Genomic DNA, 60,948 nt, shown 5'->3' with positions numbered 1-60,948 from the left:
GATGAGTCCAATAAATACAAATTTTGATGCATCATTAAGAATGGTACATATTTTTTGGTTTAGTCAAACTTGTTGTGGATGGCTACTCTGGTTCCTCTATAGGGTTTATAGATATGTACGTCAGAGTTGGACTTGAGGCCTCGTAAACCCTACCAGACATTTGTGTGCATGCGAAAATCAGCCAAGTTGTTCAGAATCCTGCAATATACTTGTGTTAGCTAGATACACTTTTTCAGCATCTTCAGTGGACGTGTGGTGGGTTATCTGGGTGTAGAATAGTTCAAACACAGTGAAACCTCATCCAGCTTGATGGCATACCAAAACAGAGGCTAAGTGCAAGAACAAACCCCGTGCTTTCAGAAAGTTCATGGTCAGAATGACTTACTATATGTTTGGTCGAGTCATTAATTTAAAGTTAAAACCACTTCCGCTTAAGTGAGTTTACAGTGCAGCATGTTTCAAGCAGGTATTGTTTTGCAGTCATCTTTTGAAGGAATATAGTAGCACAAATGATCAAAGGAAAAGACAAAGGAAATTGCACATCTCAGACCAATGTAGGGCAGAAAGTAAAGTCACCATAGTCCCAGATGAGCTTAGGCTGTTCTTCCTTTTGAGGATGGGGGGAGCTGACTGGTGTTAGTTTAACTTGAGGATCATCACACTTCAGGTGAGGGGCAAGATTGAGAAGAAGGGCCTTTATAAATAACCTTGGCCAGCACAGGAATTGAACCTACATTTGTTGGCATTATTCTGCATCATTAACCAGCCATCCATTGTAACCCCCCCATTGTAGAGCATTGTGTTTGTTGTTGTTGTTTCCTTTACTGTTGATTTATCTTCCATAGCTGTCCTGATGAGTGCAATTAAACAAATGCGCTTAACTGTGGCAAATGTTTTTCGATGTTGGAAAATGTGAGGTCTTCAACTTGGACCTAGAGAGAATGAAACAGGGTACTATCTAATTTGGAAAGCTGGAAACTGTGGAGATCTTGAGAGACTTGAGGTGGGGATGGTTTCAGTGCTGCATGAAAATCATTGAAATTTCATGAACAAACACAGAAAATAATCCAAAAGGTTACTGGAATACAGCTGGAAGAATAAAATACAAGGAGATAGAAATAATGCCCCAACTGTACAAAGCCTTTTTTAAATTAGTGTCATAAGTAAGCTTACATTAACACTGCAATGAAGTAACTGAAAATCCCCTAGTCACCACACTTCCGCACCTGTTTGGCTACACTGAGGGAGAATTTAGCATGGCCAATGCACTTAACCCAGCACATCTTTCAGATAGCACCCAGGCAGACACAAGGAGAGCGTGCAAACTCCACACAGGTGGTGACTCAAACTGGGAATCGAACCCGGATCCCTGGTGCTGTGTTAACCACTGTGTAAACCGAGTGTGTGTCTTTATATGCCCTGTTTGTGATCAGAACTCTCCACTCACCTGACGACGGGACAGAGCCCCAAAAGCTAGTGGCTTTTGCTACCAAATAAACCTGTTGGACTTTAACCTGGTGTTGTGAGACTTCTTACTGTGCTAACCACTGTGCCACAGTTTTAAGTTCTGTGAGCAATTCTAGACTTTAGGAAGTACACAGAGTGCAGCACAGATTCACCTGAATGATATTGAATTCCAAAGGTTAAACTGGTCATAGATCGGAGATGTTAACACTGCCCTTTCTCTTCAGCTGCTGGGTGTTTCCAGCATTTTCTGGACTACAGTTCCCAGCATCCGTTGTGCGGTGACGTTGTTTCCGACGGTGATGTAATTTCCTGTTGTCCGGTGGTCTCCCTGGGCCTTGCCGAGCTGTCTTTTGACCGATTTCCTCCTCACCCCCACGGCTTCCATGTATTCCCGGCGGCCGCAGAGTTTTAATGAGGGGCTGAATGCCCGGGGTTGCGAGGATGTGCCGGCGGGAGGTGGATACGCCATGCCGGCAAGGTCATGGGAGTGTGCCGACCCCTGGGTGGCTGAGAGCCGGTACCGGCCGCCAGCACCGGGGCCTTGGGGGGAGAGGCAAGCGCCAGCGGCGGCAACACCAGCCGGCAGCGCGGGGGCAGCGGCAGCCCCAGAATCGGCGGCCGGATCCACTGGCGAGTATTTACGATAAGGTTATGAGCAGTAAAAACAGAAAATACTGGAAAAACTCATGCCTGGCAGGACCTGTGCAAAGATAAACAGAGCTGTATGTTTGGAGTCATAGAGGTTTACAGCATGGAAACAGGCCTTTTGGCCCAACTGTTTGTAAGACTTCAGCGCTGAAAAGAGAGAGAAATGTGATGGATTTGACATTGTTAGGAGTGATGGAGGTCAGTGATGTGAACTAGGTGAGATTACACAACAATGTTTAGGATACAAGAGCAAGTGAGTGTTAATGGCAGTGTGAAGAGTTACAGAAGGTGCTGTTTCCTGCATTTTTTGATTTTATTTCAGATTCCCACTATCTGTAGTATTTTACTTTTATTTTAATGTTACTGTCAACTCCAGCTCCAGATGTGGAGATGCCGGTGTTGGACTGGGGTAAGCACAATAAGAAGTCTCACAACACCAAATTAAAGTCCAATAGGTTTATTTGATAGTAAACCCACAAGCATTTGGAGTTTGCCCCATCACCAGCTCCAGGCAGTGCTTGGGCCTCTGCAGCCACTGTTATCTGGCTTTGGGATGTTGCAGCTGCTGTCACTGACCTGCAATCCCTATAATGAGCAATAAAGTGCCCTGGGTGCTGTTGTTGCTGCTGCTTTCTGCTCAGCTGAGGCTGCTGAAGGAGGGTGAGGGTGTGCATCATCAGGCTGATAATGGGAATTGCCAAATATGAAACAATGGGCTGGATTTGTAAATACCAGCCTATTTCTCATTACTTTCAGTGATATGATGCTGAGCTTTCCCATTCTGCCCTCCTTGTAGTTGATTTTGACATTGGACAGGATGACAACTCTTGAGCACTAAATTAGAATTTCTGATTGTAATCTGTGTAAACAGTTTTTCAGTACTCATGACAGAACTGAAACTACTGCTAATAAAAATCAAAGATTGTATCCTGTATGAGTGCATTATCCTTCCTCAGCTGCTTTGACCTGTCTGCAGCCATTGACATACTTTATGCCTCTACTTTTGTTATCCAATTGAATGGACTGCCTCTGTGTAGTTCTTGTATATTCTATAGTAAGTAGTCAGTGAATCTCCTGTATTGACTACACTTCCTACTTCAGAATGGTTGTTCTAAATGTCCTTCAAGGTTCTGTTCTTGACCACCTCCTTTATATTTTGCTTGCATGCGGCCCCTAGGCAATATTTTCAAACACATCAGGTTCGCTATGAGCGCTACGACTCCTATCTTGTCACCAGAATCTCTCTTGATCCCTCCACTACCTCCATGTTGTCAAACTAATTGCTTATTTTACAAGCAAAGCTGGATGAGCAGAAGATTTCTCCAGTTAAAAAATAGGAAAACTGAGGCCATATTCTTCAGCCCCCACTGCAAACTGTTTCCTAATTGCCCCCTCCCTGGCCACTGTCTCTGCTGCAGTTTGGTTCAGCCAATGTTCAATTTAAGTCTGAACTGAGTTTTTGATCCCCATACCCAGTCTTATCACTGTTACTCCCTACATGATCTCTGTCAGACTGTTTTTGCTTCAGCCTGGTCTGCTGCTGAAACGTTCTGTTCTATGCCTTTGATTCCTTCAGATCCAGCTATTTAAGTGCTTTCCTGGCTGGAAAGTTAAAGTCTTCCAACTAAAGGGATATCCCAATGTGTCCCATCGCCATCTAAATGATAAAATGCTGGTAAAAGGTGGTGTAGAGCCAATTAGGAACCTAAAAGGGAACTTACACATGAAGGGGGGCGGGGGGGGGGGCATGACTGCGATACTAAATTAACATTTTGCATCTGTCTTTACCAAGGAGGTAGATGCTACCAAGCCACAGTGGCAGATGAGGAAACTCTGTCACTAGAACAGTTCAAAATTGATGAAGGAGAAGTGTCGACTAGATTGTCACTACTCAAAGATGACGAAGCACCAGGACCGATTGAGATTCATTAAAGGGTATTGGAAGATGAGACTAGGGAGTTAATTGTGGGGAATACAGAAATGGCAGAGATGCTAAATCAGTATTTTGCCTCAGGTTTCATAGTGGAGGACACTTGTATCATCCCAATAGTAATAGGTAATTGATTTGATTTATTATTGTCACATGTATTAGTATACAGCGAAAAGTATTGTTTCTTGCATGCTATACAGAGCATACTGTTCATAGAGAAGGAAAAAAGTGCAGAATGTAGAGTTACTGTCAAAGCTAGGGTGTAGAGAAAGATCAACTTAATGCAAGGTAGGTCCATTCAGAAGTCTAATGGCAGCAGGGATGAAGCTGTTCTTGAGTCAGTTGGTGTATGTTTTTAGACTTCTGTATCCTTCTCCTGATGGAAAAAGATACAGAAGAGAGAATGTCTGGGATGCGTCGGGTCCTTAATTATGCTGGCTGCTTTGCTGAGACAGCGGGAAGTGTAGACAGAGTCAGTGGATGGGAGGCTGGAACGCATGATGGATTAGGCTACATTCATGACCTTTTGTAGTTTTTTGCAGTCTTGGACAGAGCAGGAGCCATACCAAGCTGAGGTACAACTGGAAAGAATGTTTTCTATGACGCATCTGTAAAGGTTGGTGAGAGAAGGAAGGAACCTTAGAACAATCATCAATAGGGAAAAAGTGCTGAGCAAACTATTTGGATTAAAAGCAAACAAGTCCCCAGGGCCTGATAACTTACAACCTCAGGTCTTAAAGAAAGTGGAATGGAGACAGTGGATCCATTGGTTATACTATTCCAAAATTCCCTAAATACAGGAAAGGTTCCTTTTGGGAAAATGCTAATATGAAATCTTTATTCAAAAAGAGGGGGAGCCATAAAGTCAGAAACTATAGACCATTTAGTTTAATATCTGTTGTTGGGAAATTGTTAGAATCCATTATTAAGGAAATAATAAAAGAACATTTGGAAAGTCAAAGTGCCATCCATCAGAGTTTTATTAAGGGTAAATTATTTTACTCAGGATAAATTGTATTTGAATAATATGCTGGAGTTTTTCAAATATGTGACAGAAGGGATATCTAGAAGGCATTTGATAAGACGCTGTGCAAAAGTTTAACCAGAAGCTAAGTTCACATGGGGTTAGGGGTCATTTATTAGTTTGGATAGAAGTCTGGTTAACCAGCAGAAAGCTGAGTTGGGATAAATGAGTCTTTTTCTGTTTGGCAAGGTGTAACTAGTGGGGTGCCATAGTTGGGCCCTAACTACTTTAATGACTTGAACGTGGGGAATAGAAGGTACAATAGCCAAATTTGCAGATGACAGTGGAATAGATGGGATAGTGAGCTGCAATAAAGAAATAAGCAATTTACAAATGAATGTGGATAAGGTAGGTGAGCGGGCCACAATTTGGCAGATGGAGTTTAATGTGGTTAAGTGTGAGGTTATCCATTTTGATTGGAAAAGTTGAAAGTCAACTTATTATCTAAATAGAGCAGAACTGTAAAGTACTTTGGTTCAGAAGGATCTGGGTGTCCTCGTGCATGAATCGCAGAAAACTAGGATGCAGGTACAGCAGGTAATAAGGAAGGCAAATGGAATTTTGGCATTTGCCAACAGAATATTGTATAAAAGTAGGGAAGTGTTGCTGCAACTGTACGATGTGACTGTACCTGGAATATTGTGCACATTTTTGGTCCCTTTTACTTGAGGAAGGATGTAGTTGCATTGGGGGTTATTCAGAGGAAATTCACTAGATTGGACTCAATCTAGTGAATTTAAAAAGAGGGGTTGAGCAGTTTAGGTCTATACTCTTTGGAGTTTAGAAGAAAGATGAGGTCTAATTGAAGTATATAAGAAACTAAAGGGGATTGACATGATAAATGTAGAGAGGATGTTTCCTCTTGTAGGGCAATCTAGAATGAGAAGTCGTGGTTTCAGGATAAGGGGTAGCAGATTTAAAACAAGAATCAGGAGAAATTACTTCTCCCTAAGGGTTGTGAATCTGCGATTCGCCCGAGTGCTGGTGGATGCTGAGACATTGAGTAAATTTAAGGAGATGAACAGATTTTTAATTAGTAATGGGTTATGGAGAGTGGGCATGATTGTATTGAGTGGTGGAGTAGGAATTGTCTACTCCTGCACCTAGTTTTTATGTTTTTGAGTGGACAAATCGGGGTGCAGAGAAGTGTGAGGTGATGCATTTGGTAGGAAAAACATCGAAAGATAATATAAGAGACAATTCTTAAAGGGGAACAGGAGCAGAGGAAACTGGTGTATACGCATCAATCATTGAAGGTGACAAGACAGGTGGTGAGCAGTTAATAAAACATGTAGTATCCTGGGTTTTTTTAGAATCATAGAGGTTTACAGCATGGAAACAGGCCCTTCGCCCCAACTTGCCCATGCTGCCTTTTTTAAACCCCTAAGCTAGTTCCAATTGCCTGCATTTGGCCCATATCCCTCTATACCCATCATACCCATGTAACTATTAAAAAAAAACTTGAGACAAAAATGTACCTGCCTCTCTTACTACCTCAGGTAGCTTGTTCCAGACATTCACCACCCTCTGAAAAAATTGCCGCTCTGGACTCTTTTGTATTTCTCCCCTCTCACCTTAAACCTATGCCTTCTGGTTTTAGATTCCTTTACCTTTGGGAACAGATATTGAGTACCTAGCTGATCTATGCCCCACATTATTTTATAGACTTCTATAAGATCACCCCTCAGCATCCTACGCTCCAGAGAAAAAGGTCCCAGTCCATCCAGCCTCTCCTTATAGCTCAAACCATCAAGTCCCAGTGGCATCCTAGTAAATCTCTTCTGCACTCTTTCTAGTTTAATAATATCCTTACTATAATAGGTGACCAGAACTGTACACAGTATTCCAAGTGTGGCCTTACCAATGTTTTGTACAACTTCAACAAGACGTCCTAACTCCTGTATTCAATGTTCTGACCAATGAAACCAAGCATGCTGAACGTTTTCTTCACCACCCTGTCTACCTATGACTCCACTTTCAAGGAGTTATGAATCTGTACCTCGAGATCTTTGTTCTGTAACTCTCGCCAATGCCCTACCATTAACTGAGTAAGTCCTACCTTGGTTCAATCTACCAAAACGCATCACCTCACAGTTATCTAAATTAAACTCCATCTGCCATTCGTCAGCCCAATTGATCAAGATCCCATTGCAATTGGAGATAACCGTCTTCACTGTCCGCTATGCCATCAATCCTGGTGTCATCTGCAAGCTTACTAACCATGCCTCCTATATTCTCATCCAAATCATTAATATAAATGACAAATAACAATGGACCCAGCACCAATTCCTGAGGCACACTGTTGGTCACAGGTCTCCAGTTTGAAAAACAACCCTCTACAACTGCCCCCTGGCTTCTGTCATCAAATCAATTTTGTACCCATTTAGCTATCTCACCTTGGATCCCGTGAGATTTAACCTTATGCAACAATCCGCCGTGCGGTACCTTGTCAAAGGCCTTGCTAAAGTCCATGTAGACAACACCAACTGCACTGCCTTCATCTACCTTCTTGGCTACCCCTTCAAAAAAATTCAGTCAAATTTGAGAGACATGATTTTCCACTCACAAAGCCATGCTGACTGTCCCTAATCTGTCTTTGCATCTCTATATGCCTGTAGATCTTCTCTCTCAAAATACTCACCACAGATGTGAGGCTCATTGGCCTATAGTTCCCAGGCTTTTCCCTGCAGTCCTTTTTAAACAAAGGCACAACATTTGCCAGCTCCAATCTTCAGGCATCTCACCTGTGACTATCGTTGATTCAAATATCTCTGCTAGGAAACTCGCAATTTCCCCCCTAGTCTCCCACGATGTCTTGGGATACGCTTCATCAGGTTCCAGGGCCTCGATATCCTGAGTCATCCAGGGTTCCCTACTTCTACCAGCCTTGCCCTTCACTCAAAGAGGAACGTGCTTACCTTGCACCTTGGTTAGCACACTTTTGAAAGCCTCGCACTTACTAGATGGAGTGAGTGCAGAAGTGATTTCCAAGAATGGCTCCACCACGAGAAACCTCAGTTATAAGGGTAGACTGGAGAGGTTGGGACTGCTCTACTTGGAGAGAAGACGACAAGGAGATTTGATAGAGGTGCTCAAAACTGAGAGGTGGCTGGACAAAATAGATAGGGAGAAACTGTTCTTGCTTATAAAAGAATTGACAAGAGAAAGCACAAATTTAAAGTGATTTGCAAAAATAGCAAATGTGATGTGAGAAAAAACATTTTCTCATGAGTGGTTTGGATCTGGAATGCATGAATTGCAGTGGAGGCAGGTTCAAATGAGGCATTTGAGAAGGTATTAGATGATTGTTTCCATTCAAATAATGTGGTACTTAGGAAAGACGAAGAAAAGCAATAACAAAATGGAGAACAGAGGTGACTGAGGGATTGTCAATCAAAATTTTGATTTTGTACAAGGACATAATCCTTTCGGTGAGGCTTCACTTTTAAAACATAGAGGAATAGGAAGTGCAGCAGAAAGAAACAGGTCTTTTTGGAATCAACCTTAATCATTAAGGTGTAAGGTCCAGCCAAGAAATTGTGATGCGGGTGAGGGGCAAATGATGGTGCCTTCAAAGGTGACTGATGCTTAGACCATGTCCTGGAGGAAATGAAATAAACAACATTTTTATTACTCTGTTTATTAGCGTGGATAAGATCATGATTTGATCATTCAGCCATTAAATTGAGAGCATTATTGATTCTTTGGATCACATGTCTGAGGATGTGTGATCCAAAGAAAACTGATGAAGAACAATTGATCATCACCAAAATGGTGGATTTGGATAGGAGGAGGCTGTTATTTTGAAACAGGACAAAGTGGGTGAGAACTGAATTCTGAGAAAGAATTTGATTGAATGATCAATGCAAACAGAACAACTTGAAGAAATCCAGCTAGTCTTCCGCATAGCTTTAGTGGGAGACCATGTATAGTTGTAATTTGTTTAGAAGTGCATGCTGTTAGAAAGGCAGTACTCTAATCATGAGTAACTTTAATCTTAATGTAGATTTGGAAAATCAAAATGGCAGAGGTAGTCATGAGGAAGAATTCATCGACTATATTTGGGACAGCTTCCTGGAACATTCCTGGTATGGATCCAATCAGGGATCAGACTATTTTGGACTTGATACTGTGCAATGAGGCAGGTTTAATAAACCATTTCAAGAATAAAAGAAGGAAGCAGTGACCATAACATCGTAGAATTTAGCATTCAGTTTAAGAGTGCAAAATGTGGGTCAGAAATAAGGGTAATTATACAGGAATGAGGGCAGATTTGGCTGAAGTGGACTGGAAAGATAGTTTAGCAAGAAAGACAGTTGATCAGCAATAGCAGACGTTTCTGAAAGTAGTTCATGATTTGCAACATATAGAACTGTAAAATCCTTTTTAGACCCATCAAGTTCACTGGACCCTATCCCCTTAACCCCACGTATTTCTCCTGCTAGTCCCCCTGACACTGAGGGGCAATTTAGCATAGACAATCAACCTAATTGGCACACCTTTGGGAGGAAACGAGCACCTGGGGAAAACCCATACGGATACAGGGAATGTGCAAATTCCACATAGACAGTGAATTGAGGCTGGAATTGAACCTGGTCCCTGGCACAGAGGTGCAGTACTGCTGAACTGTGCCAGTGTGCCACCCTATATATTCCGATGAAGAAAGATTCTAACGGAAGATAAATCAACCATGGTTAACCACGGAAAATAAGGATTGTATTAAACTAAAACAAAACCATACAATGTGGCAAAGATTAGTGGTAAGCCAGGGGATTGGAAACATTTTAAAAACAACAAAAGATGACAAGAAAATGAAGAGGGAGTAGATAAACTAGACAGCAAGAACTTTTTCGAATGTATAAAAATGAAGAGAGACCAAAGTGAGCATAAGCCCCTTGGAGAATGAGACTGGGGAAATTATGAGGGATTAGGAAATGGCAGAGGGCTGAAATACTTTGCGTCAGTCTTGATGCTGGAAGGTTATTAACATTCCAAAAATACTAAATAATCAAGAGTTAGAAGGGGATGGAAATAAATACAATAACAATTGCTAGAGAAAAAAATAGTAAGAAATAAATGCCACAACAATCACTAGAAAAAGAAAGTACTATGAAGGCTGATAAGCCCCTTGGACCTGATGGATTGCATCTCAGTATATTAAAGGAAGTAGCTACAGAGATAGTGGCTGCACTGGTAGCAGTCTTCCAAGAAAAGTCCCAGAAGATTAATAAACTGCCAATGTAACATTTTATTTCAAAAAGGTGGGAGATGAAAAACAGGAAACTATCAACCAGTTAGCTTAACTTCACGTTCGCAGAGTGGTTAGCACTGCTGCCTCACTGCGTCAGGGACCCAGTTCAGTTCCCGGCTTAAGTCACTACCTTTGCGGCGTCTGCAAGTTCTCCCCTTGTCTGTGTGGGTTTCCTCTGGATGCTCCGATTTCCTACCCCAGTCTGAAAGACATGCTGGTTAGGTGCATTGGCCATGCAAATTTCTCCCTCGGTGTAACCAAATAGGCTCCAGAGTTTGGCAACCAGGCAATTTGCACAGTAACTTAGTTTTGTGAAGGGGAGGTCATGCCTCACTAATTTAATTGAGTTTTTTGAGGAAGTGACAAAGATGATTGATGAGGGTCGATAAGTGGATGTTATCTACATGGACTTCAGTAAGGTCTTTGACATGTTACCTCAAGGCAGACTGGTGCAGAAGGTGAAGTCGCATGGGATCAGAGGTGAGCTGGCAAGGTGGATACAGAACTGGTTTGGTCATGGAAGACTGAGAGTAGCAGTGGAAAAGTGTTTTTGAATGGAGGGCTGTGACAAATGGCGTTCCTCAGGGATCAGTGCTGGGACCTTTGCTATTTTGTGATATATAAATTATTTGGAGGAAAATGTAACTGGCTTGATTAGCAAGTTTGCGGACAACACAATGGCTGCTGGATTTGTGGATAGCGATGAGGACCATCAGAGGTTACACCAGGATATAGATCAGTTGAAGGCTTGGGCGGAGAGATGGCAGATGGAATTTAATCTGGACAAATATGAAGTAATGTATTTTGGAAGGTCTAATACCGATAGGAAATATACAGTAAATGGCAGAATCCTCAAGAGTATTGATAAGCAGAGGGATCTGGGTGTGCAGGTACACAGGTCACTGAAAGTGGCAACACAGGTGGAGGAGGTAGTCAAGAAGGCATACGGCATGCTTGCCTTCATCAGCCAGGCTATTGAGTTTAAAAATTGGCAAATCATGTTACAGCTTTATAGAATCTTAGTTAGGCTGCACTTGGAATATTGCGTTCAATTCTGGTTGCCATGGTACCAGAAAGATGTGGAAGCTTTGGAGGGAGTACAGAAAAGATTTACCAGAATGTTGCCTGGTATGGAGGGTATTAGTTATATGGAAAAGTTGAAGAAACTTGGTTTGTTCTCACTGGAGCAATGGAGGTTGAAGGGTGACCTGATAGAAGTCTACAAGATTATGAGGGGCATGGACAGAGTGGCTAGTCAGAAGCTTTTTCCCAGGGTGGAAGAGTCAATTACAAAGGGGCATAGGTTTAAGGTGCGTGGGACAAGGTTTAAAGGAGATGTACGAGGCAAATTATTTTAGGGCAGTGGGTGTCTGGAACTTGCTGCCAAGTGAGGTAGTGGAAGCAGATACGATCGTGAGTTTTAAGGGGTGTCTGGAGAAATACATGAATAGGATGCGAATAGAGGGATATGGTCCCCGGAAGGGTAGGGGGTTTTAGTTCAGTCAGGCAGCATGGTTGGTACAGGCTTGGAGGGCTGAAGAGCTTTTTTTTGTGCTGTAATGTTCTTTGTTCTTAACTGCAGTATTGATGTAAGACTACTTGTGGCACTAATAAATACACTTAATCATTGGGAAAATGTAAGGGGCCATTGTAAAAGAATGTAATAGCATAGCTTCATGAAGGGGAAATCATGCCTGGGAATTTTATTCTTTGAGCTGATAACGAGCAGTACAGACAAAGGGGAACCAGTAGAAGTGATATACTTAGATTTCTAAAAAATGTTCAGTAAGATACTGCACAGAAAGCTGCTTAATAAGATAAGACACCATGATGTTGAGGGTGGTATATCAACATGGATGGAGGATTAGGTAACTGATAGAGTTGGAATAAGAGGTGCATCTTCAGGGTGGCTACCTGTAACCAATGGGAGTGCCACAGGGATCCATACTAGGGCCACAATTATTTACAGTATAAATGACTTGCATGAGGGAAGTGAATGTGCTCTTTGTGAATGATACAAAAGTACGTGGGAAGCTCAGTGATGAGGATGGGATGGAGTTTACAGAGGAATATAAACAGGTTAGCTGAGGCAAAAGTTTGGCAAATGGAATATGTAGGAAAATGTGAAGTTTCGCACTTCAGCAGGAAGAGTAAAGGAACTAAATATTTGAATAAAGAAAGACTGCAGAAAACTGGAGCACAGAGGGATTTGGGTGTCATATTGCATAAATCACAAAAGGCTGGCATGCAAGTTCAACACCTCTGATTTTAATCTTAATGTCTTTGAAAAAGTTCCTTCTTCCTTCCTAAGGTAGTTTTGCCTCTACTTTCTCTTTCCTCCTTTTAGATTCTCCTTGAAATGTACATTTTTGACAAAGGTTTTGGTCATTGGCCCTCATAGCTCCTTATGTGGTGCAGGGTTACTATTTGAGAATCAAATAGTTACTTGATAAATGTCTGCTTTACTATATTACTAAATAATTACAAGCAGTTGTTGTTGTGCAGGTGTTTTTATTAACATATCGGGCATCAGAATTGAATTGCCACTCTGCTCCAAATTATTTATCTGTAAATCCAGCTGCTCCTTTGTCGCTCGATCTTCCAACTCCAGTTGAATTTTCTTTGGGTTTATCTGTCTGGGGGAGCTTAGGGTGGTCGAGTGATCTGTGGATGGGGAGGCAGGTGATCAATGGTGAGATGTTCATGGGAGTCGAATGGAAGGGGGTCTGGTTAGTGTGGCGATAGGAGCCCGTTAGAAGTGGTTTTCATTCTTCTAACATTTCCTGGGTAACTATTAAGACAGTTGGAACCGTCCAGAGTTTTAATTTAAATTACACTTTTGGTTCCAATTGCTGAGCAATTGCTCAATGGAAGTTTGAACTTGCTGAGCAATCCGTACCTGGAGTCTTTGGGGAGAGGAATGTTGGTGTTGCCCGGGATCTGTTTGTGGTATCCACTCCCAGTTATGAGTTCCGGAAGCTTGGAACGTATGGGCCATTGTGTTGTGTTTACAATCTAATCTTGGTCTCGTAAATTCTGATCACGTTATTCTCAAATAGTTACCCTGCACCTGTTCAATTATTTGCACTATGCACAGTAGATCTGACATCATTATGCCTTTAGTTGATTCTTTATTATTCATTTTGTAATGTTAAAAGATACTGTAGATAATCTTCCCCTGTTAAATGTCTCAATATCACAGTATATTTTTATATTTTTCAGTTTTTTTTCTGATATCACTACTATGCTCCTGGCATTTGGTCGTTATTTCCAGTTCTTGTAAAATCAATTTATTTTATAGCTGTGAGGATATTTACAGTCTACATTGTATTTGCGATTCCAAAGTCCAAACCAATCTTTAACTTTGTAGATGGCACCGATTTGTGGGGGGGTGGTAGTGGTGGGTGCAGGTGGTGAGTCATTTACCGCACAGAAAATTACCATTAAGCCAATTGATTCCATGCCACCAATCCAGTCAGTCTGCAACAAATTACAGGAGGATATTAATAAACTTGCACAATGGGCATATAATTAGCAAATGGAGTTCAACACTGTTAAATGTGAAATAGTAGATTTTGGTGGGAAGAGTAGGTGGAAAATTATTGCTTAGAAGATGCAAGTCTGGAAAAGGGAGAGGAACAAAGGGATACTGTGGTACAAGTACACCAATCATTAAAAGATTTGTCACAGGTTAGCAAGATCAAAACGAAAAGCAAACCATATATAAGGTTTAACTTTTAGAGGGATGCAATTGAAAAGTAAGGAAGTTATTCTAAATCCTGAAACTTATTTAGAGCATGCTTGTAGTACCGTGTGCAATTCTGGTTGCCATATTATAAAAAAGAATATAAAGCCACTGGTAGGGGTGTAGAAATGATTTACAAGGATAAGAAATGTGTGAGGATACAAATCAGGAAGGGATTGACTATCTGGGTCTCTTTTCTCTTGAATAAAAAGTGACCTCTGAAGCTTTTGAAACTGAAAGGTTTTGATCGAATATGTGCAGAGCGAATATTTCCTATTGTGGGGAAGTGCATAACTAGAGGCCATCAGCAGAAGATAGCCACTAATAAATCAAAGGGAATTCAGAAAACTCTTCTGCACCAAAAGAATGGTAAGAATGTGGAATTCACTATCATGGAGTGGTTGAAGAGAAGATTAGGTTTCCATTTAAGGGGAAACTAGACAATCATGCAAGGGGTAATAAACTAAATGGCAGTAGTAAGTGGTAATAGGTGGAGGATTTAGATGGCAGCGAGCTATATTCGGGTTCATTTTAATAAAAAGAACAGAGTTAATCCCTTTCCATATGTTTATCTCTTTGCCCTTACAGGGCAAATAGCTTATGTACTTAAGCTGGTATCTGTATTTTTGTCAAATGCAGCTTCTATGCAAGAATTTCTGATGTATTTGCACCATCAGTATCTGCTTGCATTAATTAAATTTCATGTGCATGGAAGGTCAAGGTGTTTAAAATGCACCTTAAAAGAAAAATTGAATAGTAACTGAGATATTTTATCATATAAGCTGAATGCATGGTGACGACATGAGAATAGTGTGAACTCGAGCAGGATGGAACATCAATAAAATGGTTTGATACTGAATCAGTATTGATGCAATTGTGAACGTTTCCTGGATTTTGAAGTTATATAGTTGACTTCAGATTAGCATTATCACATTACAAAACACTTATTTGATGCTTTCATGCCAGAACAAAGACTGCAAGGATAAAAATTAGATATAAAGCCTTATATTTGAGTAGTGTACAATTATTTTAATGTACGAAATGGTTTTTATACCAAGGCACTTGGTGCAGTGAGTTTTGAGGACCTGCTTAAGGTCCCCTACTTAACTAGAAGTTCTTGGCCATTCTTTATGAATGAAGATAGAGAAGCAGTTGGTAAATATAATTAATAGATGCTGCATGTAGTTTGAAAAATCAATTGTGTAACATTTTCTCCTGTTTTTATTTTGTTACAGATCAGTTAAATAGATTTGCAGGGTTTGGTGTTGGTCTTGCAAGGTACAGTATTTATGCTTTTGTTCACATTTCTTGCTGACGTGAGCTGACATTTGGGGCTGTTGCTTTGAACCAAACATGATGCTTCATTTAAAATAATTAAGCAAGTTTATATCTTTTTAAAAAATACTAATAAATATTATATTTTCTGCTTGATGTCAGTGTCTTGATAAGAGCTATACAAGGGAAAGTTGATTCTTTAAAAGTCTCTGACTGGAAGAGGAAAAATACCTTTAAAATATTCTGGTGTTCTCTACCAAATGCATAAAACTAAAATGATCTGACTGAAAAAATAAAAATGTAGCACCATATTAAGTTTAAATTAACCTTGTATCATTTCAGAGAAAAATAATATGAGCAATAGGGCCATAGTTAATGATCCTTCATTAAACACCTAATTTGGGATGATTAGTTTTCAAGTGAGGAAATTATAACAGTCCTGTGTTACATCATTTAGATCGTTGATAAATGATTCATAAATTAATAATCAAGGCAATGGGAGTAGGTGGTTCTCGCGTGTCGGTGCAGACTCAGTGGGCTGAAGTATCTCTGCTGCACTGTATGATTCTTTGCCTATGTTTCTTAGTTTTTGTTTGGACAAGTCCGTTGGAACATGATTGAAATCTTTTGTGTGCTCAGGATTTTTGTCTAATTCTACTTTTTCATTTAAAGTCTCTTCACAGAAAATGTTTTGGCTCATCCCTGTATTGTTTTTCGCCGTCAATGTCAGGTATGAAATAATGGGGCGGGAGGACTTGTTGTACTTGGAGACTGCGAGGATAAAAATTAGATATAAGGCCTTGTATTCAAGTAGTGTACAATTATTTTAACGTACAAAACGGCTTTTATACCAAGGCGCTTGGTGCAGTGAGTTTTGAGGACCTGCTTAAGGCCCCCTACTTAACAAGAAGTTTTTGGTCATTCTTTATACAGTTGCTATGTGGCAGTCACTATAGTATTGCAAAATTGTTCAAAGTATATCATCAGATTTCTGATGTATTTGACTATATTGTTTGGAGAGATCTATACATCTACCAACCGTAGAATCTTAAGGACACCATCCAGGATGGCACTGAATCCTCAAGACCATAAATTTCTAGGTTTAACTCCCAGCTCATGCTAAATTAGATGACAGTAACCAAATTAACAATAGGAGTACAAATATCAAAACCCTCCCTTTGTGGACTCGGGAAATATAAACAAATTAACGTGTCCCATAGCTGATTGCTTCAACTGATTCTTCAGGATGCATATCATAATTGGCATCAATCTGTTATCTAAATTTTTAATTAAAGAAAGGTCACTTTGGCAAAGTACTAGTGGATTTTCGTTGCCTGAAATCTTTCTGCACTTTGACATCAGCAAAGCAGGAGTGCAGACAATTGGAAAAATTCTTTTTTCTATCACCTATCAAAATGCCTCAGTGATTTATAGATTGAAAACTTGTGAAGTGCCTTGGGCTGCCTTTTTACATTAAAAGCAGCACATAAAAGCAATTTGTTACAAAATCAAAATAATCCAACTGCTTTTTTGAGTTATATGAACTTCTTCCAGACTCTCTTTGTAAATACTTTTAGTGCTTAAACCTTAAAATTTCTTGAGACACTTTTTTAATACTGAGGCTCTCCAAAATGAAGCAGGCTAAGGTCCATATGGGAATCAGTGGTGAGATTATGTATTATATATTGTTGTGATGAAGGTAATGAAATTAAATTATTTGGAATGATATGGAACAAATGGAGACCACTTGGCCATGTCTATGCTGGCTCACTGGCTGAGCTACCCAATTAATCCTTCTCTTGCTCTTTTCCCATGGCATTGTAAATATTTTCACATCAACTTTATATCCAATTCTCTTTCAAAAACTGCAATTGAAACTGCCACTTTTCAGGAAATGCATTCCAGATCCCAACAACCTGTTCTAATTTTAAAAAAAAATTAACTTCTAAGAGCAGTGTGCTGGTTTGCTGGCATGTTCCCCACCTTCAGGCCATTTTAAAAATGGATAGATGTTAGTGAGATGGTGTTTGGGAGACTTGGATGGATGGATTCCAGCCTAATAGATGATGGCAGTCTGCCCACAGCAGACCAGGCAAAACTAGCACTACAAAGGAATTTTTATCCCTTCCCAAACCCATGGCTGCATTTGTTGGATGACCACAGCTAGGGTCACATCAACAGCTCCCACCTTTGATGGTGGGATGGCCAAACTTTGGGAGCTCTCTCTGTTTGGGGGGGCAAGCAGGCACCCAGGCCACAGATTGGTCAGATATCTAAAAATCATGTAGGCTGTCAGGTGTCAACATGATCTGAGTTTGGACCTGAAAGTGGTTCCATTGTTTGGGTCCCATCCTCAAAACAAAAATGCTGCCCAATATTCCAGCTGAGGATTAAACAGTGTTCTTTAAAAGTTTAACGTAATTTCTTTGCTTTTGGGCACTTCTCATAAGACCATAAGACATAGGAGCAGAAGCAAACCATTCAGCCCATCAAGTCTGCCCTATCATTCAATGAGATCATGACTGATCTGATATGACCATCCTCAACTCCACTTTCCCGCCTTAGCCCCATTACTCTCGATTTCATTACTGAATAAAGATCTGTCTATTTCAGCCTTGAAAATACTTAATGACTCAGCCTGTACAGTTCTCTGCAGTAAAGAATTGCACAGATTCACTACTCTCTTGGGTCTTCATCTCTTTCTTAAATGGGCGACGTTTTTACTTTTGAGACTGTGCCCTCTATTGTAGACTCTGCCACAAGGGGAAACAACCTTTCAGCATCTAACTTGTTAACTCTTTGAGAATTCTATATGCCTCAGTAAGGTCGCCTCTCATTCTTCTAAACTCCAGTGAGTACAGGACCAAACTACTGCTCCTCTTCTCATTTTTTTAAAAAAAAAGCCCCTCCATACCCAGAATAGACTAGTGAACCTCCTCTAGACTGCTTGCAATGTCCATATATCTTTCCTTAAGTAAGTGGACCAAAACTGTTCACTGTATAGCAGGTGTGATCTAATAATGCTTTTATGGGTTTAGCATGATTTCTCTATTCTTCGAAATAAAGGCCAACATTCCATTTGCCTTCTCAATTACCTGCTGAACTTGAATGCTAGCTTTTTGTGATTTATGCTCAAGGTCCCCAGTTTCCCATTTAAATACTCAGCTCATTATTCTTCCTCCCAAAATGCATGGCTTCACATTTTCCGACATTATATTCCATCTGCAAAGTTTTTGCCCACCCACTTAACCTCATTATACCCCTATGTCAATAAAGCTAAGGATCTCATCCTTATTTAATTGATTTCTTGATGTCTCTTGCCAGCTTCAAAGAGAAAAAGACTTCGGAAGAAAAGTCTTATTGGACTTGCAACATTAACTCTGTTCCTGCCCCCATAGATAGTGCAAGACATGCTGAGTTTTTACAACTTTTTGTTTTCATTGGCATTTATAGGGTGCCTTTCACAACCGCAGGATGTCACAAAGCGCTTTACAGCCAATTAAGTACTTTTGAAATGTAGTTACTTAGCCTTAGTCATGCAGGCGAACAGCAGCAAGTTTGTGCACAGCTCTGTGATAATGACCATGTTATCTATTTTTATGTTAATTAAGAGATAGGTATTTGTCCCACTTGGGCCAAGCAATTTTGAGTGACACTTTTTGAATGCAGTCATCATCTTTAAAATAGTACCATGGAATATTTTTTGTTTACTGGAGAGGACGGATGGTGTAACAGGTCATCGTCCAACTGTCATTTGACAGTGCAGGAATCCCTCACTACTGTTTTGGAATGAAGTATCAGTATTGGTGTTTGCCCAAATCCTGGAGTGATACCAAATTCATAGGCTTGTGACTCATAGCATGAGTACCATCAGCTGAACCATGGCTGACAACCACTCTATACATGCAAGGTATCTTGGCTCTTGTGCTCTTTAAAATTGTACAATTTATTTCATGCATTTGTTAATCCCTTATCAGATATATTACTTCCCATTTCATCTGCCATGTGGGTGGCACAGTGGTTAGCACAGGGACCTGGGTGAGCAGAGGCCACTTCAATTCTGGCCTTGGGTCACTGTGTGGAGTTCGTACATTCTCCCCACGTCAGCGTGAGTTTCTTCCGGGTGCTCTGGTTTCCTCCCACAGTCCAAAGATGGACAAGTTAGGTGGATTAGTCTTGATAAATTACCTCTTAGTGTGCCAAAGCTGTAGGTTAGATGGATTAGCCATTTTTGATAAACAAGGGCTGAAATGGTCGCTGTGAGAGGACACAGGTTTAAGGTGCTGGGGACTAGGTGCAGAGGAGATGTCAGGGGTAAGTTTTTCACAGAGGGTGGTAGGTGAGTGGAATCGGCTGCCATCGGTGGTGGTAGAGGTGAACCCGTCGGGGTCTTTTAAGAGACTTCTGGATGAGTACATGGGATTTAATGGGATTGAGGGTTATAGGTAGGCCCAGTAGGTAGAGGTATGATCAGCGCAACTTGTGGGCCGAAGGGCTTGTTTGTGCTGTAGTTTTCTATGTTCTAAGGGGTGAAACGTTATTGGAAATAAGCAAGAATGTTGGGTTGAAGTTACAATCAGATTAGTCATGGCATTATTTAATGGCAGAGCAGGCTCAAGGGATTGAGTGGCCTGCTCCTAATTCATATGATTGTATGATTCAGCAATCTATCTTTACTCTTGAGCAAATATGCTAAAAGATATCCCAGGTTCTTCAGAAAAGCTGAGGCTTTCAAGTTTAAACATCATTAAAAGGCACAAATCAAATCAGAATTAGTCATTATTGCGAAACTTTTTTTTTAATTAAAACCCTTATTTTCAAAATGGGAAATTTAAATTCCTGCAAAGAAAAATGGCAGGTCAACACTTTGAAAGTAATTTGATTTTTTTTTGAGAGAGTAAAATCATCTTGTGGCCAAGTTGTATCAGTATAAGATTGGGACTTTTATTTGGGAGATTTTCATTATAAATGGGGGCATACGAGTTTATAATGAGAAAGTGTTGGCAAACTAACAACAGAATGCCAGCTAATTTTGAGAATGTAGAGGTGTGCATTTGTGCAATTTTTAAGATTCAGATGGGTGTCTTGGGTTTTAGTGATATTAAAATGCTTGATTGTTTTTAACTTTTTTTATTCCAGGTCAATTATCACGCAAAAAATTATCATCTTACTCCTTTCACTGTTGTCAATATCATGTACCATTTCAGCAAAACTCAGGTAGGTCTTCACAGTTGCCTTGTATTAGTTAAAAATGCAATTTGTTTTTTTGCACGTGACCCTCTCCCACTCAAATTGACATGCAGTCTTGCATTTGGCTGCTTTTTTTCTGGTTTCTCTCATAAACCAAATTCTTAACACTTGTTGCAGCTTTCATTGAAATGTCAAAAAGACTTATTTTCAAAATGCCTCAACTTTTTCTATCTAATTTGTATTTCTGGTTAATTAAATTTGCTTCCAGAGTTTGTACAAAAGTTTAGATATTTTCAGAGGTTATGTAGCTTTTAACCTTGCTATCCCTCAATTGGCTCAGCATAATTCAAGGCCCCCCCTGCCATCTGTTCTAGGGGCTACCTAGAGGTGGGTCATATCCAGCAATGGTGATGGTGGTGAATGAGATGTTCTGGCCAGAATCTTCAAAATTTCCATCCTTTACTTAACTCACTAACCAAATGCATCCCATTTGGACTGGATGATACTACTGCTTGATCTTTTATTGTATCTAATATCACTGTTAGTTTATTTGTTATTGCTACGTTGACTGCCTGCCTGTGTGATATCTTTTTGGTCCCTAATCAGATCCATCATTTTTTAATGACTACTTTTTACTATTTGTACTTATGAAATAATTTTGGATTTTCATTGATATCTGCTCATCTTTCTTATACTTCCCTTCTTTTCCTTTTTTAGATCTCCTCTGTACTTTCGTATTAAGCTTTGTTCTCTCCTATATTAAAATAGTCCTAAACTTCCATTTTTCTGTTTCATTTGAACTTCTATCTTTATTCACCTGTGGAGCTTTGGTACCTGTTTCCCTCTCACAGGAATATGATTACTCTGTATCCGAAATATTTCTCATTGTTCAATTCTCACTTTGCCTAACAATCTTTTACTCAAATTCGCTTGGGCCAGATTGCTTTTCAACTCACTGAAGTTAGCCCAGTTTCCCAAAATGCTCTCCCATTGCAACATGCTCCACTTAACCTCATTTTCCAGAACTAGATCTAGTATCACTGCCTTCTTCATTGGGCTGACATATACTGATCAAAAAAGTTCTGTGGCACACATTTCAAAAATTTGTTCCCATCTTTGCTAAAGATATAGTTTACAAGCAATGGTCCTAATATTGATTCCTATTGAACAGGGAAGACTCTGTCTATTATCTGGTACGTTATCAAATGCCTTTTGAAAATTCATATATACTTCATTGCTGTCATTAGCAAGCTCTGTTACTCCATCATAAAAAGCAATCTGATTAGTCATGAATAATTTGGGTAACCAGTCCATGCTGAGTTACTCATATTTCTACATGCGAGTTATTTTTTTCCTGATTTCTTTCTTTGACAATGGTGTTCTGGTAGTTTCCCACCACTGTTTTTTAGACCACCTGCTTGACCGTATTTATTTCTCTCTCCTGATTTGAACAGTGGTGTAACATTTGCAACCCTCCAGTCTTCTGGCACCACCACAATATTCAAGGAGTACTGAAAGTCATAGACGCAATTTCTTTCATCTCCATCTTAGCATGTATTCCATCTGGAACAGTTAACTTTGAGTCATTCCAATCTATTCAGCACCTTCTTATCTTTTTCTATGCTATCCCCTCTCCTTTACTCTGACATTAAATTTATTTTGCTATGGAGACAGGTGCAATAACCAAGTCATGCCCTTTCCCTTCACAAGAAGATTTCCATTTTTGTTGCTAATTAGTGCCATCATCTCAACTATCCTTATATATATTTAAAAGATTTACAGATTCCATAGAACCATAGAATCCTTAAAGTGCAGGATGAGGCCATTCATTCCATCAAGTCTGCACCGACTCTCAAAGAAACATCCTATCTGGCCCTCCCCTCCACCCTGTCTCTGTAACCCTGTGCATTTACCAAGGCTAGTCCACCGGTCCTCCCCTCCACTGTATTTTCTTAACCGGGCACATTTACCCTGGCTAATCTACCTAATCAATGCATTATTGGACCCACAAGGACCAACATAACATGGTCAATCCACCTAATCTGTGCATCTTTAGAATGTGGGAGGAAACCCACGAAGACATGGGGAAATGCCTGTGGAGCTTGCACAGAGTTGAACCCAAGTCCTTGGCACTGAGAGACAGCAATGCTAACCACCTGGTCACCCTTTTATGTTACTTAGTTTTGTTTCCATAATCTTTGCTTTATTCAATTCCCCGCCACTGATTTTAAATTGTATTCTGCAACTTATGTTTTTCATAAATCTTTTTCGTGTGGGGAGAGAACAGAGTTACAAATCCTGGGTGCAATGCACATTGAAGCAGAGTTTGAAAGTAGGAGACCATGATCTGGTTTCAAAATAATTAGGAATCTTGAAGACTTGGATTGTTTCCGCACCAACTTCAGTTTGTAAGTCTTCCTCTTTCTCACTCTTGTTCCCTTGTACCCCACTGAGTGATGAAAGCCAGGCAGCACACTAGAAAATAGTAAGTTTTGGGAAATGTACTAAAATATTTATCATTTGTTTAAAAAAAAAAATTTCCCTTAGAGCTTTTGATTAATATCCTTTTTTACAACCTTATTTATAATGTTAATAAGATTAATAATGTAAATACTTAGGAAATGCAATTATGTCTTTTTCTGTTTCACACTTGCAGGGCCTAAAAGGATTGTGGAAAGGGATGGGAAGCACGTTTATTGTTCAAGGAATAGCACTGGGTACTGAAGGCATCATCAGCGAATTCACACCACTTCCCAGGTAGGCCCTATCCAGGTGTGCTTCCAGAAAACTGCTTCTATTTCTACAGAATCATGGATTACTTCAAAATTTAATATGCATATAGGGAGTAAATTTTATTGGAAAACATGGTGCTGGGATATGTATGGGGAAATTGTTTTCTTTTTGTGTGCCCAAGTGGCAAATCAATGCAATGTTAATTATATCCTTCATTAATTTTCCACTATAGAGGGCAGCAGTGTGGTTAGCATTGTTGCCCTACAGCACCAGGGACTTGGTTTCAATTCCAGCCTCGGGTCACTGCCTGTGTGGAGTTTGCACGTTCTCCCCATGTCTGCGTGGATTTCTTCCAGTTTCTTCCCACAGTCCAAAGATTTGTGGGCTAGGTTGATTGGCCATATTAAATTGCCCATTAGTGACAGGGGGACTAGCAGGGTAAATATGTGGTGTTACAGGCTTAGAGACAGGTGAGATTGTTGACAGTGCAGGCTCAATGGGCCAAATGGCCTCCTTCTGCACTGTAAAGATTCTATGATTCTATCATTCTAATTTTATAGCACAGAAGGAGCCCATTGTGTTTGCACCGACCTTCTAAATGAGCAATTCACTTTCTCTCACCTTCTCCCCATAACCCTGCATGTTGTTCTTTTTAAATAATAATCTCATCCCTTTTGATTGAACCTGTCTCCACCACACACTCGAGTGTTAAATGATCCATGTCAGTTCGTCAAATTAAAACAAAGACACAGCTTAAATCTGTACCTTCTCATCCTAGATCCTTTCATGGGTGGGAACACATGCTTCTTTTACTGTCCAGACACGTCATGATGCTGAATACCTCTATAAAATCTGTTCTTGGCCCTTTTTCTCCAAGGTAAACCATCCTAACCTCTCCAATCTCTCTTCATAACTGAAATTCCTCACACTTGGAATCAAGGCATCCAGTGCCTTCACATTTCTGAAGTGCAGTATCTGAAACATGACACAGGCTTCCAGGTGAGGCTGAACTAGTGAAGTTCAACATGACCTCCTTGCTCTTGTATGTAGGTCCCTATTAATGAAGCCCAGGATACTGTAAGCTTTATCAACTGCTCTTTCAACCCATCCTACCACCTTCCATAATTTATATGCACATCTAGGTCACTCTGTTTGTGTATCCCTTTTAGATTTGTATCCTTTATTTTATGTTGTTTCACCTTGTTCCTTCTACCAAAATGAATCACTTCACGTGTCTTCACATTGAACTTCATCTGCCACCTTTCTGCTTATTCCTAATTGTCTGTCATGAAGTTCTACATCATCTTCCACATGGTTCACAATGCCTCCAAGATTTGTATTATCCACAAACTTTTAAGTTGTATCCTGCATACAAAGATTCATTTCCGCACTAAAATCCCAAAGCCATCCATTAACCACTACTTAATAGTTCCTATCAGTCAGCCAATTTCATATCCATGTTGCCCCTTTAACTTTTATTCCATGAACTATACTTAAAGATTGGGCTGTTCAACTAATCATTGCAATGTAGTGAGTTTTTATTGGAAAGACAATTGCATTTTCAGCAGCTGAACATCTGATTAGCTACCACTCCTCTCTACACAAGATACTGCTTGCAAGTTTTACTTTTGTGTGTTATATTCTACCATGGCACTCTTCTGGTTTACGTAATTAAATATTTTGTCCGCGCAACATTACCTTCTAAGGTTTTATTGTGTTGCAGAGAGGTTTCCCATAAATGGAGTCCAAAACAAATAGCTGGTCACCTTGTACTGAAAGGGTAAGTTGCAACAAAATTATGTGATTTCTTTTGTTTGAGAATTTTATCTCTTGAAACCATTGATGGCTGTGGGTTATCTTAGCATTTACCTGCACTAATTTGAGTCTGGCTAAGGTTTTTATGACCAGTCTTCCTAATTTTTAGTCTAGTTACAATAATTTTGCACTATGAACCACTATTTATTCTACTATTCAGCTCTGATCATGTGCTGCGTTATGGAGTTGCAACAATGAATCAAATAGGTGAAAAACAACAATGTTTGTGTCCTGATGCTATTCCAGCTGAAATCTTCAAAACTGGTGAGCTTTTAGTCATATCAAGACTCCATGCACTTGTCCTATGGCTTTGAGAGGAAAAAGAGCTCTTCCTCGACTTCAGGACAATGACGTTGTGTAACGTGTCATTGTTACTGGTGTGCAAGAGTAAAACAGATGGTGCCACCTATGACCACTGACTCCTCAGCATTAATTTCAAGTTTATCTGACATTTACTAGTTTATACTAGTAAATACTAGTGTCCTTGAAAACCAACTCCACAAGCATTTGGGCAAAATCAGCCACAATGGGCTGGATATCTATTTGGATGACCAGTTATACAAAGTAATAACTTGTCTATCAAGCTGCATCATGTCTTGGGTCCAAACACCATGAGAATGAGGTAAAGCAGCAGCAGAGAAGGAAAGAAATGCAAGCAAATCCTGCATTCTGATTCCCACTACCTGCAGTGGTAGTCAGAATCCTGCATTCTGACTGCCACTTCCCCCATGTGCCCAAAGATCTGCAGATTGAAAATCAGCACAAAAGCCCATAGCAGAAACTCACGATCCTGAACCTTCTGGTTGAGGGACAGTTGAAAATCATTAACTATCTCCCATGACTTATTAATTTCACTTTCTTCCATAACTAAAAGTTATGGTTTGCTAGCTTTCTCCCATAACACGATCCTTTAGCACAAGGAATATATTTCATGATTTTAAACTGCCCTCAGAGCTAGAGTATCCCTTGTATCTCGGACATCAGCATTAGATACAAGTTCAAGTTGTTTGAGCCATGACTTCCTCTTGACTTGTACAGTATTGTTTTAAATATATAGCTTAGTATTTCGTTTACCTTGTTCATTGCTGTTTCTTGGCGATTGATCATCAATAATATGAAAGCTCTTAAGTCTTTTTAATCTTTAGCTATTTCAAAGAGTAGCACATTACTGAACATCTTCCCCTTGTGCAGTGATATGGAATACATTTTATTTGTCTTGCTGTACTCCTACATAAGAATTGTTAAATAATAGACAAAATGAGCTTAATCCTCAATTCAACAATTCTTCCTCATTTTGATTTGATTATTATTGTCACATGAATTGGGATACAATGAAAAGTATTGTTTCTTGCACATTATACAGAAAAGCATAGAGTAAAAGAGAAAATTAGAGGAAAAGATGAAGAGAATTAGAGGAAAAGATAGAATTTAGGGGTTTGCTAGGGACAACTCGCAAGAAATCGCCATGCTCTGGCACTATCTCAAACACCATTTTTTTTTTGCAAATGTGGTTAGTTTGCATGAACTTTTAAATCTACCATTAGTGTAAATTTGAATCTTTGTTCTTCCAGTACCTATCTATGGGCCATTAAAAGTGATACATACCCCTTTTTAAAGTTGTTGATGCTATGGATTTAATAGATAATTAAAGCTGTCATATTTCCCTTACTATCTTCTAATTCTCTCCCCCTTGAAATCACAGTGGATAATTTGAAATGTGTGGTAGATTTTGTGGATCTAAACATAGTCATGAACTTTATTTTAGTTAGGTTTTTTTAAAAAAATGAATTCTTCCTGCAGGTTGACTTGTGCAGTGGCCTTGCCTTTTTATTCAGCTAGTTTAATCGAGACTGTGCAGGTACATTTTCATTTTCTGTCTTAACAAAACTCATTGATAACATTGAATGACGTGAATAGTTGCCTTGCTTAATAGTCAACTGTTAAAACTTTGGGGAGTGGTGTTACAGTGATTGTTTATTGTTATAGTCATAAATCTGTTGAAGGTGGTTGTTTGATCAGTTTTATAACCAAAATTAGTTTAATATGCTAACTTTCAAAAATGCTTCCAGGGTAGTTCGGCCTTGAAGTTGTTAAACTTAGTGCTGAGTTCAGAAGAGTGCCTAATTCTACACCCTGATTTTCCTCGACTTTCTGCATGTCCAGTGAAATTCACAAAAACTCATCTTTTGATTTGGCACTCTGGTCCCAATTCGTTGGGAATCTGAAGTGATCTCTTGGGCACCATTTCTTCAGCCATTCTATTAATATATTGAAGGCTACTATTCCTATATGCACCAGTTCACAACAGTGGAAATAGTCTAAAGATTATTACCTTTTTGAGGTTCTACTCTTTAATTTTTTTCCCTACCTTCTGAAACTCTTCGTGTCCTTGACCCTTTCAGTTTATCTGTCGTGCATGGACCATGAATTCTGTTCCTTTCCCACCTTCCAAAAATGTTCGACGTGCTCAGTGAGGCTCTTGCAGGACTCAGGTTGGCAGTGACATGGATTCCAATTTGCTCTACTATCAAATTCCCTCTGACCACTGTATTGCTATACCTTGCTGCGCCCATATGTAGTCATTTGCTGCATGGTGCTGTGCATATGCTCTAAACTGCATTCCTCCAAGTTGTTACAGTATTCAGCACTTAGTTTGAGCCATACTTTGAGGGTTCCTGCACTGGTACTCTTCCTGTTTTGTGAAGGTTACCCACTTGCCAACTCTTCCAACTGCAGATTGACCATCTCCTGGAATATGTGCTCCAGGAAATTCAGTATGGCCTCTGTAGTTTAGTTTTAATAACAGTGCATTTGATTATAGTGCTTCTAACGTGCACTGCAAATGTATGCATGCCAAACAAGATGCAATGATAAAAAAACTAATGCGTGAAAGCACAAACCTTTCTAAATTGCTTTGTGATTTTATTTACTGTTGGTTCTAGAAATTGCCCCTTCCTCTCTTCACACTGCTTGTCTAAATGTAAATATTAAAGTATAATGAATTACAAATAAATATTTAGAAGATAACTAATGGTATTGGTTTATATGATTTAAATATATATAGTTTATATATTCTAACTTTAACTAACTTATTGTCTGTTCAATTTCCAGAGTGAAATCATAAAAGACAATCCAGGAATATTAGATTGTGTGAAGGAAGGTATATGCAGACTGGTGGGAATGGGTGTCCCTCATAGCAAACGCCTGCTTCCTCTTAAAGTTTTATTCCTTCCAACTGTCTTGCATGGAGTACTCCATTATATCATCAGTGCCATCATCCAGAAATTTATTCTCTTTCTACTTCGGAAAAAGACACCACACCAGCAACCAGCTGATGCTTCTAATTCTGTACAGACTGTGCTGGATGCTTACTTCCCTGAACTTATCGCTAGCTTTGTTGCAAATCTTTGTGCTGACGTTTTGGTTTATCCATTAGAAACAGTACTTCACCGCCTTCATATTCAAGGAACCCGCACCATCATTGACAACACAGACCATGGGTTTGAAGTACTTCCTATTAACACACAGTACGAAGGAATGAGGGACTGCATTAATGTAATCAAAAAAGAAGAAGGTATCTTTGGTTTCTATAAAGGTTTTGGAGCAGTTATTGTACAATACACATTACATGCTGCTGTGCTACAGATTACTAGAATGATATATTCTACTTTGTTGCAAAATGCTACCTAATCCAGGATTTTAAATGTCATGTTAGAATGTCATGGACAAATAGCCCATAGTCCAAGTTATGAAATTTTGTAGTGCATGTTAAAAGCACTGTAATCAAATGCACTGTTACTAAGATTAAACTACTGAAGCAGTCAGCATTTCATTTTAAAAATCATAAATGTTTGTGATAATTGTAAAGGTTCCCATGATTTGTATATTTTAATGTCATGTAAATGAAGCTCTTGCTATTCTCAGTATGGTGGTTCTATTGAAATATAATTTTCTGATACAATACAGCACCTAAACAAACTAGACTACACAAGTAAAGTGAGTTGTAACCATTACCTTTTTCTTTTATTCTTTAACTCCTTCATTAATTTCATTCAAATTATTTATTTCACTTTTTTCGCAATTTCAATTTCTGATTAGTGGCTCAAATTTAAATAGCAAACTTATTGCACATAGTTACAGATTTTTTGCTTACAGAATGTGTCAAGATGATGTGGTCAGGTCCAATTCTTCAGTACCACTGGATTGATTTCTGCTGAAGACTATTAAATTATAAGGCAACAAAAACCATCATAATTTGGCTTCGGGTGTGATTGAAGTCTTGCTTTAATACTTGCTACGCAATGTTTCCATTTACTTCATAAAATTTTGATTAGCTGGCCTTGTGTGATTTTAATGGTCCAAGATGTCAAGAATATGACTTAGTTTGTTCACTTTAAATGATATCAGTGTGATTCATAAAACAATGAGTTAATGAAGCTTGATGCAGTCTGCTAGTGCCATATGTATTCCCTACTCAAATGTGTTTATTTGCTTGTCAGTTTCATGAATGTTATGTGTATAATATGTGCAATTGTGATAGATCAACAAAGAAAAAAAGTCAACATTGCCAGTTGCTCTCAATATATCAGTTTTATACTTAATATCCTATTATCCATCTTGCAATTTTGAACAACTCTCACTTTTCGGTGTAAAGTCATGCAAGAATTGTTTTCTCCCCTTCAGTATTTTCATTTTTCCCCAAATTATAAATCACTAATACTGTAATTCTGTGCATTTCAGTTCACACTTTGTTTTCATGACTGAGTAATATTGAATGGTAAAATAATTGTTTTCTCTAAACTTTTGGTTTTTAAACATTTCAAAAGATACAAAACCTACTGATTTTGCCACTATTGTTGGCAGGGAAGAATAGTGAAGTAGAAGGTGCGATGCATGTATTATTGTCATGTTTAATTATGATTTTACATATTTAAAATTTTGTCTCCCAACAAAAATACAGATTCATATTTCTCTAGGACAATTTTAATGTAGGACATAGAGAAATATAAATTTTGGGGTGGCACAGTGGTTGGCACTGTTGCGTCACAGCACCAGGAACCCATGTTTCCAGCTTGGGTCACTGTGCAGAGTCTCCACATTCTGTCTGTCTGCGGAGGTTTCCTCTCAGACTGAAAGATGTGCTGGTTAGGTGCATTGGGCGTGCTGAATTCCCCCTCAGCCTGAACAGGCGCTGAAGTCTGGTGGCTAGGGGATTTTCACAGTAACTTCATTGCAGTGATAATGTAAGCCTACTTGTGACACAAATAAATAAACTAAATATAACCATAGGAAGGACTCAGAAGGGAGGAGGTATAATATTAATTAGAGACACTAGAATAGAAGGGCTTAAGAGTTCAAACATTATGCTTTTAAACTGAATTTGGTAAGGGATTGGTTACACCAGTGCAACTCTATTTTAAATTCCTGAACAGTGGAAAGAAAATTCTTCGATCCAGCTCCAATACAGTACAGCTAAAATATTTTGAAAATAAGTACATCAAATATGGCCCAAGCAAATTTCTGCATCATGCTTAATTTCAATTTCATAATTGACCTTCACATTAATTATTTCAAGATAGTGGAGTAGTTGTGCTCAAGCCTTAACAAGGCATCTACACTTTAGCAATTGGGTAATACACTGTGTAAAGCTGCTATGCTTGTAAAATCATCCATCCCATGACTTATTGATGGAGAGATCTACTAATATTTAGGTATATCTCAATCAAGATCACATTGTATGCAGTATCAAGGTACAACTTGGCTGCTACAACCTACAGATCTTGCCTCTGTTGTAAATAAAATATTCCAGCATTTCAAGAGTGTTACGTAAATAGATTTCTGCAATGCAGTGAAAATGTATATATTCACTGTTCTTCCAAAAGAGAGAAATTCCTTATATTTTGCCAATCTAAGAATATTAGACTTTGTTCCAAGCCTCAATCTCATCTGAGGTTGTTGATCAAACTAAAGAAGGACTTTCTAAAATTGAATGGAGGCAGAGAACATAGAAAAATGTGACAGTAATATTATTGGTCGATGAACCTGTTCCAATGAAGTAAACTTGTGATTGAGTTAGAAGTTACTATTTTGCTGTCAGATCTTAAACTGTGCAGTAAAACTGTCTGTTCTCAGTCAACAGGTGAATGGCATTAAGAGTGGTCAAATTGTTTCTCTCAAATTTCAAGGGTTTCATGGATCCTTGAAATTAAAAGAAAAAGAACTTGAGCTGTTTTTTGTGAAATTGATTGCTTAAATCTGATTTTTTTTTTCTGGACTTTGAGTCCTAAAGTGTGGCAATTGCATGGTGATCTACTGGGGTACTGGATCTATGTTAGACTGATTAATTCCTGCATTTTTAAAATACACAAATAGACTTCAGCTAAATTACTTTCAGACCTTGTGTCTGATCATGACCACAGCCAAGATCATCTCTGATCAATTTATGTTTGCTATTGCCCATATAAGGACTTAGGAGCAAGAATAGGCCATTTGGCCCTTGAAGCCTACTCTGCATTCAGAGGCTGATCTTGTCATCTCAACTCCACTTTCCTGACTGACCTGAGTAAGCTATGACTTTTGTCATATCAAAATCTAGCTAACACCACCTTAAAAAAAATTCAGTGAATCAATCTTCACAGCTTTCTAGTGAAGAGAATTCTATAGGCTGAAGACCCTCTGAGTAAAGAATTCTCCTCATTCCTCCCCTGAGTCTTAAAATAGATTCCCTAGTTCTATTGTCTTGGACAAAGGAAACATCCATCCTGTCAAGTTCTCACATATTTCAATAAAATAACCCCTCATTCTTTTAAACTTAATGGGTTTTGGTCCAACCTGCTCAACTATCCTTTAAAAGTATCTGGATAAGCACTTGGCACATCATTACATTCAGGGTTATGGGATTAGGTTGGAGTTCGGATGTTTCTAATGTGTCAGTGTGAACTTGATGGGCCGAAGGGCCTCTTCTGTGCTGTATGATTCTATGAACCTTTTTTTCATAAGATATTCCTTTCATCCCCGGAGTGAGTCAAGTGAATCTTTTTTAAACAAGATCATCAAAATTCTGCACTGTATTCCAGATGTGGTCTCATCAAGATCCTGTACAACTTTTTATATTGCATTCCTCTTGCTATACATGCTGATATTCAAGTTGCCTCCCAAGACACTTGGACTTCCGTGCTAACTTCATGATTCGTGTACCAGGATACGCTGAACCCTACGTGTTTTACAATTTCTCATCACTTAAATAGTAGGCTGCTTTTCTATTCTTTCTGACAAAGTAAACAAGTTCACATTTCCCTACATTTTACTCCATCTGCCAGCCAAGTTTTTTTTTGCCCACACAACCTGTCTATCCCTTTGCAAGCTCTTAGCCACTTGCCTTCCATCTATCTTGGTGTTGTCAGCAAATTTAACTACCATAGATTTGGTCCCCCCACTCAAGGCATTGATATATTGTAGTTGTGGTTCCAGCAATGTTCCCTATGACATTCCAATAGCTACAGACTGCCACCCCATAAATAACCCATTTATCCTTACTTTTCACTTCCTGTTGGTAAGCAATCCCTTACATCTCTTCACCCACTATATAACTAACCGTTTATATCTCTTCACCCATTTCCAAACATTTCTTCTGTATTCTAACTTGGCCGGAGGGGAGGGGGTGGGGCGCATGGAGTCTGATGAACAAGGCAGATGAGTTGAGGGCTCTGTCTCTGAGACATGGTTGAGAAACGGGTAGGGTTGACCGGCAACTCAATATTCTAGGATATAGAATCTTCAGGGAAGGAGGTAAAAGAGGAGAGGGGATGTCGCAGCAGTAAGAAGGGATGACATCTTAGAAGGTTCTTCTAATGAAGCATATGGGTAGAACTGAAAAACCAAAAAGAAGCAATCACATTGCTGGGAGCAGTCTATATATCTCCTAACAGTCCAAGGGAAATCGAAAAGCAGAAACGTAGGCAAAATTCAGAGCAGAGTAAAAGTAATAGGGTAGTGATCATGGGGCATTTCAACTTTCCCAAAAATATTAGCAGCATTTCTCATTGCCTCTAAAATAGTTCCAGAAAACTATATATACTTGTATATATTCCAGGGATTTGTCATTCAGACTGTTGGTGCTAATTAAGTTTATCTAATCTATAAGTAGATTGAAGTCTCATGTGACTTCTGCATTGCCTTTTTTCACATGCACCTCTAATTTGCTGATCTATGCCATATAGTAGTGTTTAATTTTCTATAAACAACTGATCCCATCCTTTGGTAACAATGTCATCCCACCTCTTCCTTTTTGACTCTCCTTCCTAAATGTCAAATATCCTTGTTCAGTTCCCAGCCTTGGTTATTCTGCAGCAATGTCATATCTGTTTATTTCTATTTGTGCTGTGAATTCATCTTTCTTGTTTGAGTTTGTGCATTCAGATAGAATGCCTTTAATTCTGTCATATTATTTTGCAACTTCTAACCTTATTTGCTTATAAGTTTGAATGCTCTGACCCTTCCTGCTGATTGTTGTTTCCCTTTTTGCTATTCATATGGATCATAGAATCCTACAGTGCAGAAAGAGGCCCTTTGGTCCATCGAGTCTGCACTGAGCACAATCCCATTCTGCACCCTTGCCTTCTCAATTACTAAAATTATCCAAGTATTCAACGGTAAATGAGAAAAATACTTATCAATCAATAGCCTGTTCTCCTGAGACATCAAACTCAATTTTCTCAGAACTCAACGGTCCTGTCTGAAGCCATGGACTGAGCCAGCTCTTTTATGAATTCTCCTGACTTGCTAATCTCACTATCTTTTATGAAGTCTCTTTATGATGCTGCTACCCAAATGAACAGCGCTGAATTCCCTAGCTCACTCTGAGTTGAGCTGCACTCAGTGACGAACTCCTGCTTGCTTCTTGTTTGCTTATTTCATGACACCGTGCTGTGTGCCAATTGGCTGTCTGTTTCCTATGTTATAACTGTGACTACATTTCAAAAATATTTTATCAGCTGCCATCATGGAGGCTGAGGCAGGAGGAGAAATTTTCCGTTCAATACCATGTATCACTTCTTTTGAAGTCCAGTCTTCAGTCATGAAAAGTGGACTGAATTTTAGAAGGCATCACATAAATCATGATTTTCACAATAAAAGTGAATTAGAGATCAAAAAGTATGCGAGAAGAGCCGAGAATTCAAAATGAGCGTGAGATGGCCAGGCTTTCAGAAATAGCACGTAGGCAGCTGGAAGTTAAAAAGAGCATGAGGAGCCAAGAGACCAAAAAGAGCTTGCTGGCGGTAGGTGTCAGTGGACCTACCAGTTTTGGAGAAAATCAAGTGTGATATCGTAGTGAGCTAGGTAAGTGATTTGGTGAATAATTGTTTTGCTCATTTATCTTTTAAATACAGATACAATTTATTAGTAATTGTAAAGTTTTCTGTGAGCAGGGAGGAGCCTAGGAGATAAGAGTGCAAGTGGGAGAAAGCGAGATTTCATAAAGGAGTGCAAGATGGAGAGGAAATGATTGGTGAGTGACAGGTGAGTAAACATGTCATAAAATCTAGGTATGTCAGTGCAGCTCAACCATGTGGAATGTGCGGAAAAACTAGAACCAGACTAGAACCAAACTAGAACAGCCTCAGACTAAACAGATGATCCTTTAAAACAAAGATGAGGAGGAATTTTTTCAGCTAAAGGGTGGTGAATCTGGGGAACTCTTCACCGCAGAAGGCTGTGGAGGCTAGGTCATTGAGTGTCTTTAAGACAGAGATAGATAGGTTCTTGATTAATAAGGGGATCAGGGGTTATGGGGGTGAGAAAAATATCAGAGTTGATGGGTTGAGTGGCCTAATTCTGCTACTATGTCTTATGATAAACAACTGTTACACAGATTTGAAATAATTAGAAAAGGGAGTGGCAGTGACATAAGGGGAAAAAAGTACTGAGGGTGGAGTCTGGAACGAACTTCCTGAGTGTGGCGAAGGTGGATTTATTCAAGGTATTCAAAAGGGAATTGGATTACTATCTGAAAAGAAACAATGCGCAAGGTTAAAGCGGTAAGGTAGGGGAATGGAGCAGGGTAGAATAATCTTTTAGAGAGCCAGTGATGACCCAATGAGCTGAATGGCCTACTTCTGCACTGCAAAGATTCTGTGAAATGCGCTCAAGGTAAAATCAAATCCAGTTAACTTCAGACAGCTTAAACTCATTTTTTGTTTGATGAAAGTCCTCATGATTTATAGCAACAGAGTGCAGCACAGGAACAAGCCCTTCAGCCCTCCAAGCCTCCACTGATCACGTTTACCAATCTAATTAGCCACTTATATCCCTCAATTCCCTATTTGTTCATATGCGTATCAAGATAATTCTTAAATGTGGCTAAGGTAACTGCCTCAACTACCTCACTTGGCAGTGCATTCTAGGCCCTCACCACAAACAAAACTTACCCCCGCACATTTCAGTGAACATTTTCCCCAAATGTATTTTATTTGCCTTGGTTGTGGCATTGTGCAGTTATATCCAGAAGATGAATGGTCACACAACACCAGGTTATAGTCCAACAGATTTATTTGAAATCTCAAGCTTTTGGAGTTCTGCTCTTTTGTCAGATGAAGTGGAAAGAGGCACGCAGGCACAGAACGTATAGGCAGAGTGTGATGGCCTGATACTCAAAAGTAATCAAGGGTGTCAACGGGTAAGTGCAGACAGTGTAGTGCAGCGTAAGCCTGATGAATAACAAATGTTTATAGGTAATCACGAGTGCCAATAGGTAAGATCAGGCTGTTAAGTATAATCGGTAAGTGTAAACAGTCGACAGCTATAGAACAAGTGAAGGAACGACCTAAGAACTGATAATATAAGGCAGAGAGATAACTACAAATAATTGACAGCCTGTCAACATTCTCATTTTTTCCTATCACCTCTCGAGCTGCTGTTATGGACTCATCCTACCCATCTCTTCATCCCATCTCTGATACCTCAGTAATTTCCAAAAAGTTTTATTCACTTCATTGTCAGTTATTTATGCCTAGGCCTGTTCATGAGGCCTGCTAACAAGCGCTGACAATGGGCATTCCATGTGGTTATTTCTATCTCTTATCAGATGGTGAATCAAACTATTATGCTGCTCCCTGACTACATGCCTCAGCATACATCTTAATTAAGCAAGGTTAAATGCAAAGCCTAACACAACTTCATACTACTTGTTACCATTTCCAGCTGATGCCTCTTGAACACTGTTACAGAATCTGCTTCCACCACCTCCTCCGGCAGAATGTCCCAGGCATTCACTACCCACTGCCCCTTACCTCTCTTTCCCCCTCTCACTTTCAACCTATGCCCCCAAGTAACTGACCCTTTGATCCTGGGAAAAAACTCTTGACTATCCACTCTATCCAAGCCTGTTATAATCTTGTAAACCTCTATCAGGTTCCCCCCCCTCATTCTCCAACACTCCCGTAAAAACAATCAAAGTTTGTTCAACCTTTCTTCATAGTCCATATCCTCCAAACCAGGCAACATCCCGGTAAATCTCTTCTAGGACCTTTCCAATGCATCAACCTCCTTCTGGTAGTATGGCGACCAGGATTGTACACAATACTCCAAAAGCAGCTGAACAAAAGCCTTATATAGTTGTAACATAATTTTCCAATTCCTACACTCAACACTCTGCCTGATGAAGGCCAGCATGCCATATGCCTTCTTGACCACCTTGTTCACCTGAGTTGCCACTTTCAGGGAACTGTGGATCTGCACACCTAGATTCTTCTGTATGCTAATATTTCTAAGGGCTCTACCATTTACTATATATTTTCCTTCTGCAGTAGATCTTCCAAATCGCATCACCTCATATTTGTCCGGGTTAAATTCTATCTGCCATCCTTCGGTCCAGGTCTCCAGCCGATTTATATTTTGCTGTATCCTCTGACAAGCCTCCTCACTATTTGCCACTCCCCCAATTTTTGAATCATCTAATCAGGCATCTACATTTTCCTCCAAATCATTCATATATATTATAAACAACAGAGGCCCCAGCACTGATCCTTGTGGAACAGTGCTTATTACAGACATCCAATTAGAAAAGTATCCTTCCACTGCTACTCTCTGCTTTCTATGCCCAAGTCAGTTTATATCCATCTTCTCTTTGGATTTGATATCAGCCTGCCATGAGGAACCCTACCGAAGACTTTACTAAAGATCATGTATAAAACATCCATTTTTTGATTTGATTTATTATTGTCACGTGTTAGCATTCAGTGAAAAGTATTGTTTCTTGCATGCAATACAAAGCATAATGTTCATAGAGAAGAAAACAAGAGAATACAGAATGTAGTCTTACAATCATAGCTAGGGTATAGAGAAAGATTAACTTGATGTGAATCCACTACCCTGGTCAATTTTTTTTCGTCACGTCCTCAGAACTCAATCAAGTTTCCATTTATCAAATAAGACAACCCGTGTTGTCTGGTCTCCATTGTGCCATTACAACCTGTGAACCATCTTTTGATCATGTGATCACTTATGAAAGATGGGTTCCGGCTATTTTCTATACCATTAAGCCCAAGAAGCAGAGGCAGAACAGATAATAGCCTGGGATATATTCTTTTCATTTTCCCTTTTTATCTTTAATAACCCCGTCAGTTGTTTTCTCAATCTGCTGAAGCTCTTTCACCTCATCTCTAACTGTCAGGAAGTTTGGGACCAGATTATATTCTGTCTTTCTCTATTCCTCCCAGATGTAATTCTTTTTAACTGTTTTCTTTTGCCTCGTGATGTTCACACTTGCTGTATATCAACCCAATTCCAGACAACTGTATCTGCCAATACTCCTATCCTGATCCATTCTCCTCACTGCCTTTTTTTTTGTCTCATTTTTTCTTGTTGTCATATCTACTTCTGGGATTTTCTCCTTTATCCCACGGTCCCCAATTATCTTCTGCCTGATCCTTTGCTAGAAAACCCCTCAGTTTTTCCATTATCAACTTATATTATGCTTGGTACCCTACAGGGCATCATCCCTGTGGAAAGGAAATATTCTCAAACGGAGCATGACAGATGCTATCTCATACCCCTACATCCAAAGATGTGCTGGTTAGGTGGACTGGCAATGCTAAATTGCCCCTTAGCGTCAGAGATTAGCAGGTTAAATATATGGGGCTTTGGAGTTGGGGTCCGGGTGTGTTTGTTGTCAGTGCAGACTCGATGGGCTGAATGACCTCCTCCTGCACTATAGGGATTCTATGACTCTATGATTCTAGTTGTTTATAGGTGTAGATGAATACTAGTCTTTTTGTTGGCTCTTTTCCCAATTGTGGACATGAGGCAGTATTCATTTAGTTTGGAAAGACTTCTATCCACTTACTCATTTTCAATAACGACCAGACAATAGCAATGACCAGAAGGTAAGTGTCCATTAAAATCAGTTTGAAAGTGGCCCATCAGACTCACCTAAGTATGATTAGCAGAGTTGTGTTGCAAGCACGGTCAGCACCGATTCACTCTTTGTAATATACATAATGGTATACATTACTCTAAGGTAGTTTTGGTCAATAATGAACTTCCAAATGACAATAACAGGTCAGAAATCTTGCATGCCATTGCCACATACTACTAGTGGGACAGCTGATAACCAATTTAACTAGGGATTGTACATCAACTGAGAGTATGCATTAGTGGATATTCACTGATTTGATTTATTATTGTCACATGTATTAGTACACAGTGAAAGCATTGTTTCTTGAGTGCTGTACAGACAAAGCATACTGTACAAAGAGAAGGAAACAAGAGAGTGCAGAATGTAGTGTTACAATAGTATCACTCTGGACTAACAAAGTATCAACAATCCAAGGCATAGGCTGGGCTAGAGGAAATCCCTTCTGATGGGCAATCATCATTTAATGGAGTGGGGTGGGAAGAGGTGTCACTGGCAGGGAAGAAAGATTAATGTCCCCATCATAGATGTCAGATATACAGCTTCTATCATGACAGCAGACACCTGCCAAAGATCACCATTGATGTGGCATCCTTAGCAGAATGATCACCCTAGTGCTACCTAGAGACTGTGGGTCATGTTAGAGGGAATGAGATTTAACCATATCAACATTGACACAGGTTGACTGGGATTTTAAAGGGTTTCAAAGGAATACAAAAAGACCCACGTGAAGCAAAATCTTACTCTCCATAGTATAGACACTATTTTGAGCATACAAAGACGGATATAACAGGGTATTAATCATATAGGCACTGTCAGCCCAGTTATTAACTGAAATATTGTTGGTAATTTGAAGCCATTAATAGGGCTGCTACTTCAGTATCCACAGATACGCAGGAAAAGTAACATCATGTATATATCAGACATCGCTCTCCATGGTGCCTTATGATTCTTTATACATTAACATGAATTGGAACGTTGAACTACAGCAGGAGATTGGAATGAAATCTGTTCTGAGACTCATCTTGTCACCTAATCAAACATCAGGAGTGAATATAAATAGAATATTAGGTAATACAGAATACCACATAGTACTGTTAAAAATTAGCTTTGAGAGACCATGGGGAACCATTGGTCATTACTTAGACACACTCTGGTCATGCGAGTTAAGGGAGTATTGAGATAAGATATTCAAAACATTGGCCAAGGTATTCCACATGGACATCCCACAGACTCCTCTAACTGCTGTATCAGGTATAGTTTCAGGAGGGGTAGAAGGTAGAAAACATAATCATCTTTTGCATTTTTTGTTTAAAGCTGCCATTAAAGCCTCAGCTGGCTGAAACCAAAATGTCCAACCTATAAAGAACAAAGAAAATTGCAGCACAGGACAGGCCCTTCGGCCCTCCAGGCCTGCACCGATCATGCTGCCTGATTTAACTATACCCCTGTATTCCCATCCTATTCATGTATTTGTCAAGGCATCCCTTAAAAGTCACTATCATAACTGCTTCCACTACCTCCCCCAGTAACGAGTTCCAGGCACCCACCATCCTCTGTGTAAAAAAATTGTCCTTGTACATCTCCTTTAAATCTTGCCCCTCACACATTAAACCTGTGCCCCCTAGTAATTAATTCTTCCACCCTGGGTAAAAGCTTCTGACTATCCACTATGTTTGTGCTTCCCTCTTATAATCTTGTAGATTTCTATCAGGTCATCCCTCAACCTCCATCGTTCCAGTGAGAACAAATCAAGTTTCTCCAACCTCTCCTCATAGCTGATGCCCTCCGTACCAGGCAACATCCTGGTAATTCTTTCCTGTACCCTCTCCAAAGCCTCTACACCCTTCTAGTACCGTGGCGACCAGAACTGAACGCTATATTTCAAGTGCGGCCGAACTAAGGTTCTATAAAGTTGCAACGTGACTTGCCAATTGTTAAACTCAATACCACGGCCGATGAAGGCAAGTATGCCATGTGCCTTCTTGACTACCTTCTCCACCTGCAATGCCACTTTCAGAGACCTGTGTGCCTGTACATCCAGATTCCTTTGCCTATCAACACTCATAAGAACATAAGAAATAGGAGCAGGAGTAGGCCATCTAGCCCTTCGAGCCTGCCCCGCCATTCAATAAGATCATGCTGATCTGTCGTGGCTCAGTTCCACATTCCCGCCCTCTCCCCATAACCTTAATCCCCTCGCTTATCAAAAACCCATCAACCCACGTCTTAAAAATATTTAGCGAGGCAGCCTCCACCACCTCAACAGGCAGAGAATTCCAGAGATTCACCACCCTTTGAGTGAAGAAGTTCCTCCTCAATTCCGTTCTAAACCGCCCCCCCTTTATCTTGAGGCTGTGCCCCCTTGTCCTACTGTCCTTTCTGAGCGGGAAGAGTCTCTCCACCTCTATCCTATCCATCCCATTCATCATCTTATACGTCTCAATGAGATCTCCCTTCATCTAAACTCTAACGAGTACAAGCCTAGTTTATTCAGCCTCTCCTCATAGCTCAAGCCCCTCAACTCCGGTATCAGCCTAGTAAACCTCCTGTGCACTCCCTCCAAGGCCAAAATATCCTTGCGTAAGTGCGGTGACCAAAACTGCACACAGTACTCCAGCTGCGGCCTCACCAATGCCCTATACAGCCGCAGCAAGACCTCCCTACTTTTATATTCAATCCCCCTCGCGATGAAGGCCAGCATCCCATTAGCCTTCCTGACCACCTGCTGCACCTGCAGGCTGGGTTTTTGCGACTCATGCACAAGGACCCCAAGGTCCCTCTGCACTGTCGCCTGCTGCAGTTTTTTGCCACGTAAGTAATAATCCTTCCTACCATTATTCCTACCAAAGTGGACCACCTCGCACTTGCCAACATTAAATTCCATTTGCCATTTCCTGGCCCAATCGCCCAGCCTATCTAGATCCTTCTGCAGACTCTCCACACCCTCCGCGCAATTTGCCGTTCCCCCAATCTTGGTGTCATCAGCAAATTTCGACACCATACACTCGGTTCCCTCCTCCAGATCATCTATATAAATGGTAAATAGCTGAGGCCCCAGCACCGACCCCTGGGGCACTCCACTAGTCACGAACAGCCAATCCGAATAGCACCTATTAACCCCCACTCTCTGCCTCCTATTTGACAACCAATCCTCTATCCACGCTAACACCCTACCCCCAACTCCATGCCCCCTTACCTTCTGCAATAACCTCTTGTGAGGTACCTTGTCAAACGCCTTCTGAAAATCAAGAAAGACCACATCCACCGGCTCTCCTCTATCCACCGCCCTAGACACATCCTCAAAGAACTCCAATAAATTTGTCAGACACGACTTCCCCTTAACGAAACCGTGCTGCATCTGCTCTATCAAGCAATTCCCCTCAAGATGCCTCGCTATTTCCTCCTTGATGACGGATTCTAACATTTTACCTACAACAGATGTTAAACTAACCGGCCTATAATTCCCTGCCTTTTGCCTGCCACCCTTCTTAAACAACGGCGTAACATTAGCCATTTTCCAATCTTCCGGCACTTCCCCGGAATCCAGCGACGTCTGGAAAATAACCACCAAGGCATCCACTATCACCTCCGCCATTTCTTTCAGAACCCTCGGATGCATTCCATCCACAACGATTCCACGTTCTGCTCTTTGGTTCCTATATCATCCCTTGCTACCACCCTGATGCTATCCTTAATCAGCAGAGCTACGCACCCCCCTTTTTCCTCCCGCCTATCCTTCCTAAACACTTGATACCCCTGGACATTCAGCTCCCAGTCCCTGTCACCTTGCAGCCACATCTCTGTAATGGCCACCAGATCATATCCATTTGTGCCGATCTGCGCCACCAGCTCATCCACTTTATTCCGAATGCTTCGTGCATTCAGATAAAGCGCCTTCATCCCAGCCTTCACCTGGACCCTATTTGCCAGAACGCCACCAACCATACTCACGCCCCCCCACTCCCTTTATTATTGGGACATCCTCGGCCTCCTCCCTTACCTGTACCATCTCCTTAACTTTAGACCCCGTAATGTCACCTACCCTCGCACCCTCCCCCCCCTCTAATTAGTTTAAAGCCCTGTCTACAGTCCTAATTACACGATTCGCCAGGACTCTGGTCCCAGCACGGTTCAGACCAACCCCATCCCACCCGAACAGGTCCCACCTATCCCAATACTGATGCCAATGCCCCATAAATTCAAACCCATTCCTCCCACACCAATCCCTGAGCCACCCATTCACTACCTTAATCTTATCAACCTTACGCCCGTCTGCACTCGGTTCAGGCAGTAGCCCAGAGATAACCACCTTGTCGGTTCTACTTTTTAATTCCATTCCCAGCTTTTCATACTCCCTCCCCAGATCCTCAGTTCGCATTTTGCCTACGTCGTTGGCACCCACATGTACCACAACGACCGGATTCTCACCCTCCCACTCCAGGTTCCTCTGCAGCCCAGATGCGACATCCCGTACCCGAGCACCAGGCAGACAACACACCCTTCGGTGCACTTTGTCATTGTGACAAAGGACAGTGTCAATACCCTTCACCCCAATTACTACTACGTTCCTTTTCACCTCTTTGCCTATGTCCTGCTGCATCACTGTACCATGTGCAGTTTGTTCTGCCATTTACTGTATATTTCTACATTTATTAGACCTTCCAAAATGCATGACCTCCCATCTGTCTGGATTAAACTCTATCTGTCGCCTCTCCTCCCAAGTCTCCAACAGATCTATATCCTCTGATGGTCCACCAAACTTTGTGTCGTCCACAAACTTACTAATCAATCCAGTCTCATTTTCCTCCAAACCAACAGCAAAGGTCCCAGCACTGATCCCTGAGGAATGCCACTTGTCACAGCCCTCCATTTGGAAATACACCCTTCCACTGCTACCCTCTGTTCTTCTTTGACTGAGCCAGTTTTGTATCCACCTTGCCAGCTCACTTCTGATCCCATGCGAATTCACCTTTTGCACCTGTCTGCCATGAGGCACCTTGTCAAAGGGCTTACTGAAGTCTATGTAGACAACATCTACTGCCCTACCCTCATCAATCATTTTCGTCACTTCCTCGAAAAACTCAATCAAGTTAGTGAGACACGACCTCCCCTTCACAAAACCATGTTGGCCCTCATTAATACATCCAATTATTTCCAAGTGGGAATAAATCCTGTCTCGAAGAATCCTCTTCAATAATTTCCTACCACTAATATAAGGCTTTCCAGCCTATAATTACCTGGATTATTCTTGCTACCCTTCTTAAAGGAACAACATTGGCTATTCTCCAATTCTCTAGGACCTCCCCTGTAGCCATTGGCGATATAATGATTTCTTCCAATGCCTCAGCAATTTCCTCCCTTGCATCTCTCAGTATTCTGGGGTATATCCCATCAGGCCCTGGGGACTTGACTACCACAATGTTTCTCAAGAACCCCAATACCACCACCTTTTTGATCTCAACATGACTCGAACTATCTACACACCCTTTCCCAGACTTTTTGGTGCATACTGATGCAAAGTACTCATTTAATACCTTGCCCATTTCTTCTGGCTCCACGCATAGATTCCCTCTCTTGTCCTTGAGTAGGCCAACCCCCTTCCTGGCTACCCTCTTGCTCTTTATATATGTATAAAAAGCCTTGGGATTTTCCTTAATCCTGCTGGCCAATGCTTTTTTGTGATCCCTTTTAGCCCTCCTTACTCCCTGCTTAAGTTTCTTTCTACTTTCCTTATAGTCCATACTTGCTTTCCCAGCCTCCTAGATTTGACAAATGCTTCCTTTTTCTTTTTGACTAAGCTCACGATATCTGTAATTATCCAAGGTTTCCAAAACTTGCCATACTTATCCTTCATCCTTGCAAGAATGTGCGAGTCCTGAATCCCTATCAGCTTACACTTGAAAGCCTCCCACGTGCCAGATGTTGATTTGCTCTCAAACATCTGCCCCCAATCTACATTCTTGAGTTCCTGCCATATATTGTTGTAATTAGCCTTCCCCCAGTTCAGACCTTAACTTGAGGACGACACTTAGCTTTATGAATCTTGATTATCCAAAGGCAGAGAGCTATTTGAGGTGGAAAGAATCATGCATGCATTACACTTACAGAGGAAAAAGTTATTTCAAAGGTGAATACCAGTAATGGGAATAATCCACAGAGAACAACCCCATCCCAACTCAACACCATTCATTATATATATTTTGTATCTTTATCTCTTACTATGCTTCTTTGCTCTTATTTATTGTTACCTCTCATTTCTATTAATTCAACATCAATGTCTTTTTACTGTGCCTTCCAAATATTTTCTAGTCATTTTTCACTGGTGACCTTTGCAAGGAAACAACTTTTATACAGACCAGTTATCATCATCACATTCTTGTATATCTGCTATATCAACACTTGTCTGTACATGTAACCGAAATCTCTAAACTAAAAGTTAGAAGATACTGTTTCCTTTATATTTCTGTTAACAGCACTGATGATTAATGTGATGTACAATTCCAACTTTTCTATCATTTTAATCTTTTGTGTCTGTATGCAGTGAGAAAAATAACTTAAGTTCAAACAAAAATATTGTCTGCTCTGGAGTTATCCCCCAAATCTGTCTGGGTTAGTTGGAGGGGGCAATGATTGAGTCAAGCAGAATAGACTGTGGAATCACCTGATTTAAACTGGAAATTCAAGGGAATATGGGGGCTGTGAAAGATTGTTTTGTTTAGTCTATAAATGAATGTAAAATGTTTAAGTCATTTTAAGTGTTTTTAAGTTTAAGTGACCAACAGTTATTGCTTGAACATATGGCAGTGTTTTTTTTCCCATACCAGTCAGAATACAGGAAGTACAGTTTGCTATGTACATCTTGACAGAGGACACCAGCTAGACATTGTTCAGTGATTCCCACCTCCAGGTGGAATGGTTTGCCTGGGTTGGGATTCAGTAAACACATAGCCTGCATAATCATTTTTGGAAGGGACACAGTCTTGCATTAGGATTCCATTTGTGGGCCACTGCACCTCTTCATCTTTGAATAGAATCATAGAAATCATAGAAGAATTATAGATACCCTGCAGTACAGAAAGAGGCCATTTGGCCCAGTCAGTCTGCACTGATTACAATCCCACCCAGGCCCTACCTCTATATCCCTACTTATTTACCCACTAATCCCTCTAACCTACGCATCTAGGACAATAGTACAATTTTTTTAGGGTGGCCAATCAACCTAACCTGCACATCTTTGGACTGTGGGAGGAAATCAGAGCACCCAGAGGAAACACACACAGACATGAGGAGAATGTGCAAACTTCACATAGACAGTGACCCAAGCCGAGTTTCAAACCCAGGTCCCTCATAGGCTCAGTGGTTTGGCAAGTTCTGCAAACTTACGAATAAATGAACATCATACCCCACCGAACATAAAAAGCAGCAAAGTGCAGTTTAAGATATGGACACTGGAATGCAATGAATAATATTAATCTTGTGCTGAATTTCACAGAGGAGTTTCACAATAACTTCATTGCAGTGTTAACGTAAACCTTACTTGCGACTAATAAACTTTAATCTTGTGCTGATCTGGACTGAGTCCCTTTGGTCTTACTGTGGCTGCCTTGAAGGTGATTTCCTCACATAAAAGCTGTGCAGTTTTCAGATTAACCTTTAGCCCTGAATACAAAAGTAGATTCAATAGTTCTTTCATTAGTTCAATATAACTTGGCTTGTCAGTTGCAGAAAGTAAAATGTCGTGATCATATTGCAACAAATATTCAGGTAATAAAGGTTTGAGCATATGAGCCATTCATTTCTGAAAGATACTTGAGGAACTATAGGAAATATTGAGACAAAAATATCCATGTGTAGCATTGATCTACAAAAGTGAAGGCAAATTTATACTGATCCACTTTTAGAATTGGAAAGCTGCAGAATCCATTTGACATATCAAAAGTTGAAAAGTGGTGACCCTACGTTGTAGACTCTGGGAAACAAACGGAAACCCTGTACAGTGGGGTAACTGAACTAGATTTATGGGAATCAGTTGTGAGGCACCAACTACCACTGGGTTTTTAACTGGCCAAATTGGGGAGTTGATTGTCAAAGTGCCAACGTGGATAACACACTGCTTTAACAATGAATCAATATTAGCTCGGATATATGGTCTGTCCTCCTCTGAAATAGAATATTGCTTCATCCAAAAGTGAGAGGACTATTAAATCTCCTTTTTCCCCACCGTCTTGCCACCAACACTAATTTAGCAAAAATCTCTGAAAACATATCAATTAGTTCACTAACTGCTGAATCTGTTGTTTGATGGAGGTCAAAAGTCTCAGGCTTCTCTGTTATGTGTATTGAATTTTTGGAAATGGATGCTCAAGGTCTGACTTTAGGCTACCATTACAGAGTTATTAGCGTATTATCACAGACTTCCACTATTATTCATTAGAATTGGATTGACCCTTGCACCCACCGGTCATTCTGCAAATTTCTCTGGGTTGTACAGCCTGCCAACCAGCTGCATGAAAGTTATAGCTCATGGAAAAGTTAGCAGCATCAATATGAAATTGGCTGAGTGACAGGAATCACTGAGTCATGATTAGTGGATGATTTTTGAATTGAAGGAATGTTTGTAGTGGCTTTCCCAGATGTCAACAGTGGGACACTTTTTCTTCCATGACACATTAATGAAAAAGACCTTGGCATGTAGAGCGTGATTTCAAAATGTGTGGATGGTGCAAAACTTGGAAGCATTGTGAACTGTGAGAAGAATAGTGGACACGGTGGAAGAGGTGGCAGCTGAAGTTTGAAGTGGAGAAATGTGAAGTGATTTATTCTGGTAGAATGAACATGGAGAGAGAGTATAAAACACAGGCTACGACTCTGAAGAGGGCCCAAGAGCAGAGGGACCTGGGTGTATATGTTCATACCTCATTGGCAGGACACATTGAGAGAGCAATCAATAAAGCATATGGTAGTCTAGGCTTTATTAATAGTGGTATAAAGTACGAGAGCAAGGAGATTATGTTGAACCTGTACAGAACACTAGAAAATCATGAGAGGCCTGGGCAGAGTAGATAGGGAGAAATAGTTCTCACTTTTGAAAGAAACAAGAACAAGAGGGAACAGGTTCAAAGTAATTGGCTGAAGAAGCAAAAGGGAGAACTTTTTCATGCAGCAAGTGGTTAAGACCAGGAAGCTGCCCGAGAGTGGTGGGAACACATTCAACAGAGGCATTCAGAAGGGGATTGGATTGTTATCGGAAAAGGAAGAATGGGCAGAATTACATTAGATGGATTGTTCATTCAGGGAGAAATGCAGACACAATGGGCCAAATGGCCTCTGATCTTGGTGCTTGCACAGTTAAACAAGCAGAAGCAGCCAAAGTATTTGGTAGAAAAATGATTTGTTTTTCTTTATTATCACTAATACTTTTTAGTTGCAACACAATTTACAAATATGTTTCATATTCAAGAGTTTTTCAGTTAAATTCAAGTAAACAATCATTTCAGAAAATACTTTTTTTTGGTTTCAATTAATTGGATCCCTATCTTGTGGGAGCGGGGGGAAAAAAGAGTCACTCTCAAGTCTATAAGCTTTGAGAAATCAAGGGAGCAATTCTTTGATCTCGTTGTGCTGTTAATAGATTGCGCTGATCCCAGAGAAGAGCATGTGGGCTTAAAAATCCATTTTGAGTCTGGTGCCAAATAGTTTGCATGTCTTCCAGCCCCATACTGCTCAGTAAAACCTTAAGTTGCATATCTAACGAGCAGAATTATTTAGGCTGCAGACGTCCTTTGTTATCTTCCTGGGAAACAGGCAGGTTTCTGATCAAATGCTCTTATCATCCTAACTTTTCTTTATTCATTCATGGGATGTGGTGTTGCTAGATTTACAGGTCAGTCGCATTGTTGTAGATCTGAACTCACATGTAGACCACATCAGGTAAGGATGGCAGATTTCATCCCCTAAAGGACATTAGTGAACCAGATGGCTTTTTACAACAATCAACAATAGTTTTGTGGTCATCATTAAGACTTTTAATTCTAGATTTTCTATTGAATTCAAATTTAAGCACCTATTGTGCTGGAATTTGAGCCTGGATCCCCAAAGCATTATCCTGGGTCTCAGTCCATTGACAATATGACTGCCCACTTCACCACTCAGCCCATCCTATATACCCATTCTGTGAAGGTCATTATGTTTTTTGACTTGTGATTGTTAGTTGGATTCCATAGTACTGACTACATGCCTTTCATGCCTATGTGTTGGCTATATTTCCCATCATGCTTAGAAAGAGCTCTCAGAACTTTGTTTGTCTATTCTAAAGCTATTAATACACACTTCTAACTAAAGTCTAAGGAAATTTGGCATGTCTGCTACAACTCTCATCAATTTTTGCAGGTGCACCACTTCTGGTTGTATCACAGCTTGGTATAGCTTCTGCTCTGTCCAAGACAGCAAGAAACTACAAAAAATCATGAACAAAGCCCAATCCACCACTCAAACCAGCCTCCGATCCATTTACACTGTCTACACTTCCCACTGCCTCAGAAAAGCAGCCAGCATAATTAAGGACCCCCTGCACCCTGGGCATTCTCTTTTCCAGCTTCCATCAGGAAAAAGCTACAAAAGTCTGAACTCAAATTCTCCCTGTGTCAGTGTGGGTTACCTCCGGGTGCTCCAGTTTCCTCCCACAGTCCAAAGATGTATAAATTAGGTTGATTGCCATGCAGTGAACAGTGAAAAGTATTGTTTCTTGCATGCTATACAGACAAAGCATACCATTCATAGAGAAGGAAAAGAGAGGGTGCAGAATGTAGCATTACAGTCATAGCTAGGGTGTAGAGAAATATCAACTTAATACAAGATAGGTCTATTCAGAATTCTGATGGCAGCATGGAAGAAGCTGTTCTTGAGTCTGTTGGTAAGTGTCCTCAGATGTATTGTCCTTAGTGTCCAAAGATGTGTAGGTTAGGGAAATTAGTGGGGTAAATATGTAGGGTTAAAGCATAGGGCCTGGATAAGATTCCCTGTTGGAGAGGTTGTTCCTATGTTCATCTTACAGAAACACAGGTGGGAGCTCTCACTTGGATTGAGAAAACAAAATTCATGATTGAGATTGGAGGACTCGTCTAGCTTGCATCAGAGGGAGAACCACCAAACAAAAACTCATCATGAAAGATCGAGTAAACATTACCAGGATGAGAAATGAAAAGTACGAAAGTAAATCATCAAGCTAAGAATCACTTTGGACTTGATACGAGAAAATTCAATGATGGTTTAAGGACAGGGTGTAAAGCAAACCCGCAAAGTGTCGTTTGCGGTTATGTTAAAAGTAAAAGGGCAAACTCTGTTCTGTAGTTTAAAGTGTAAGTTGCCTACAAAAAAGTGTTTAGCTAAAACCTCTTTAAACCTGTTACAAAAAAAAGTCCTCAAAATTGGAAATCATCCAAAGATGTGCAGGACAGATGGGTTGGCCATGCTAAATTGCCTCTTGTTGTCCAATGATATGTATGTTATGTGGATTAGCCATGATGAATGCACGAGGTTACAGTGATGGGATAAGGGAGTGTGTCTGGGTAAGATGCTCTTGCAGAGTCGGTGCAGACCTGATACGCCAAATGCAAAAATAAAATCCCAAATGTATGGAATTTATGTCCTAATCAGTTACCCCACTTTGCTTGTTATTATCTGTCCTCTTTCTTTCTAGTAACTCTTACTTGATGGTTTAATTTTTTTTGAGGGTGTTACCTCAGGACAAGTTTCATGACCTACCTTTTTATGATCTGGTCTGAGTAAATATACCTGATCTTGAGAAAGCAGGTTTCGCCCTCTTGGCTTAAACAAATAATGAAGAATATAATTGTAAAGCAGTGTAGTTACTGGAATTGTGAAATGACTAATTCTGACTAGTTCTTTTAAAACAATAACTAATTGAGTCATTGCAGAACAATTTTACAGATAAAAGATCTTGAAATAGTATTCTGGATCTCCCTGGGCTGGTTTTAAACCTCTTACAGTAGTGGTTCAACACCCTTCTTGAAATTAGGGATGGGCAATAAATGTTATCCTTGCAGTGAACCACATGAAGAAATAAAAATAATTGATCCAGTAATCACAACTCCTGCAAGGAATTCCTGTGGTGGTGTAGTGGTATTTTCAATGGATTAGTAATCCAGAGACCCAGGAATGTAAGGTTTGTCATATGACAAGCAGTTGAGGAATCTGGGGTCTATAGTTGATGAAGTTTAGAAGGATGAGGGGAGTCTAATTGAAACTTACAGAATATTTAGAGGCCTAGATAGAATGGACATGAGGAAGATGTTCCTACTAGTGGGAGAGACTAAAACTCAAGTCTTAACTCACCTCAGAGTGAAGGGATGCTCCTTTAAAACTGAGATGGGGAGGAATTTCTTCAGCCAGAGGGTAGTGAATCTGTGGAACTCAATAGCACAAAGGGCTGTGGAGGCCAGGTCATTGAGTATCTTTAAGACAGAGATAAATAGGCTCTTGATCTATAAGGGGATCAAAGGTTACAGGGAGAAGGCAGAAGAATGGGGATGAGAATCATATCAGCCATGATTGAATGTCAGAGAAGACTCAGTGGGCTGAATGGCCTAATTCTGCTCCTATATCTTATGGTTTTATGGACCTTGGGTAATGTTCTGGAGTCCTGGGTTTGGATCCCACCTCAGCTGTTGGTAAAGCTTGAATTCGATAAATATCTGGAATTAAACGTCTAACAAAAACTGCGAAGTATGAACTATTATCGATTGTTGTAAAAACCCATCCAATTCATTAATATCCTTTAGGGAAGGAAATCTGTGATCCTTACCTGGTCTGGCCCACATGTGACTCTTAAATGCCCTCTGAAATAGCTCAAGCAAGCCACTCAGTTCAAGGGCAATCGGGGATGGACAATAAATTCTCATCCAGCTAGTGATACCCACATCTCATGAATGAAATTGAAAAATGTCAATTATATTTTCTTGCTATTGATTATATACCGGCAGAGGCAAGAATAATGTTTGCAAGTGAAATTTTTACCTTATGTGTGGATTGGCTAAATTTACTTTACATGTTTACTGCTCTTTTAAATTTACTTGCAGTTCAGAGATCCTCTGACCTCTGAAGGCAGACAGTGACCTGGCAGTAACCCGGATACATGAACCCGACCTCCAGCTCATCCACAACCCAGGGACATCATCCGCTTACCAGCCTTTGACCCATCCATGCTGGAGTGGGGTTTGGATATCCAATGACTGGCAACCCAGACAGCGACCTGGAATGCTTAACTGCGCAGACCCATCTACCGATGCAGGAACTGCAAGCAAGGCAACAAATCCTCCATCCAAACACCGACCAGAGCAAAGAACCTCATTGGACACAATCATACCCTTAATACTGCAAACCACTCTCACCATCTCCCAGGCTTGAAAAGAAGCAGTCACTCCAGGAAACGAGGAAAATGTGCAGGGCAACAGGTGAGAGTGAAACAATGTGGTCTCAAGGCCCCCCACTCCCCAGCTTGCTCCTTGCAAATGTCCAGTCTTGGGAAAACAAGCTAGACGAACTAGAGATGGACTCACTTTCCAAAGAGAATTGAGGCACTGCTGTGTACTCTGTTTCACAGAAACGTGGCTCACTCCTGCTTCACTGACAGTGCCCTACAATCGGAGGGCTTCTCAATCCATCAAATGGACCATACAGTGGCCTCAAGCCAGGCTAGGGGAAGTGGGGTCTGCTTCCTAATCAACATCGCATGGTGCCTAGACTTAGCAACACTGGCAACTTTCTGCTCCCCAGACCTCGAATACCTGATGCTAAAATTCCCCCCACTACCTTCCGCGGGAGTATCCTGATGGCAGCTTACATCCCAGCCCATGCGGATCGCGCTGGATGAAATACACACCACTACAAATAACCTTGAGACAAAACATCCCCAGGCCTTGTTCATCATGGCTGGCAAGTTCAATCAGGCCAAGCTCAAGAGTGTATTACCAAGTTACCTCCAACATGTCTCCTGCTCCACCAGAGGCCCAAACATCCTAGACCTAGCACACAAATATTAAATATGTCTACTGCTCTATTGCCCACCCGCACTTTGGTACATCAGACCACAAGGCTGTGCTCCTGCTCCGGGTTTACAAGCAAAAATTGAAAAGGAAGAATCCATCCAAGAAAGTTGTGCAATGTTGGTCTGAGGAATTGGATAATCTCCTATGGGACTGCTTGGAGTCAGTGGACTGGTCAGTATTTAAACACTCTACGACTAGCCTGAATGAGTACAGCACTACAGTAACTTCATTAGTAAGTATGTGTGCCAAAGAAGCAAATCCATGTTTTCCCCAACTGGAAATCATAGATGAACAGGGATATCCACTGTTTGCTGAAGTCCAGGTCTGAGGCATTCAAATCAGGCGACACTGACCTATACAAGAAAGCCAGATACAACTTAAAGAGATCCATCAAAAATGCCAAAAGACAGTACTGGACCAAGTTAGAGTCCCAGGCTAGCCTCCCGGACCCCCACCAACTATGGCAATGTCTACAAGATATAACAGGCTTCAAGATGAAGGCATATAAAATTGCTGGCTCCAATGCACACCTCCCTGATGAGTTCAATGCATTCTACAACTGTTTTGAGCAAAAGGTCAGCGAGAGCTTGCCTTCCACCCTGAAAGCCCTGGATGAACCTACATCTGGGGTCACCATTGCAGATGTCAGACCAGTTTTCTTGAAGGTCAGCCCACAGAAAGTGACTGGCCCAGATGGGCACTCAGATCCTGCGTGGATCAGCTGGCGGGGGTATTCACAAACATCTTCAACCTCTCTTTACAACAATCTGAGGTCCCTATCTGCTTCAAGAAGATGACAGTGATCCTGGTACCTTAAAAAAACCAAGCAGCGTGCCTTAATGACTATCATCCGGTGGCTCTGACATCCATCATTATGAAGTGCTTCAAAAGGTTAGTCATCGCACAACTCAATTCCAGCCTCCCGGACTGCCTGGATCCACTACAGTTTGCCTACTGCCATAACAGGTCCACAGCAGATGCCATCTCCCTGGCCCTGCACTCAAACCCGAAACACCTATATAACAAAGATACCTATGTCAGACTCCTATTTATTGACTATAGCTCAGCATTTAACACTATTATTCCCACGAAACTCATCTCCAAAGTCCATGGCTTGGGCCTCGGCACCTCCCTCTGTGACTGGATCCTGAACTCCCTAATGCATAGCCCACAATCATAAGGATAGGCAACAACATCTCCTCCATGATCATCCTCAATACCGATCCCCACAAGGCTGTGTTCTTAGCCTCCTACTATACTCCTTATACATGTATGACATGGAGCCAAATTCCGCTCCAATTTGATTTTCAAGTTTGCTGACAACACCATACTGGGTTGGATCTCAAACAATGATGAGACAGAGTACAGGAATGAGATAAAGAATCTGGTGAAATGGTATGGAAACAATAATCTCTCCCTCAATGTCAACAAAATGAAGTTGATTGTCATTGACCTCTGGAAGCGTAAAGGAGAAAATGCCCCTGTCTTCATCAACGGAGATGAAGTAGAAATGGTCGAGAGCTTCAAGTTCTTAGGTGTCCAGATCACCAACAACCTGTCCTGGTTCCCCCATGCTGACACTATAGTTAAGAAAGTCCACCAATGCCTCTACTTTCTCAGAAGACTAAGAAAATTTGGCATGTCAGCTACAAAACTCATCAACTTTTAAAGATGCATCTAGAAAGCATTCTTTCTGGTTGTATCACAGCTTGGTATGGCTCCTGCTATGACAGGACCGCAACGAACTACAAAAGGTCGTGAATGTAGCCCAATCCAGCACACAAACCAGCTCCATCCATTGACTCTGTCTACACTTCCTGCTGCCTCAGCAAAGCAGCCACATAATTAACGCACCCGGACATGCTCCCTTCCACCTTCTTCCATAGGGAAAAAGATGCAAAAATCTGAGGTCACATACCAACTGACTCAAGAACAGCTTCTTCCCTGCTACTGTCAGACTTTTGAACGGACCTACCTTCCATTAAGTTGATCTTTCTCTACACCCTAACTATGACCGTAACGCTACATTCTGCACTCACTCGTTTCCTTCTCTATGAACGGTATGCTTTTGTCTGTATAGCGTGCAAGAAACAATACTTTTCGCTGTATGTTAATACATGTGACAATAATAAAACTGTTCAATATTTAACATACTTTTCATGCCATATCCATCCCATTCCTTCATCCCTCTATTATCTGTGTCATCCCAAACCTGCATCACAACAATTCTTCAAATACCATCCCATATTCTCCAACCTATGCCTTCATGCATTCACTCTGGAGTCCCCTCCAACAGATTTTCACGTACCTCGCCTGTAGATCCATCATCTGCCATCTTACGAACAACCTCAGTGAACCAAATTCAGCAAGGGGCTCAGTATAAGTGTAACCTCTCACAGTCCTCTTATTGTCAATGGCCTCAACCATCACAGCTCCAACATTAGGGCAGCACAGTGGTTAGCACAGCTACCTCGCAGTGCCAGAGACTCAGATTCAATTCCTGGCTTGGGTCACTGTCTATGTAGAGTCTGCACATTCTCCCTGTGTCTGCATGGGTTTCCTCCAGGTGCTCCAGTTTCCTCCCACAGTTGAAAAAGACTTGCTGGCTAGGTGCATTGGCCATGCTAAATTTTCTCTGTGTACCCAAACAGGTGCCAGAGTGTTGAGACTAAGGGATTTTCACAGTAACTTTATTGCAGTGTTAATGTAAGCCTACTTGTGAAATAATAAATATACTTAAGGTTGTGTAGGGTCTCAGCTGGTTGCAACCTTGAACATAAGCACAAACACAAATCCACTGGTATAACAATTTCTGTGGTAGTGGAAGGTGCTGGGGCATGATGTGATAGAGTCTAGAACTTGAGGGCACAGTTTCAAAATAAGGGGGCTCCCATTTAATTCCAAAGGCTTATCACTCTCTAGGTGAAGAGATTTTTCCTCATTTTAATCCTGAAAGATTTACATGTTAGCCTTAGACTGTGACCCCTTGTCCTGAACTCTCCCACCATCAGGAACATCATTTCTGCATCTACATTATCTAGTCCTGTTAGAATTTTATAGATTTCTATGATCCCCCCCCTTATTCTTCTGAACTCCCGAGAGTACAATCCTAGTTGACTCAATCTCTCCTCATACGGCAGCCCTGCCATCCCAAGGATCAGCCTGCATTCCCACTGCAGCAAGGACATCGTCTCTTCAATGCTCACCAAGAAGAATTGGAGGCAGCAGATATTCCCAGTCCACCTGGGGCCTGGGCTCCTGCTCATCTGGGCTTTGGGAAGACATCATGATGGAGGTGTGGAGACTTGGTAAAATTCAGGATGATTCCAGGATGTTGCTCTCTGATCCTGTGAAGGCTTTGGCCTTTTCTAACTCCATGGATGGTTTATACTCCTGCAGTTTGTCATTAATTTGAACTTTGTTCCTGTGTGGTTTTGCTTCTGATTATGTGATGTTGTCTTATCCTGCAGCTTGGGACTTTTTTTCTTTTCTCTTGCCTGTTATCCTGTAAATTTGGGATTACTATTTTTTTGTATCCTTGCTGATGGCTCCTTCACTGGTGTGATCCAGCGATGGGAGGAAGGATTGTGGTTTTGAGGGCTGGAGGCCCTCTTCTTTATTTTTGGGGTGCACTTTGAGTGGGTTGTATGTCTTAAAGGTCATGCAATACGTATTTAATTTTTGGTTAATGTATTGTAATCCTCACATTTGCACAGGAGTACATTCTATTGCAGTATCCTTTGCTTTAGTTATGGAAAAGATATGTAGCCCCACAGCAGGGTGGTGGGCAGATGGATAGATATAGAGGTGGCCAGTATGGTCTTAAGTCCCATTTTAGTGAGGAAAGCCCCCCCATTACAATTATTGGTGTTACGTTTGTTTTTTTTTCAGTTATTCTGGGTCTAAGAACTCCCATGCTTATCCTGCAGTGATGCAGACAGACTAAATATCCTGGAGTGGACTGGACCCCTTTTCCTTGCCGTTAATGATTCTGGTTGGTGGGAATGTGGGGGAGGTACGTGGTGATGCGAATGTGAGTACAGTTGATTGATTTGGACTAGTTTTCTGACGCTACTTGACTGGGTAGGTAGAGTTGAGAGCTGCAGGGTTACTTGTTTGGGAGGGGTGTATTTTTGGTATGGGGGTTTTCTTTGTATAGATGGGGAATTGCATTTAGGGGTATAAGAACATAAGAACATAAGAAATAGGAGCAGGAGTAGGCCATCTGGCCCTTCGAGCCTGCCCCGCCATTCAATAAGATCATGGCTGATCTGTCGTGGCTCAGTTCCACATTCCCGCCCTCTCCCCATAACCCTTAATCCCCTCTCTTATCAAAAACCCATCAACCCGCGTCTTAAAAATATTTAGCGAGGTAGCCTCCACCACTTCAACGGGCAGAGAATTCCAGAGATTCACCACCCTTTGAGTGAAGAAATTCTTCCTCAACTCCATTCTAAACCGCCCCCCCTTTATCTTTAGGCTGTGCCCTCTAGTCCTACTGTCCTTTCTGAGCGGGAAGAGTCTCTCCACCTCTATTCTATCCATCCCATTCATCATCTTATACGTCTCAATGAGATCTCCCCTCATTCTTCTAAACTCTAACGAGTACAAGCCTAGTTTATTCAGCCTCTCCTCATAGCTCAAGCCCCTCAACTCCGGTATCAGCCTAGTAAACTTCCTCTGCACTCCCTCCAAGGCCAAAATATCCTTGCGTAAGTACGGTGCCCAAAACTGCACACAGTACTCCAGCTGCGGCCTCACCAATGCCCTATATAGCCGCAGCAAGACCTCCCTACTTTTATATTCAATCCCCCTCGCGATGAAGGCCAGCATCCCATTTGCCTTCCTGACCACCTGCTGCACCTGCAAGCTGGGTTTTTGCGACTCGTGCACAAGGACCCCGAGGTCCCTCTGCACCGTCGCCTGCTGCAGTTTTTCTCCACGTAAGTAATAATCCTTCCTACCATTATTCCTACCAAAGTGGACCACCTCGCACTTGCCAACATTAAATTCCATTTGCCAGTTCCTGGCCCATTCACCCAGCCTATCTAGATCCTTCTGTAGACTCTCCACACCCTCCGCGCAATTTGCCGTTCCACCAATCTTGGTGTCATCAGCAAATTTCGACACCATACACTCGGTTCCCTCCTCCAGATCATCTATATAAATGGTAAATAGCTGAGGCCCCAGCACCGACCCCTGGGGCACTCCACTAGTCACCAACCGCCAATCCGAATAGCACCCATTGACCCCCACTCTCTGCCTCCTATTTGACAATCAGTCCTCTATCCACGCTAACACCCTACCCCCAACTCCATGTCCCCTGACCTTCTGCAATAACCTCTTGTGAGGTACCTTGTCAAACGCCTTCTGAAAATCAAGAAAGACCACATCCACCGGCTCTCCTCTATCCACCACCCTAGACACATCCTCATAGAACTCCAGTAAATTTGTCAGACACGACTTCACCTTAACGAAACCGTGCTGCGTCTGCTCTATCAAGCAATTCCCCTCAAGATGCCTCGCTATTTCCTCCTTGATGACGGATTCTAACATTTTACCTACAACAGATGTTAAACTAACCGGCCTATAATTCCCTGCCTTTTGCCTGGCACCCTTCTTAAACAACTGCGTAACATTAGCCGCTTTCCAATCTTCTGGCACTTCCCCGGAATCCAGCGACGTCTGGAAAATAACCACCAAGGCATCCACTATCACCTCCGCCATTTCTTTCAGAACCCTCGGATGCATTCCATTCGGTCCTGGGGACTTGTCCACAATCAGCCCCTCCAGTCTGTCGAGCACCGCCTCTCTAGTAACAGTAATGTCATTGAGACCCTCCAGTCCTACCACCTTTCCATCTCTAACACCCGGCAAATTATTCACGTCCTCCTCCGTGAAGACCGAAACAAAAAAGTTATTCAAAGCCTCAGCCATTTCCCCATCCCCTACCACTAAGTCCCCCTTCTCATCCTCTAAGGGTCCAACGTTCACCCTAGCCAGCCTCTTCCTTTTTATATACTTATAAAAACTCTTGCTATCCTTTTTTATATTAAGCGCTAGCCCAGCTTCATAGTTTCTCCTACCCTTCTTTATCAATTTCTTTGTCAATCTTTGTTGACATTTAAACCTCTCCCAATCCTCTTCTCGCCCACTACTCTTAGCTACTCTAAATGCCTCCGCTTTTAATTTAACACTTTCCTTCACCTCCTTCGTTATCCACGGCTTATTACCTCTCCTCCTACGGTCCTTTTTAACCATAGGAATAAATTTCTGCTGAGCACCAACAAAGATCTCCTTAAAGATCCTCCACTGCTCCTCAGCAGACCTACCTTCCAACGCGCTCCCCCAGTCCACATTCGCCAATTCCTCTCTCATCCTACCGTACTCCCCTCTGTTCAAACAAAGGGCACGTGTCCGGGAACCCACTTTGTCCTCCTCCATCTGCACCAGAAACTCTACCATACAATGATCACTCTCCCCAAGAGGATCCTTCACCGCAAGGTCCCTAATTCTACCTGCCTCATTACATAACACCAGATCCAAGATAGCTCGCTCCCTCGTCGGCTCCAACACACACTGTTCAAGGAAACTATCCCGGCAGCATTCCAAGAACTCCTCCTCGAGCCCACCGCGTCCAACATGGGTAGACCAATCAATATGCAGATTGAAATCTCCCATAACTACTGCCGTCCCATTCCTGCACGCTGCACTTATTTGCGAGTTAACAGCCCGCCCCGCCTCCAGATCATTATTTGGGGGCCTATAGACGACACCCACCAGCGTCTTCCTCCCTTTGCTGTTCCTAATCTCCACCCACAACGATTCCACTTTCTGCTCTTTGGCTCCAATATCATCCCTTGCTACCACCCTAATGCTATCCTTAATCAGCAGAGCTACGCCCCCCCCTTTTTCCTCCTGCCTATCCTTCCTAAACACTTGATACCCCTGGACATTCAGCTCCCAGTCCCTGTCACCCTGCAGCCACGTCTCTGTAATGGCCAGCAGATCATATCCATTTGTGCTGATCTGCGCCACCAGCTCATCCACTTTATTCCGAATGCTTCATGCATTCAGATAAAGTGCCTTCATCCCAGCCTTCACCTGGACCCTATTTGCCAGAACACCACCAACCATACTCACGCCCCCCACTCCCTTTATTATTGGGACATCCTCGGCCTCTACCCTTACCTGTACCATCTCCTTAACTTTAGGCCTCGTATTGTCACCTACCCTCGCACCCTCCCCCCCCACCAATTAGTTTAAAGCCCTGTCTACAGTCCTCTTTACACGATTCGCCAGGACTCTGGTCCCAGCACGGTTCAGACCAACCCCATCCCACCCGAACAGGTCCCACCTACTCCAATACTGATGCCAATGCCTCATAAATTCAAACCCATTCCTCCCACACCAATCCCTGAGCCACCCATTCACTTCCTTAATCCTGTCAACCCTACGTCCGTCTGCACTCGGTTCAGGCAGTAGTCCAGAGATAACCACCTTGTCGGTTCTACTTTTTAATTCCATTCCCAGCTTTTCATACTCCCTCCCCAGATCCTCAGTTCGCATTTTGCCTATGTCGCTGGCACCCACATGTACCACAACGACTGGATTCTCACCCTCCCACTCCAGGTTCCTCTGCAGCCCAGATGCGACATCCCGGACCCGAGCACCAGGCAGACAACACACCCTTCTGTGCACTTTGTCATTGTGACAAAGGACAGTGTCAATACCCTTCACCCCACTATCCCCAATCACTACTACGTTCCTGTTCACCTTCTCTTTGCCTATGTCCTGCTGCATCACTGTACCGTGTGCAGTTTGCTCACCGACCTCACCTCCCTCGTCCTCGTCCACACTGGAAGCAAGAACCTCAAACCTGTTATGCAGTTTGAGAGGCTGAGGCCTCCGCTCCCCACCCCCCTTCCTCCTCTCAACAGCCCCCTCTTGTTCCTGACCCTTAGAGTTAGCCAGTCTAGGGGGGGTGGATGTCACTTGCACCCCATTGACAATGGCACCCTCTCTCCCCCTGATGAGCTTCAGTGTCTGTAGCTCAGAGGCCAGCTCATCTACCTTGAGCTGGAGCTCCTCCAGCAACCTGCACTTACTGCAGACATGGTCACTGGGAAGGACCCTGGGATCCACCAGCTCCCACATCATACAGAAACAACACGTCACATGCCCCTCCATTATTCACTGTAGCAGTATTGAATATTTCAACACAAACTTACCTGGCCCTTTTTCCCCCCAAGCCCTTTCTCCCCCCAGCCCTTTTGATCTTAAGCCCTAATTGCTCACTCTGCTTCCCTCTCACTCCGCTGCCCGCTCCAACGCTGCCCGCTTTCAACACCAGGCCTCCTTTTAAACCTGGCGCTGATTTAAAGCCTGCT

The 60,948-nt window shown here is 41.3% G+C and overlaps 1 protein-coding gene across 1 annotated transcript; it reads left to right on the top strand.

Annotated features, from left to right (window-relative positions):
• Nucleotides 1-1,767: 1,767 nt before the first annotated feature.
• On the top strand, nucleotides 1,768-31,303 carry slc25a46 (solute carrier family 25 member 46). Its single transcript, XM_080189030.1, has 8 exons — nucleotides 1,768-2,097; nucleotides 15,301-15,343; nucleotides 16,013-16,070; nucleotides 20,480-20,557; nucleotides 23,187-23,287; nucleotides 24,987-25,043; nucleotides 26,879-26,936; nucleotides 28,190-31,303. Exons 1-8 carry the CDS (start codon nucleotides 1,851-1,853, stop codon nucleotides 28,766-28,768), a joined length of 1,221 nt encoding a protein of 406 aa, XP_080045156.1. The 5' UTR covers nucleotides 1,768-1,850; the 3' UTR covers nucleotides 28,769-31,303.
• Nucleotides 31,304-60,948: the final 29,645 nt, after the last annotated feature.

Source organism: Carcharhinus amblyrhynchos, chromosome 5 (assembly GCF_965287045.1).
Source record: "Carcharhinus amblyrhynchos chromosome 5, sCarAmb.v2.hapA, whole genome shotgun sequence".
NCBI lineage: Eukaryota > Metazoa > Chordata > Chondrichthyes > Carcharhiniformes > Carcharhinidae > Carcharhinus > Carcharhinus amblyrhynchos.
This window is presented reverse-complemented; position numbering and strand designations above follow the sequence as displayed.

What these genes read in the sequence shown, in the direction of transcription:
- slc25a46 (XM_080189030.1), top strand. Translation starts at nt 1,851, where the DNA reads ATGTATTCCCGGCGGCCGCAGAGTTTTAATGAGGGGCTGAATGCCCGG. An exon ending in TTTGGTGTTGGTCTTGCAAG is followed by an intron (nt 15,344 to 16,012) that starts GTACAGTATTTA and finishes TTTCATTTAAAG; the next exon opens with TCTCTTCACAGAAAATGTTT. An exon ending in TTTTTCGCCGTCAATGTCAG is followed by an intron (nt 16,071 to 20,479) that starts GTATGAAATAAT and finishes TTTTTATTCCAG; the next exon opens with GTCAATTATCACGCAAAAAA.